Below are 72,089 nucleotides of genomic sequence, written 5' to 3'. Positions count from 1 at the left end.
TCTTCCTTTCAAAGGATCCATGGGTTAAAAGCTCCATGGACCATCCATGGACTCCCATGCAAGCCTAGCCCATACTAAATAAGCATTAGCCCACACTATATAAATACATGAGCCCATATTTAATTAGTCACCTTTTGATCACTAAATTAATTCTTAATTAATTTAAGATCAATATTAATTAAATAGTATGATTTCATATTAATATATTATACCTTATAATATATTAATAAATCATAAATATACTATTCTCAAAAGATTATCCATACAAATAGTTCGGGTGAAGTGCAACCCAAATGGACCATGCCGGGTCGGGTCAAGTGCATCTCAAATATTGTTATGGACTTAGACACCTTGTCCAAGAAATACGAGGGAGTTTTTTTTGTAGTATGTTTAATGCAATGGAAAATCAAGAATAATACTGTCACGCCTGGTTCCTGGTATGCATTTAAATAATATTTCTTTCATTTTTATAAAGCAACTCGATAAGTTGGTAGCCCAAACTTTGTGTATTTGAAGCTTGTGAAGAATAGAAGAAGCTTGGAGATTCATAATGAAGCTAGTAGATCCAGAAACAACTTCTCATCCTCTTCATTTTCTGGTAATCAAGTCTCAACCTTGCATTGATGAACCAATGAATCGAGTATTAAATGAATCAGATTGTGAAATCAATTATGAATGCGAGATTGAACAACAGATGTAAATATGATCTTGTTTAAGCTCTATTACGCTTTTGAATGTTTACAGAGTACTATAGACAGGTCTGTAAAAACACTCATCTAACTCTAGTAAATAACCTTATTTATAGGGAACAGAAAACATACAAAAAAAATATACTAAGGCATAAACACTTAAGCTTCGAATAAAAGCGCCCTAGTAAAATACATTACAAAACATTCGAAGAGTCCAAAACACATTTCGACTAATTACAACAATTCGACCCTTACAATCTCCCCATTTGTAATCAAAGTCGAAATTCTCAATTAGTAAGAAGCTGGATGGAATACAGCATCACTCTTCGAATCTCTGTGTACCAGGAGATAATCTTGTTCAGCTCTTTCTTATCTCCTTCATTGTTCTTCTTGCAATGATTCAAACGAACAATTAAGTTCGTATATTGAGACATTGAATATCTCTCCACTTCGCATGCCTGGAATAAGAACCGTTTAGCTTTTCCAGCTTTGTTTTTTCCTGTGAATACCATTCCAAAAGGTTTCAAACAGATTTCACCATCAGCATACTTTTTCAATTCTGTTTGAGTCTTTGTTGGTGCCATTGGTGCTTTTATTTCCATTCCTTTGGCAGTTGCTAATTCCACATCTGTTAGTGCCAAGCACTCATAATAGTTTTCGATGAAAATCTTGATGTGAGCAACTCCAAGCTTGAATTCATCAGGTTCTGTGTTTTGAAGGTATGAAAATGATTTGTCTTTCAAAAGCAATGCAACTTGTATAAGATCATACAAGTTCATTAATGGAAAATCAGCAATCGTAAATCCGCAAATATTTCCATTTGCCCTGGCAACCACATACTTAACGTTCTGGACTGTGTTTTCGAATACCACATCCTTTTTCATACTTATCACTTTCTTGATTTTAACCAATGACCACACTTCCTCAGGGGCTTTGAACTGAGACATGCGTGTACCTTCATCCTTTTCTTTAAAATTTCCTTCAGCTTTGAACTGAGACATGATGAACATCATTTCGTTTATCGGAAAATCCAGCTGGCTTGCATCAGTATTCATAACCAAATAACTTTTTTTTGGTTTCTTTTCAAACGAATACATGTGATTATACGCTACCTTGGCCTCAATTGTTTCGTAATTGTAGTGTTTGGATGGATCACCTTTATCCATTCCCTTCGGATCACCAGCACGCTGAGCCATAATGCTTTGAATCAACCTCAGTTTTTCGATTTCAGCTTCTTCTGCAGCCTTCTTTTCTTCTTTTGACTTTTCCACTACAATTGATTTCCCTTTATCTTTCAAAGCTGGATTGTCAATTGCCTCTTTTGGTTTCGAACAACTCTCACCAGTCTCCATATATTTACCAATCACAATTCCTTTCGAAATTGGTCTTGTAATTGGCATCGTTGTTACAACAGTTGAAGTAACCAGTCCAGCAGAAACTATAACTGGTTTTGTTGTTGGGATCTTTGAAGAAAATACCTTTCCTACAACTTTCGCATCTTCATCACTTGCCTTCGATTCACCAGTTTTTCTTTCTCCCCCTTGCACCCCCTGTGAAAACAGGTGGGGCATACGTTGTGGGAAGAAGGCTTGAAATGCGAAAAAGAGGAGCAAGTTGCTTGTTGAGAATGGCTTCGAATTGGATAAACTTTTGTGATAAAAATTCAGGAGTAATCAGGGAAGAAGACACCGGCATGTCAGAAATTTCTTTTAACTCCTTGAGCAAAGTAATCACTTCTTCAAAGTTTGTACTTTTGGATGTGGAAAGTTGAGTAAGTTGTAGACTCAAATTTTCATACAATTTAACAAATCGTGTGACTGCGTCACAAATTGTATCAACCTTTTGATTCAAGGATGCATAATCTTGTTGAACAGTAGCAACTTCTTTTTGCATGTCTTCACGAAGTTCGTGAATCTGCAAATTTACATCCTCCCTGACTTTCTTCACTTCTTGAACAAAAAGAACATGCCTTTCCTTTGTGACATTCTTCAAATTTTTCACATCACTGGTAAACATTGAATTTTGAGATTTGTTCCGAAGTTCATTATTTTGATCATTATAATCAACCTTCTCCAAAATTCGAGATTCAGAGTCAGTAATCATTCCAGATACTTTGCTCACAACTCTGGCTTCGAACATCTTCAACATAGAATCAACCTCCAAACTTGAAATAGATGAACCACCCCCCAGATCAGGTTGAGATTGAATTATCGAATTCAAGAATTTTAAATTGCTTCATGGTCATCAGCATATGATCTGGAAACTGCTCTTCTTCTTCATGAAATTCCAATTCTTCAAACGTGCGTCCAAACCCCTCAGTATCAATTTTTGTCTCCATAAAAATGGTTTCTTGAACATTCGAAGTCGGTTTGAGTGTGTCAGTGGATTGAGAAGAAAAAATAGAAGTGAATGGTTGATTGATAATGTGTTCGAATGTAGGGGAATCAGTGGTTGATGTAATGGGAATAGTGGATTGTGATAAAGAAACAATACTTTCGAAAGGAGCAGAAGTAGATTTATCTTGATCATCAGTTTTCGAACCTCCATCACCCATATTGACATTTGCATCCGTATCAGATACGTTTGCAGGAATGCCTGAAGTTTGTACCGCCTCAAAAACTGATTTGGCAACCGAATCTTCAGGTGGTATAATGACTGTCTACTCAGGAGTTGAACTTCCTACATTAGGATTTAACTCTGGGGTTTCTGGAATTCTTTCATCATCAGCTTCTGTGGACTCAGTAGAAATCACGAGTTTTCGGGTCTTCTTCTTCTTCTTCTTTGACAAATGTTTTGCCATATCCTCAGCCCTTCGTTTCTTTGACACCGGAGAAACAGGTGCTGGCACTTCTCTAATTAACACACCCTGATGAGTGATTTGAGGTTTTCGAACCACTTTATGTGTAGGAGACTTGCTTTTATGGGTTGACTTCATTTTGATTCTTCGAAACATACCAGTCTTCGAATGAAGGACTACATGCTCTTGTGTTTCTTCAATAATAGGCTCAATCACTTGAGTAGCAGCAACAGACACTTCAACGGTTTCAGGCTTCTTCTTTGGAGATTTCGAAGATTTTGACTCAGTTTCATTCTTCTTCGTCTTCTTCAATTTCTTATCATCTCTTCCCAATAGTATGCCAGTTTCAATTGTAGTATCAATGGTCTTCAAATATGCCACCAAGACAGAATTCGAAGGATCAACTCTTTTAAGCATTGCATCGGGAATACGAGCAACTGATGGAAAAACTTCAGCACTATCTGTGACATCCTTCAGATAGTGGTACGATTGAAAAACGGCTTTTTCTTCATCATTAGGTACCAAAATCCCTTCCTTGTTGTAAAAATATTGCAAAATCAGGCTCCAGTATCTTGCACACGAAATACCATGAACAACATTTGTATGTTCTACAACCTTTTGGAATTCCTTCCATAATTGTGTAGAATAGTCCACTTGAAGATCGTAATAGATGCCAGCAACCATTGCATAAACATCCATTCTTCCCTTATCAAGACCAACTGTTCTCCCAGTTAAACATCATAGAAAGATTCCAAATAAGAAATTCCATAGTCGTGGATGACCAGATTTCTTAAAATCACTGATCTTAGACAATGGAGGCTAATACCCCATCTCATTAAACACGTTAACGATTTGAGGGAATGTGAAAGCAACATATGGAGGTGAATTCGGAATTTCAAGAATTTGACAAAAGAATTTCTTGGATAGCCTGACCTTTTTGTCATTCACCAGATGAAAAGTAATCGTATCAGAAGCTTTGTTGTAAGCAGCAGTAGATCCTACTTGAGACAACCATGACATTGGAACAGAGAATGAACTGAACATCGCCTTTGACAAAACAGAGTTCTTCAAAGCAATGATTAGCATCTTCAATTCTTCCGGGTATTGAGAAACATCACCCTCCAAGTGATAGTTTGTTGCTTGAATCTTCATTAAGGTAAGGAAGAGGCATCTTCAGTGGTATGAGAATCAACATGAGCAGAAGTCGCCATTGTTAGGGTTTGAATATTTTGATGATCAGAGAATTTGGGAACTTTGTTTTTTTTTTATCGCATAAACTGATAATGAACCCTTGAATCCCCTTTTATATGTAACCCTGAAGTTTGAATTTGAAGCGGGATAGGTAATGAATGATATCCGACATGGCACCTTGAAAATCGGACCATTACTGCGTAAATGTAACCATGCGTCAAAAAGTAGCTGTCACACCGCCTTGAAAATCGGACAGAATACCATACGTCATTTATAAACAGCCTGTCTTGCTATCCCCAAGAATATTATAACCGTTAGAACCCTTCGAATGGAAGCAAGGCTCTTTCACTTTTGGGATTAAAAGCGAAGTCATACGCCAGAAGTTTGAAATCATTAGCCTGAGTTGGTATTACTCAGAGCCTCAAGGATTTCGTGAGTGTAGTGTTCCAAAGAATGTAGACGAAAAACAAATATAAGAAAATTTTGGGATATTGTGATGTCAAACAATTGACACGAAAGCAGATGAAATCCCAGGCAAAGATTACTTCATTAATCATTAAGAGAAATGATCAATAGCTTGTGTATGTTCCTGTGAATTACAATCGAATACTTGTTGATAAGTATCGAAGGGCTTCTTTTATTAAGCTTCGTGGGTAGTTTAAAAAATTTCGTTACATGTCAACCTAAACATAAGGTGATAAATTGTAACCAAAATTACTTGTTTGACCAGTGTAGTCAGTGACAAGTTTGCTTTGATAAATTTGAAAGGACTTTGACATTCGAATGAAACTCACACAGAAATCATATTCAAGAACAAAAATATGTGCTGGATCTTGTTGGGTAACAAACATCATGGGTTTCGAATGTTTGATCAAGACCACTCATTCAAAATGAATATGATTTGGAGTTTCGAATTTTGGTACAGAAACAAAAGTTTCGTGAAAATCTGGAACATTGTTCCTCGTCAATTCCTTAAAAGTGTAGTGAAAATTGGGTTTCACTTTCATCATGGTCTCATGATGTCAGATCATAAACACAAATTTTTGATATGTCTAAGTCTCTATTGGTTTGATCAGAGACCTCTTGGACATATGTCTTCGTGTGTGATCGTGTAAGAACTTTATGGGTGAAAAAGATTGATGTAAGACACGAAAAGTATCTCTGTTGTTTTTGGACCAAACAGTAAACTCTTAACTCATTTTGAGAAGAGTCAGGTAGCTCAGAGACTAATGTGAATATAAGCCTGATTGGGAAGAAATTTTCGTATGAATAATTTCATTAAGGCTTTCGTACACACACATTGAGTCATTGGAGGCTTTTGGACAACATGCAGCAGCATGCTTATAGGGACAACTTAACTAGTTCAAATGATGAAAAATATATCGATTCATACGAAAAATGTACCTGACCCTAGAACTGCTAGCATAATCCACTCTGTATTTTCATGATTATCTGCAACAAAATACTAAAAAGAAATAAGAATCAAAATATTTTTGTTGTTTAAATTTTTCGAAAGTAAAGACAGAACAAACGAAAATCTTTTTGGATTTTTGAATTTTCGAAAATTTAAATGACAAAACAAACGAAAATCTTTTTGGATTTTTAATTTTTCGAAAATAAAAATATACTGTACTAGTTGCAAAAACACGAAATTTTATCATCCCCTGAAAAGTGACAAATGTACGAATTCGAATGGGTCGAATCGTTGACTATGAACAGTAACCTCTGAATCAACCCTTAAAATTAGTAACAAATTTACGAATTCGAAGGGGTCGAAGCATTGACTATGAACAGTAACCTCTGAATGCTGAATGACTTTGCATTGTCTTTTATTCAGCGCCTCTGATTCATTCCTTGTCAACCATCATTCTTCTTTTTCGCATGGAACATAATTTCCATCGATCATTCCATGCCCTTCTATAATTTTCACAAGAGATTTTTCATCTAAAGGTTTTGTGAAAATATCAGCTAACTGATCAGTTGTTTTCACAAAATGCACTTCAATATTTCCATCCTCCACGTGATCTTTGATCAAATGATAACGAAGTGTTATATGTTTAGTCTTAGAATGTTGTACAGGATTATAACAAATTCTTATTGCACTTTGGGAATCACAATATAATGGAATCTTTTTGATATTTATTGCATAATCACGCAATTGACTTTGAATCCATATAATTTGTGAAGTGCAAGCAGCAGCAGCCACATATTCTGCTTCAACTGTTGAGATTGAGACACATGTTTGCTTTTTCGACTGCCAGCTTACCAATTTTCCATCGAGAAATTGACAACCACCACTTGTGCTTTTCCTATCAAGATTACAACCACCCAAGTCTGCATCCGAATATGCTTGTACAAAGAATCCAGTTTTCGAAGGATACCACAATCCTAACGAAATTGTTCCTTTCAGATAACGAAAGATATTCTTCACAGCAGTGAGATGTGGTTCCCGTGGATTTGACTGATACCTAGCACAATTACACACAGAAAACATGATATCAGGTCAACTTGCTGTAAGATAAAGTAATGAACCAATCATGCTCCTGTAAAGAGTTAGGTCAACTGCAGGTTTATCTAACGAAGGTGTCAACTTTATGCCAGTTGCCATAGGAACTCGTAACTTTGTGCTATTCGTCAATCCAAACTTTTCTAGTAGATTTTTCGTATATTTTTCCTGATTAATAAAAATCCCTTCTCTGTTTTGACGAATATTCAGTCCAAGAAAATTATTGATTTTTCCCATCATGCTCATTTCAAACTTGCTTTTCATCAGATCTTCAAATTCACTAGACAAGGCAGGGTCAGTTGAGCCAAAAATAATATCATCAACATAAATTTGAACAAGCATTAGATGAATCCCAACTTTCTTTCGAAACAATGTGGGGTCAACAGATCCTTGTTTAAATTTAGATTGTTTCAAAAATGAAGTAAGAGTTGCATACCATGCTCGTGGTGCTTGTTTCAAACCATAAACTGCCTTATCTAAAATATAAACATGATCTGGATATTCTTCGTTAATAAAACCTGGGGGTTGTTCCATGTAAACAGTTTCTTCAAGCTCTCCATTTAGAAATGCACACTTCACGTCCATTTGATAAACATCAAAATCTTTATGAGCTGCATAAGCCAGAAATATACGAACAGCCTCGAGTCTTGCGACAGGGGAAAAAGTTTCTTCATAGTCGATTCCTTCTTGTTGTGAATATCCTTTAACAACAAGTCTGGCTTTGTTTTGAACAATGTTTCCATCTTTGTCGGTTTTATTTTTGAAAATCCATTTTAACCCGACAATCGAAACATTTTTAGGTTTAGGAATTAATCTCCAAACCTTGTTTCGTTCAAATTCAGACAATTCAGATTGCATTGCAACAACCCAATCTGAGTGTTCCATTGGAATCTTAACTGTTTTTGGTTCAATTTTAGAGATGAAAACATTGAACATGCAAAATTTTTGATGAGTATTCAATACCACATTCTTTGCAAGAATTTGAGCTCTTGTTAAAACTCCCTCTTGTGGATTCCCAATTACTTGATCCTTCGGATGATCTCTTGTCCACTTTTCCATTGGCGGATATGCTGGATCAAATTCCAAAGGTGCATCTTCGTACATATCATCATTCTCTGAACCTGCAATCGAATAAACATCATCAAAATCATTATTATTCTCAATATTTTCTAAATGCTCCCCCTCAACATTATGCTCTCTCTCAACATCATGCTCCCCCTCAACATCGTCATTCACTCTTCCATTCTCCCCCTCGAAAGAATGCTCTTCCTCATCTAGAGTATTCGAATCCAATTGCTCCCCCTCCATTGGATTGTTTTGCATACTTTCGCCTTTCTCTGGAGAATTTGATGTTGATTCATCAGTAAGCTTTGTTAGTTCAGAGAGATGATTATCATTTGCATTTATTTCAGCATCAACAGCATGATCTGAAATTCCAAAAATTAAATCATAATCAATATCTAAGGTTTGTGAGGATTCAGATTCATCTTGAATGTTTTTCAGAATAGGATGATTTTCAAACTGCAATGTAGTTTGTTTAATGTAGAAATCATCAAATGTAAGATTAAAAGTTTTTCAACTTTTCGTGTTCTTTTGTTCAACACACGATATGCGACTGAATTATGCGAATATCCCAAGAAAATCCCTTCATCTGCTTTAGCCTGAAATTTAACGTTAGGTTTTCGATTGTTGAGAATTTCATATGGATTAATGTTAAAACGACGATGAATGAAAGATCTGTTTTGAGTGAAACATGCAGTGGATACTGCTTCAACCCAAAGGTATTGTGGAAGATTCGCATATGCCAACATAGTCCTTGCCGCTTCGCATAGAGACCTATTTCTTCGTTCAACAACACCATTTTGTTGTGGTGTGTATGGAGATGAAAAGTTATGCGAAATCCCTTTGTCCACCAAAAATGAATCAAGAACCTTGTTCTTAAATTCAGTTCCATGATCACTCTTAATTTTTCGAACAATTTTCTTCAAAGTTGTTTGTGCATCTTTTTGATAAAGTCAATCATTATTTGTGCAACTTCGGATTTAAGCCTGAGAAAATAAACCCACGTAAATCTGGAAAAGTCATCAACAATAACTAAAATGTACCGTTTCTTGTTGAGTGTTGATACTGTGGATGGACCACACAAATCAATATGTAAAAGCTCCAAAGGTGCGACAATTTTCGAATCTATCGTAATTGGATGACCTTGTTTATGTTGCTTGCCAACTTCACAAGCTGCACATAAAGAATCATTGTCAAATTTAAGTACAGGTAAACCTCTTACCAGATCTTGTACCACAAGTTTATTTATGTTTCGAAAATTGAGATGAGAAAGTCTTCGATGCCATAGCCAACTTAAGTCTGCTGTTGCTTTCGAAAGAAGACATATAGCAGGTTTCCCTACTATCAGATTGATGTCCAGAGTAAACATGTCACATTTCCTTTTGGATTTCAGTAACACTTCTTTTGTGTTGACATTCGAAATAACACTTCCTTCTTCGTTAAAAAGAACTTGATTGCCAGTGCCCACAACAAGTTGAGAAACACTTATCAAGTTATGTTGAAGACCTTCAACATATGGAACACGATTCACTATGAATTGTCCATTCGTGATCTTCCCATATCCTTTGACTTGACATTTGTGATTATTCCCAAACTTCACTACTCCAACATTTTTGAGACTTCGAAAATCACGTAAATTTTCCTTCTTCCCAGTCATGTGACGACAGCAACCACTATCAATGTAACACTTGTTATCATATTGCTCGTCACACAGTACCTACAATCAGTGGAAAAATTTAGGGACCCAAGGCTTTTTGGGTCCTTGGAAATTAGATTTCAATTTCGAATGTAATGAAGAACTTTTAACCCAATCACAAACTTTGGTTTTGAGACTATCAATTAAGTTTACATCTTTATTTAAAGGAACTGAAACATAAGTTGTTGATGGTTTCGAATATTCATTGACATTACCCTTCGAATTCTGAGTTTGTGAATGAACATTCTTTGCTTTTATTACTGGTTCCATGCTTTAACTGATATATTCGAATCCTTAGAAGATGAACTGCCATTTGATGAAGTATTCACATACTTCTCATATGCTTCATGAATTTGCTCCTTTAAAAATGTATTCGACCGATACATCTTTCCTTTACCGTCAAGCCAATGATCAATGTTCTTCCTCGAAGTTATTCCTTTTTCACGTGAAGTTTTCATAGTTTCTTTCTTCGTATGATTAGGAAATTTTGGCTTTTGAGGAACAAAATCAACTTTTGGATTTGTTAGAAAAGATTGAGCATATGATGTATCAACTGTTGATTTAAAATGTTGACGTTGAAAGAATTTGTGATTTTGATTTGATTTATTTGAAAATGTTTTTGAATTGTTAGTTTCTGAAACTTTCGAAAACCTTGGTTGTTTATTCACTTCAGACTTTGAATGATTTGATTGAGATGAATGTTGAGGTTTTGTTGAAAAAGAAGAATTTTTAGCTTTGAAAACATTTTTGGGTGATTGTGATTCAAACATCTTTTGAGACTCAACATTTTGCCAAAATATTTTCTTTCTTGCTTGTCTTTTTGAAATGTTGTTTTCCTTCGAAAATTTGTCAATTTAATCTTTAAACTCCTTAGAGTTTAGTTTGACAACGTTTTCATTTTCCTTTACAACTTGTTTTGAATTCTCTTTTTCAATTTTTGATTTTTCAACCCATTTTCTTTGTGGTTTTTGACGTTGGAACACATACGAATTCTTTGTTAAGTTGTTTTCAATTGTGCTTTGATTTGCGAAAAAACCTTCATCAGTTGTTTTTGAATTATCCTCCTCAACTAACTTCTTTAATTCTGGTTTTATATTCTCAACATTTCCAGTAGTTACAAAAACTTGATTTGGAAAAATGACATCATCTGTACATTTGAAATTTGGATAAACCACTGTATTCGTTTCAAGATAGTGTTCACCTTTTTCATTCATTACTTTTTTGAACTTTTGTGTATCACCATACACTTGATCAACCACTATTCGAAGAGTTTCTTCTTCCTTTGAAGATTTCTTTTCCTTCGAAATTTTCTCTTCATCTTCATCATCACTATCATCAGTTTGACTGTCTTTGAGATCCACGAAGTTCATATCACAAATTTTCGAAGTTGAGGGTATATCAGTTTTATTCTCAACCATCAAATCCTTAACTATTTCTTTCCATTTAGATGTTGATGCAATATTAACAACAGACAACTGAGAAAAATCAACATCTTCAAGTTCACTAATTTCACTAATATTGTCAGAATTATCTTCAATATCAGCAAAATTAGATTGAGAATCAGATGTTGAATTCTCAGTCTTTTTCAAAATTTGAATTTGTTCAGATTTAGTCAAAGTATCATTCACGATGTTAACTAATTCATTCGCATCAAGACACATTCATCAATTTTGACAATTCCATATTTATATCTATCATCAGGAACTTTGTCAAAATCAGCTATTATTTGCTCACAATCATACGAAATATTATCTACCTTAGCTCTTTCGAATGCTAGAAAATGTAGTAATTTTCTATGTTGTTCTTTACTTATGTCACTTGAATGATGTAAATCAGTTAATTTGCTATAAAGTCTTTTAGCAGAATTACAATAAATGTTTCTTTGTGCTAGCAAAAGTTTGACTTCACTCATTAAAGTATCCCTATCACACATAATATTCGTTATTTGTAATTCCAAATATTCAATTTTGCTTATTTTCAAGTGTAATCTCTTGTTGGTCTCTAATAACTCCATGGACAATTTGTTGGCCTCATTGCTAGCAGACACAACAATTGAATCAAAATAAGTAACCGTCTCATCAAAAGATATTAGTTCAGAATCATAAGCATGTGTAGGAATATTAAAAGATTCGAGAATTTTACGTACCTTTGTTGTCATTGGAGATTTGTCTGCTGCTTTGGATACGAAGCATCATCCTTTCACTTCGAATTCCTTATCATCTGAGTCCTCCTCCATTTTCGCATACAACGCTCCATGTGTCGGATTTCGCATTTGTTCATCGTCTGATCCGGATGACCAGATTTGATAAGTTCCATCTTCATCCTCATGTTTACCCTTTGCAACCAATGACAAATTCTTGGATTTTGCACGAGCCTCCTCAAGCCTCTCTGCATAATACGCCTCATCCTTGACTTTATTCTTCCTCTCATCCTTCTTCCGAAGCATACAATCATTCGCAAGATGATTCGCACCGTTGCAATAATGACAATCTATTCCAGCATTACCTTTCAGCTTTTTCTCAATCTTTCCTTCAGACATTTTCGAATCTTGCTTCTCAACTTTCTTTTTCTCCTCATCAGCAGTTTTACTCATAGTACTTCCTTTTACCTCAGCAAGCTTAGTTTTCGGATTGAACGGCTTTTTGAAAAACTTCTTAACACGATTATTCGAGTAAAAAGCTATTGCCTCATCATCCAAATTCATGATGAATCCTTCTTCTTCCTCAGAATCACCATTTTCTGCTTCTTTCTCAGATATCTTTCACACAAGTGCCAATGGACCTCCCAAATTCAGCTTCGTTTCTTCAGCAATTTCATTTACCTCAGTTTCGTGTGTTTTCAACTGATTGTACAGATCATTGAGAGTTGATGTATCAAAACTTTGCTGATTTTTCACCATCATACTAACGCTTCTCCATTCTTTTCGAAGACCCATCACAAAGATGAGATTGAATCCATTGAGGTCCTGGTAATTCCATAGCGATTACAACGATAGATTAACTCATTCAGTCGATCATAGTAGACTTCGATTGTTTCACCTTCTTTTTGTCTGAAATCTTTCAGCTCAACCAAACACTGTTTTACTGAATTGATTTTCGTCTTCTCACTTCCTTGAAACATATCTTTCAGACTGTTCCAGATCTCCTTTGCAGTGGTACAACTCCTTATATAATTGTACACAACTGGAGGTAAAGCTCCTCGCAATTCTCTCATACACCTCTTCTCCAGTTTCTTCAGACGATCAGAATGATTATCAACTCCAGAACTTGTGGAAGAAGATCCGATTGGTTGAACATTCACTGGAACATTGACATTTCCAGTGATACATGACCATAATTCTTCATCAAGACCATTCAGATAATCCTGCATACGATCAGCCCACTGATCATAATATTCAGGGATTAGCATTGGAATTTTGGTTGATGAACCTAACAGATGAGAAAATGAGGTCATCGAATTGAGATTGAAACTCACCATTGTTGTACGGAAGCTGAATTTGAAACTTTTTAAGAAGAATTGGAAATTTGAAAACAAACTTGTTGATTCAAATCGGAATTGAAAGAAAAACACTCGATTCAACAATTCAAATGCAGAATCAAATCACAGACTAAGATCTAGACAATTTTTCACGATCAAAAAGTGCGGAAACTTTCGAACCAAAAATTTGATTCAAAAACTTTTTGAATGGATGAAAATCAGATCACAGATGTGATTCCTTCTCTGATACCAATTGATGAACCAATGAATCGAGTATTAAATGAATCAGAGTGTGAAATCAATTATGAATGCGAGATTGAACAACAGATGTAAATATGATCTTGTTTCAGCTCTATTACGCTTTCGAATGTTTACAGAGTACTATAGACAGGTCTGTAAAAACACTCATCTAACTCTAGTAAATAACCCTATTTATAGGGAACAGAAAGCGTACAAAAAAAATATACTAAGGCATAGACACTTAAGCTTCGAATAAAAGCGCCCTAGTAAAATACATTATAAAACATTCGAAGAGTCCAAAATACATTTCGAATAATTACAACAATTCGACCCTTACACCTTGCTTAGTAGCTTGTTAGATCTCTTCTTTGTCACTTTAGGGGCTTTTTGGTTCAAGAAACTTGGTCCTTGGGAAATGGACGTCCCAAGTGACATATCTTTCAGATCTGGGGCCTAGAAGGGGTTTCATGGCATAAAGGTGCAAACTTTATGACCATGGAAGCCCCATGCAAGCTTTATGGTGTCACTTTGGTCTTTTAAGCCGCAAAAGGCCATGCATGGAAGGAAAGTTAGGAGCTTTACGTGTCCAAATGATGTCTAAGGCCTAGATCTATGTTAGTATGCTTTAGTTTGGAGTATTATGGCTTTTGGACCAAGATCCTTGTCTTAGAGAACTAGGGTTTGAGCTAAACTCGTTAAGAAGGATGAATAATGGGTAAAGTTGGAAACTTTACCCTTACAAGTGTATTTCCAGTATATAGATGAAGTATGGAGTTTGGATCTGAAGGATAGGAGCTTAATCCATTGAGATGGCTCAAGCAGACAGAGGAACTCGGCGATTCCAAAGAGGGACTCGACGAGTCGAGTTGGTTTGTCCCGATTCTATACAAGTGGAACTCGACGAGTTTGTGAAGGGACTCGAAGAGTTGGCTCATGTTAGCACGACTATGAGTAGCAAGGGGAACTCGGAGAGTCAGCGGGATGACTCGACGAGTTGAGTTAACTTGGATGGTTGACTTTGACTTTGACCAAAACGTTGACTTTGACCAGGGGTAAAATTGTCATTTTACCCTAAGAAGGATTATCAGGTTGTGACTAAGTGTTATTGTGATAATGATAGCCGGGGAGTCGTTAGAGCAGTCGTCAGAGATTCCTCACGCGATATTTCACAGCTAGCTTTCGAGGTGAGTTCCCTTCAGTAGGAACGGGTCTACAACACCAAGGTCGGCCCGTATATGTGATATGTTTAGTAGCTGAGTGTGAGCGGGGCCCATATCTCATAGATAGCACAATATGGTACATATTTATATGCTTAGTTATACTTGTTCTGTGTGTGATACTTGTGTGTTATTTGCATGACTAGCCGAGTGTGGGCGGGGCCCGTATCTCATAGTAGCTGAGTGTGGGCAGGGCACGTATCTCATAGTAGCTGAGTGTGGGCGGGGCCCGTATCTCATAGTAGTTGAGTGTGGGCGGGGCCCATATCTCATTGAGTGTGGGCGGGGCCCGTACCTAGTTGCATGTTATGTGTATGGTATGTCGTAGTTTTGGGAGACTCACTAAGCTTCGTGTTTACAGTTTATAGTTTTGGTTTCAGGTACTTCCGATAGAAAGAGGAAAACCTCGGGAATGTTGCGGTGACACACCATTTGTTAGCCTGGGATGTTTTTACTCTGATATGTTAGACATATATTTATGATATTATGAGATACATAATTTATGTTATATATGATGTTTTGGTAGTTATGGCTTTTATCAATGATTAAAAACAAAATTTTTGCACCGTATTTTTGGGATGTTTCAAATACAAGAAAGCAAGAAAGATCAAAAACTTGCGCAACAATAAATCAAGAAAAATATTGCTTTGATAAACAATCTAGACCTATACATGAGTATTGATAAAAACAAATCAAGACCTATTGATTTGCGTTCGAATCAACCTAGAAAACACGTCCTAGAACTAACAAGAGGCGAGTAAGCAACTCAAAAAGAATACAAAGCTCTTTATTCAATAATCAGCAACATTCAATTCAAAAAGGTTCGACTAAGGGGCTATTTATAGCCTAAAAACCATTTACAAAAAGGAAACTTTAAAATAAAAAGAAACTGCCTTACAAAGGCTTATTAATAGCTAAAATAAACCAAACACACCTCTATAATCTTCAGCTTAATCGACATAGGAAACCATGCAAACTCCTCACAATAGTGACTCCTTGCATCCTTCAGCCTCACGTCCAAAAGCCAACACCAGTGTCACACCCCAAAACCGGAACGGCGGAAACGTTCGGGGGTGGAGGACGTCATGTACAGTATCACAACAATGAATAGTAGTAAACAAGCAACAACATCATCCATTGCATTAATAATATAATTTTAATACAAGTGTGTTCTGTCAAGTTTAATAGACACCAAAAATATGAATCAAAATAAAAGATGAGTCTTGAACGAGCTCCATCTTCTCAAAACATGGCACCGGTACCTGTCTACTGGTGACCTGAGAATACAAGTTATTTTGAAAGAGTTTATCAGCTTTAAAGCTGGTGAGATCATAGGTATATTAGTGTCTGCGTTTGTATGAAAATGTTTGTAAGTATGTAATGTATAAGTTTGTAATTGTTTGTAAGTGTTTGAACTCTCCTAGAAAACCCTATGTTTCCTACTAACAGTAGCCTTCTACCAAGGCATTTTGTGGTCGTGTGTGTGTCTCTCTTAAGAGTAGGTATTTTCCCAAATCTGACTATCATTAACCAAAAATATAGTTTTTACATTACTGTTTATTGTGTGAAGATCACAAAGTGAATGCAATGGGAAAATGAAATAGTACTGTAGTGTTGTATTAAGTAACTACTGCTGTACTAACTACCTTAAACCAATTGTTATTTAAAGTACCATGTGATCGGCCTGTACCATACTACCGACTATAAACACGACGATGTAAGACGTCGGAAGAAATGACGTTTGGCACCCGTAGACTTGCAAGTCCCACTGTAGCGAGCAACATGGTGTAGGATAGTCAATCCAGTATAGATGTATACACAAACTCAGCGCTCTCCATTTAAGGAGATTTTGGATACAAAACGAGCCATGACAGGTGATGCCATGCCCCGTTACGTGGCTCAAATAACTGTATTAGTGCACTTGTGAATGTATTGTATGTACTAGCTGTATTGTATGTTCTCTCTCTGTCTAGTATGTATGTATGTTCTCTCTGTATGGTATTGTTTGTTCCTCATCATAGTATTCTTTATCTGTATGTTATGTTCTCTCTGTATGGTACTGACTCATGTATGAATTGACTCTTTTGTATGTTTCACTGTTCTAGTAATAGTATTAGTATCTCCCTAAACTATACCTATTATAGCTTACTAGTAATGTTGTTTGAATGTATGAACATGTTTGTATACCTTTGCTACCCAAAGGTATTGAATAGAAAGAAGTAACCTTTTATATCTATATACATATACATGATATATGACTAGGATTCAAAGGACCTTCGGACAAACAACCGATACCCTAAGTCCACAACCAAACAAGGAACAGGAGGTAAGGTGATCTATCAGTCCTAAGTCCTTTAAATCCTACTTATATAACTATATCCATATAGATACACATTTAACAGAATATAAGTTTAAAAGAGTTTAATAAAAGTATTTGACATGTAAAAGAGTTTAATAAAACAGTTTGAAGTAGTTTGTTTGATAACACAGTTTTGTGACAACCCGATATTCCAAGTCAATGTAACGTTCAAAAAGTCAAATAATATTAAACTATTTTTGATGTAATAAAATGGCGTCAAAAATGAAGTGTGCTAAAGTCTCATTTGGGTTGCATAAAATGTTATATATATTGTCAAGGTTTCCAAATATATAAAGAACACCCAAATCTGAGTTATAACGAAGAAGTTATGACCAATCGAAAATCCGCGACACAACCGGTAAAACACCGTTAAGCGTAAAAAGTGAAACTTCAATAAAATACTTTTTAGCCTTAGGTATCTAAACAAAAGTCGTAGATTATGTTAAACCATGAGCATACATAAAAAGAACGCCCAAATCTGACTTCGTATGAGGAAGTTATGACTTTTCTAAAGTTTCAGAACAGCAGTAGACAGCTAAAAACTCGAAATAAAGATCGAGCGATTTTTAGCCAACGCAACCTAAACGAAAATTGAAGGTCTCGACAATAGTAGTACAACGGTAAAAGGACAGATGAAAACGGACATCGGATGAAGAAATTATGGATTTTTAACGGAATTATCATGTCCCGGCCTATTTAAAATATAATATTAAAAATTAAAGTCAAAATTAGCCGACAGAGTCTAAATGAAAGTTGTAGAGTATATTCTCACCTACTCGTGGATATAAAGAACGTCGAAATCGGAGCTCATATGCGAGAGATATGAATTTCAGAAGATCGAGGAACGCACACCAACCTTATCCGAAACTCACGACGTGAGCAAGAGAGACTCACGACATGAGTCTATGACTGATGTGTGCCAGAACTGGACCACCGGGCGTCGCGTCTACATACCAGACTCACGACGTGAACCATCCCATGTTCACGACGTGAATCCTGAGAATTCACCCTATAAATAGCATGCGAGGGTCCCGACTCTCATTGCTCATTTCCCTTTTCTCTCTCAGTTCTACTCCACATTTAGCACCCCGAGACGACCCCGACACCCGATTACATATCCAAGCCCCGACGAAGGTCCGAAGCGCCGAGAATCCCAAGAATTACACCACTTTCCGGTCAAAGTGCCGCCCGAGAAAAACTTGTTTCCTTCAAATCACCACACTTTCCAGGTGAGATCATACCCCTACATTTTCACGTCTTTTTCATGTTTTAGGGGGGGAAATACAAGTGAAACACGAGATAAACTCATACTCAGAATACATGTCGTTAGAAATGTTTTCAAATACTTTATCTAGATTTTTGTTATGGATGTTAAACAACATTAATACTAATGTTACACTTCACATGCAAAGTTGATATTACACCAAATTTATGTTATCAAATCGAACACGCTTTCGAATAACTATAATGGATATAGTTTACGAGTTATTCGTTACATCTTTACATAAACACTATAAAAAAATGAAATACTTTCATCTACATGAAATATAAACTTTCCTTTTCGTAAATCTTTTGATACTATGTTTTGTGAGACACTCATCTTGAACGTACTTTCGAGTATGCATTTCAAGTCCTGTATTATAAACCATAATCTCTTGGAGGGAGAGCGTGATACTTGTGTATAGATATATACGGGATTGACAATCCCGCACCTAAACTGTTAGCTACAGTTAGACCGGCAGGTCGGGGGTGAAAAACGTCATAACACTGCAACGCCTGAAGAACGTTGTTACAGGCAGTCTGGGTCAATAGCATGGTTATAAAACTCACACAGAAGTATTAAAATAAGTCTGATTTACGAGTCTCTTGAATGCATTTAGTAAATACATTATTTGAGTATAAATACACTTTCACCATTTTGAGCACGAAAGATACTATTGCACTCCAGCCTATGGAACTTTTTCAAACTATATGTAGAAAATATTTGATTTTCTGGAAAACACGTTCAGTTATTTTTACTAAAGGACATACAAATTTTAGTACAAAAACGCTTATGAACTCACCAACTTAATTGTTGACACTTTTTCAAAACTACTTGTATTTCTCAGGGAATCAGTAATTCAGGTAACCATCAACTTTTGGAGAAGGAACGCTAAGGCGTCTATTATCAAAACATTTTAAATCATCATATTTGTAATATTCTTTTGAAACATGTATTACACGCAACAATGTAAGTTTTTATTATATTTATGATGGTTGTGTTTACTTTCTTTACAATATTCAACTGTTATGATACTACGTGAAGTCACCCACCCCCGAATGCTTCCGCCATCCTGGTTTGGGGGTGTGACAGATTGGTATCAGAGCATTTTTATAGTGAACTAAGTATATCGAACCACATAAGATATACAAACTATAAATGCAAAGGGACCAAAAACCCTCTGACAAAACGTTTTCATAAATGATACTTTTAATAAATTAAAATGATATATATATATATATATATATATATATATATATATATATATATATATATATATTATTTAAAGGTATGAATACACGCATGCATCGGTCTCGTATCATAGCAAAGATTTTATAAAAGTATTAAGGCAAGTTGCGACACTACGACTAGGCCTCGGGGTATGTAATCAAATCGAGAATAAATATAGCCTGATCAACTATATTTATCCTGGATGTGACCAACGTATGTAGAGGAATGGTCGTAGTGAGCAACAAGTCGATAACTTACCAAAGAAAATACTTGAATCAAGGCGAGCAAGCAAGAGTGAGTGCTAGCCAACTCTTGGACATTGGGGTCACCGCTGCTGTAACTGCAGTACGTCTTCGTCGTCTGGATGAAGAACATGAGCGGACAATAGAGAACACCTTTTCCCTACAAAAGGATATCACTGCTACTAGAGCCGAGGTAAGGGAGTTCCGTAGAAGCCAAGCCGCATTAGAAAGGCGCGTCATCGAGGCTGAACGTCAAGTAGCCCGAGCTAAGACATTCACAACCACATACCATGGTCCGCAGCGTGCTACCCGCTCGGAATAGAGCGCGTACTACTGGCGCTATATTTATACCTATCGGGTAAGTGTTGGTGTTACCTTTTCTTGTATAAATGTAAACCCGACGGATTGTGAGTACATAATTCGGAGGCCGGAATGCTGTCAAATTTTTCCCATTTTCATTGATGTACCCTAGACCTATAAAAGGTCAAAATTTTCCTGATCGTTGTATCATATACTAATATCAATGAAATTGACACGCATTTATTATTTCCTTGACTATTCCATTTAATTCTTAAAAGAATCATACACTTATTTTTGAAAGTTTCCATTAACAGGCAAATCAACTTTACGTGAATTTCTCCCATTGTTGATGTCTGGTTTAGACAACAATGATCTTCCCAAACCAAGCTTTCCTAATGAATATGACTTCCCGAGTTTGGCTCATGGAAGTCATACTTCTCTTCCTCCACCTCCTCCAATTATCCTCCCTAACCCACAAGTTCAAGGTCACTCAAGCCCTAATGGCAAGCAAGGTCTATGTGTGATCACATCTTAGAAATGAAGTCACATATTGACAAGCCGGGAGAGTTAGGTGTCAAAGTCTTGAGAAAGTTGGATGTTCAATCACTTTCTAAGTCACATAGTGAGTTCCTTTGGGACTACTATGAAACAGACTATGACATGAACCTTAATGATCATATCTATTTCCTTGGTGCTGCTAAATCAGCAATGATTTGGAACGATAGTAAAGCAAATTTGATTAGAAGATCAACTTCCCAAAAACTTAATGGACAGTGACAATGGTGACACTGGAAATCCAGAAAAAGCATTCTCTTCCCAATGGAAAGGGATTGGCCATAGTCAACCCGGTTGACCAAATGGTAAAGAGAAAGGCTAAGTATGAGATAGTCCCATTACCAAGGGGTCCATATGTTTATTTTGCCAAAGGAGGGGGCGTTGATTGCAAAGCTGCCAAATTTACCTAAGGATGTTAAAGTCAATAAGTTTGACTCTACATCAGGTAGAGCCCATTATCTAACTCTGTTAAGTTCTATTCTGAGATCCTCATTACATGATGTGACTGGGTCACATGTTGATGTTTTAAGAATCAAAGAATAGAGAGAAATCTTAAAGGAAGTATATGCTGATTCTGATCGCGAAGGTGGATTTCGATCGCATCAAATTTTTGAGCAGTTGCTTAAGAAGTTATGATATATTGATAAGGAATAGATAACAACAATTTTCCATGTGGATTGTAAGGATAAGTTTTTCCGCAAAGTTTTAAAATAAAAGAAAATTGTTTAATTTTATTTATTTGAAGTATCCTTACAATGGCATTTGTGGAAAATTGTTGCTTATATGATTCCACTGACAGCAATATTGGAAAATGGATTTGATTCTTTCATTTATGGTAGTGTCTAAATTTACCAAATCAGGAAAGTTCCTCATCACCCAAGTTTCAATTGGACCGAAACTTGGAATCATGCAAGTTGAATAGTATGATGAATGAGAACTTTCAAGCATTGGAAAATCAAGACTAATTACTTGTTCACATGGATGTGTGAGTCAAGTGAAGGACTAAAGGGACCGAGTACACATTCTTGTGCACTGGTCATGTCCACCACAAAGCTCGTTAAGACTATTTGATTTACTAAAGTTTAGTAAATATGGTTATACTTACAAGTTTAAGTATAATTCTGAAACATTGGAAAAGTCTCAATGTATGACAGAACGAATGGGAAGAATCAAATTAGGCAGAAAGATAAAAGTTTCTCAAATCTGAAAAGATGGGAGAGTACTTTAGTATCATGTTTGTGATCATCTTAATGATTTAGAAATCATATCACAATTAGTTTTCTAAAGGTCATCTTAGTGCATTCTTATGACTAAGAAGAGGAGTCATGAATTGTTGAAATGGTTAGATCAGGAAGATGAGTCATACTTCGTTCCAAAACAATTCTTAGAGTCATACTCCAAGATTGTAACTTGAGTGACATATCTTAAAGAAAGGTTTAAAACACTTGTCAAATGTAAGAGTAAAAGTGTCCTACTCTTGTACATTTGAAATTGGTAAGTTGTGATGTTTTGGATAAAACAAAGACCAACTAAGGCCAATTGTGTGAAGTGTTTGTCTTGATAAAGAATTCGCACTATCTCTTGAATATTTGGCAAGATAGTCTTATATGTCAAGAGGATAGTGGAAGTCTTAAAGATCCTAAAAAGAATTTCAAGAACTAATCAAAAATAAAACCTGAGGTTCTTCACTAGCACACGACTTGAGGTTTATATCCTATCGTGTTGACATATTCTGTGCCCATTCCAGTTAAAGTTGGCTTTGCATAGGAGTTCTGAAAGTTCTCAATTAGTTGCATAACAACTTGGAAGCAATGTGAGACATCATGAATCGTGTACCATTTGCTTTGGGTACAGGATCGATTGCATGTGCTATAATATTTGTCATTTCTATATTTTTCCAAATGCCCAGAGGCATTAAGAAGGGAAAAGGTCTAGAATTGGATATGACTAAAATGATTAAGCAATTGTCGAGGACAATCTGAGGTTTACCAAAGATTGGTTGCTCAGGGACAGTTGGAAGTATAGTGCTAATTTTGGAAGGACCATATTGACATATTCTGAAAAGAGGCATCTCTTATTCAGAAGTGATAGTCAAAATGAGAATATGGAGTTGTCTCCATAGGTGGAAGTTATCTGTGTAAGATTAGAAAACTTAATGCAAGAAGCATGTCCAAAGCAATGTACTTTGAATATGAGACTTAGTTTCCATGGAGTTGATCTCCATTAGAATACCTTATAATGACTGTTGACAAGTCTTTGTGACTTTGTACATATTCATTACAGGAGGGTCAGTGCATATAAGTTTAAAATCTAAACAGATTTCGATAAATGATAGGAATTTGAAATTCTCACATTTTTCGATAAGGATTTGGGAGTGTGAAATTAGAATCATTGAAATTATGTTCAATTGGTTTATTTCACAAAGTAAGGATCATAGAAAAACATAGAGTGCATACTTGGTGTATGGCAAAGCTATTGTTTAAGAAAAACATAGTGTACATGCTTGGAGCATGGGACAACTAGTGTTTTTAATTCAAGTATAAAGTTGATAAAACCGAAACAATGAATAATGAGTAATCAGTATGGTGATAAATAAAAGTGTTTATTTATATTCATAGGGTTTGATACCATATTTGATTCATTTATTCTTGTGTTTCACTTTGCATGTTTTGACTTCCAGAATAACTAAGTCGCTCTTCCTGAATGATTAAGTTATTCAAACCATCCACAGTCGGTCATATGTTGGAAGTAGATATGAATCAAGACTGTCATGGGTTGGTTTGTAGAGGTCCAAGTTGGTGGACAAAGTGGTGCTACAACACTCATGAGTGCTCATAAGTTCTGAGTATTGGATTCAACCCGCGCTCATTTGAATCACTTCATGGATTTTATCACGAGTGATCATGAGACGATAATATCTTATATTCTTAAAACCTAGAGATATGAGTTGTTACTATGAGTTGGTTATACATTGATTGCACGAACACGCATTTGGTAACTCGATGTTATAAAACGTGCCTTTGTGTATGATTCAACAAGTAGTAGAACAAGCCAATGTGAGTCGAAGTTTATCCATTCCTTTTACCTTCGGGATAAAAGCGATATCTGTGGGCCCCTCGATGATTTAGCGATGACACATGTGAGTGCTTGGCCAAGCCAGGACTGATTTGATTTGTTCAATCAGTCAGTCATCATAAATCGAAAATCGGGAAACAACAAATAGACAGAGAGAATGATTATAATCCCTGTCTCAGTCTATATGATATCTAGAATGGAGGAATATATGATCCCTTATCTAATGGACAAGTCATTGACAAGGTCAGAGTTCGACAACGGCTTTAAGAGCTACGATTGCCAGTTAGGTTTTGAAGTCATACTCAATAATAGTTTTAGACTTATCCAAGTGGGAGACTGTTGGATTAATGTCTAAGTCCATAACTATATTTGGTATGTACTTGACCCGACCCGGCATGGTCCATTTGGGTTGCACTTCACCGACAAAATTTATATGGATAGTCTTTTGAGAATAGTATATTTATGATTTATATTAATATATTATAAGTTCTAATATATTAATATGGAATCATATTATTTAATTAGTATTGATGAAGAATTAATTTAGAATTAATTAAGTGATCAAAAAGAACTAATTAAATATAGACTCTTATATATATGGAATGGGCCAAGTTCATTTAGGTTGGGCTAAGCTTTCATGGATGGTCCATGGAGCTTTTAACCCATGGATCCTATGTAAATGAAAGGTCATGGGTATTAGGGTTTACATGGATGTAACCCTAATCCTCCATAATATATAAAGGGGTCCTTGGCTCACAAAATTGGCGCAAGTGTGTGAAAATAAGAGTAGGCCGATTTTAGTGTGCATACATATTCTCTCAAGTTCTTCCAAGGTGTTTTGGTGATTTGTGATTCCATTTGAGGCTTTCACACTATTGGGGCTAAGCTCTTAAAGCTTGAAGACATCAAGCTACATCAAAAGGTATGTCATCTAACTAGAACTTTGTAGTATAGGTGCTTCATAATATGCTAGTTAGGATGAAACCTTGGAATAGTTAATATTTGCATGTATAATAGAGAAAACATAGATCCAAGGTTTATAGGGTTGCATGTACACCATAGGAGTGTTAGAATGCTCAAAACCCAACAGTGGTATCAGAGCCATGGGTTGTTTTCTGTTATATTGATGCAAATGTTTTATTTTCAAGATGAAAATAAAAAGGAAAAAAAACATGACGTTTGTCAAATTTTAAGATAATTACTTGTTTTTGTGAAAAACTAATTATTTGTAAAATTTGAATCATTTGCTATATGAGTTGAATTAGGTCAAATTTAGTAAAAGATAAAATGATATGATTATTTTCTTAGTTTTAAAAGTTTGATCTAAAGAGTTTTTTGAAACCTCCATAAGTTATGAATACGAAAAGGTTTTTAAAAAAAATTGATTCAAAGTTTTTTATGGAGTTGCAAAACTTGGTCTTAATGTTTTAAAGAATTCCATAACTTGTTCTTAAGTTATGGAACATGAAAAGTTTCATCATAAAACAAGTATTTAACTCCATAAGTTATGGAATCCAAAAGTTTTCAAGAGTTACAAAACTTGCCCTCAAGTTTTGGAATTTGGAAAAAGTTTTTTATGATAAAAAAAAATTGAATTCTAAAACTCTTGGGTTCATAACTTAAACAATTAATTAAATGGTTTTAATTTTGAATTTAATAATTGGAATTATGATGTTTTTATTGAATAATTCAATTAACTCTTATGGACTTTATTAATAGATAATTAAAGTGTTTAATTAAAAGAGAACTAATAATTCCATAATGACATGGTTTAAATTTAATTAAATTAAGGGTATAGTTTAATTAATAGATTAAACCACCAAGTATTTTAAATGTCTAAAATACACCCTTATACTATTATAATATTAAAAGTTTAATATATTATATGCATAAGAGCAAGTCGTCTTACCATTAGTAGGCCTCATTCACGAAGCCGGTCTATAAGGGGGGTATACGGTTATTGCCTATAAAATGGCAGTTTAATGGGTGTCCACTCTCACCCACCGCTTCCTTGACTGGTGGAGGGTCGTTAGCCGAACAGGTAGGACAAGGACTATAATTCTCCCTTCATTATAAGTATAATTATAAATACTAAGTAACTAAACACTTATAAATTCTCAATCTTAGTTACTTAGGAAAATGTGAATAAGGTGCTAATCCATGAAATTACACTTTGCACTTTGTTTAAGCTGTTAGTGAAGCGTGTGTGGTTAATCGACACACTAACCTGGACTTAACAAGGTAGGCAAAGAGTAACTTAATATTTATCATAGTATCGTTCGAGCGTGTGTGGTTAACCGGCACATCGATTGAGGGGTATATATTAAGGGTACCAAGTATATTTGCATGGTTACTTCACACCTGGTTTTGTGATCCTCGGCATCCCAGTCACAAAACCTGAAGGGCACACTCGAGATTGAAACATGCCATTGAAAAGTTCAATGAATCTCAAAAGAATCTAGGAGTTTCAAAACCAATTAAAACCTAATAATACATTTCATTTATCTTGGTGGAAATTGGTGAATCGTCATTCACCTACCTTCAAATATTTTATAGCTTGGATTACGGCATCGCTCTTCCAAGTTATAAAATAGTTTGTTGGGTCCTAGCCTTAATATATCATATTGGGTGTTATATTAAGGACTTAAATCAACTTTACGTGAATTTCTCCCATTGTTGATGTCTGGTTTAGACAACAATGATCTTCCCAAACTAAGCTTTCCTAATGAATATGACTTCCCGAGTTTGGCTCATGGAAGTCATACTTCTCTTCCTCCACCTCCTTCAATTATTCTCCCTAACCCACAAGTTCAAGGTCACTCAAGCCCTAATGGCAAGCAAGGTCTATGTGTGATCACATCTTAGAGATGAAGTCACATATTGACAAGCCGGGAGAGTTGGGTATCAAAGTCTTGAGAAAGTTGGATGTTCAATCACTTTCTAAGTCACATAGTGAGTTCCTTTAGGACTACTATGAAACAGACTATGACATGAACATTAATGATCATATCTATTTGCTTGGTGCTGTTGAATCAGCAATGATTTGGAACGATAGTAAAGCAAATTTGATTAGAAGATCAACTTCCCAAAAACTTTATGGACAGTGACAATGGTGACACTGGAAATCCAGAAAAAGCATTCTTTTCCCAATGGAAAGGGATTGGCCATAGTAAACCCGGTTGACCAAATGGTAAAGAGAAAGGCTAAGTCTGAGATAGTCCCATTACCAAAGGGTCCATATGTTTATTTTACCAAAGGAAGAGGCGTTGATTGCAAAGCTGCCAAATTTACCTAAGGATGTTAAAGTCAATAAGTTTGACTCTACATCAGGTAGAGCCCATTATCTAACTCTGTTAAGTTCTATTCTGAGATCCTCATTACATGATGTGACTGGGTCACATGTTGATGTTTTAAGAATCAAAGAATAGAGAGAAATCTTAAAGGAAGTATATGCTGATTCTGATCGCGAAGGTGGATTTCGATCGCATCAGAATTTTGAGCAGTTGCTTAAGAAGTTATGATATATTGCTAAGGAATAGATAACAACAATTTTCCATGTGGATTGTAAGGATAAGTTTTTCCGCAAAGTTTTAAAATAAAAGAAAATTGTTTAATTTTATTTATTTGTAGTATCCTTACAATGGCATTTGTGGAAAATTGTTGCTTATATGATTCCACTGACAGCGATATTGGAAAATGGATTTGATTCTGTCATTTGTGGTAGTGTCTAAATTTACCAAATCAGGAAAGTTCCTCCTCGCCCAAGTTTCAATTGGACCGAAACTTGGAATCATGCAAGTTGAATAGTATGATGAATGAGAACTTTCAAGCATTGGAAAATCAAGACTAATTACTTATTCACATGGATGTGTGAGTCAAGTGAAGGACTAAAGGGATCGAGTACACATTCTTGTGCACTGGTCATGTCCACCACAAAGCTCGTTAAGACTATTTGATTTACTAAAGTTTAGTAAATATGGTTATACTTACAAGTTTAAGTATAATTCTGAAACATTGGAAAAGTCTCAATGTATGGCAGAACGAATGGGAAGAATCAAATTAGGCAGAAAGATAAAAGTTTCTCAAATCTGAAAAGATGGGAGAGTACTTTAGTATCATGTTTATGATCATCTTAATGATTTAGAAATCATATCACAATTAGTCCTCTAAAGGTCATCTTAGTGCATTCTTATGACTAAGAAGAGGAGTCATGAATTTTTGAAATGGTTAGATCAGGAAGATGAGTCATACTTCGTTCTAAAACAATTCTTAGAGTCATACTCCAAGATTGTAACTTGAGTGACATATCTTAAAGAAAGGTTTAAAACACTTGTCAAATGTAAGAGTAAAAGTGTCCTACTCTTGTACATTTGAAATTGGTAAGTTGTGATGTTTTGGATAAAACAAAGACCAACTAAGGCCAATTGTGTGAAGTGTTTGTCTTGATAAAGAAATCGCACTATCTCTTGAATATTTGGCAAGATAGTCTTATATGTCAAGAGGATAGTGGGAGTCTTAAAGATCCTAAAAAGAATTTCAAGAACTAATCAAGAATAAATCCTGAGGTTCTTCACTAGCACACGACTTGAGGTTTATAACCTATCGTGTTGCCATATTCTATGCCCATTCTAGTTAAAGTTGGCTTTGCATAGGAGTTCTGAAAGTTCTCAATTGGTTGCATAACAACTTGGAAGCAATGGCAGGCCCTGTACTGCCAGGTGGCAAGAAGTTAAGATTGCATAAGTTCAGTCCATATGAGTTTGGATTTGTCATTATCCTTGTCTTGTGACTATGGTTTTGACGATTCACATGGATAAGAACACATACACCGTAAACTCTAAGGGTCATAAGGTTTCTCTCCGATTCATGAAAATGATGGTGAGGAAACACTTCCACCAAGTAGATTTGAAGCAGATGGCAAAAGGTCTAAACAATTGAGACTATGATTACGACATCCCTTTTCATAGTTCTGAAATTGTTTAGACACACATGCATGCTATCTAAGGAAAGGTGTATGATTTTGATAAAGTTTTATCAAAGCATCTCGTATCAGAAATCTGAACTTTGGTAAGAAAGTCAATAAAGTATTGATTTCTAGAAGTCCAGCTGATTTCTGAGTACATGTCAAAGCTAGTGGGAGCATAAGTGTTATGATAATAATCATCATGTTAGTGGGAGCATGATAATTATTGTTAGTGTTGCAAGTTAGCAATGTTAATTATAGAAAACAAAAGTTTCAATTCGTGAGGCTGCAGGGATTGAAAAAGTTGTTTTGCTATAATTAAGGGAGAGGATATACTTCATTTCAGTTCTAAAGGCTTAGATTGAGACCTTAATCATCTTTAGTCAAGAATATATATATGAATTTCATGTTGGATTGGTTCAACTTAAGGAAATTCTATATATTGCGTTCTCAAAATTCGATTATGATTACGGCATCCCTCTTCATAGTCAAATTTTGAAAACATGGCAAATAAAAATATTGTAGCAAAAGACTGGTCTAGAATCATGTCTTTATGGAGACATCATGAATCGTGTACCATTTGCTTTGGGTACAGGATCGATTGCATGTGCTATAATATTTGTCATTTCTAAATTTTTCCAAATGCCCAGAGGCATTAAGAAGGGAAAAGGTCTAGAATTGGATATGACTAAAATGATTAAGCAATTGTCGAGGACAATCTGAGGTTTACCAAAGATTGGTTGCTCAGGGACAGTTGGAAGTATAGTGCTAATTTTGGAAGGACCATATTGACATATTCTGAAAAGAGGCATCTCTTATTCAGAAGTGATAGTCAAAATGAGAATATGGAGTTGTCTCCATAGGTGGAAGTTATCTGTGTAAGATTAGAAAACTTAATGCAAGAAGCATGTCCAAAGCAATGTACTTTGAATATGAGACTTAGTTTCCATGGAGTTGATCTCCATTAGAATACCTTATAATGACTGTTGACAAGTCTTTGTGACTTTGTACATATTCATTACAGGAGGGTCAGTGCATATAAGTTTAAAATCTAAACAGATTTCGATAAATGATAGGAATTTGAAATTCTCACATTTTTCGATAAGGATTTGGGAGTGTGAAATTAGAATCATTGAAATTATGTTCAATTGGTTTATTTCACAAAGTAAGGATCATAGAAAAACATAGAGTGCATACTTGGTGTATGGCAAAGCTATTGTTTAAGAAAAACATAGTGTACATGCTTGGAGCATGGGACAACTAGTGTTTTTAATTCAAGTATAAAGTTGATAAAACCGAAACAATGAATAATGAGTAATCAGTATGGTGATAAATAAAAGTGTTTATTTATATTCATAGGGTTTGATACCATATTTGATTCATTTATTCTTGTGTTTCACTTTGCATGTTTTGACTTCCAGAATAACTAAGTCGCTCTTCCTGAATGATTAAGTTATTCAAACCATCCACAGTCGGTCATATGTTGGAAGTAGATATGAATCAAGACTGTCATGGGTTGGTTTGTAGAGGTCCAAGTTGGTGGACAAAGTGGTGCTACAACACTCATGAGTGCTCATAAGTTCTGAGTATTGGATTCAACCCGCGCTCATTTGAATCACTTCATGGATTTTATCACGAGTGATCATGAGACGATAATATCTTATATTCTTAAAACCTAGAGATATGAGTTGTTACTATGAGTTGGTTATACATTGATTGCACGAACACGCATTTGGTAACTCGATGTTATAAAACGTGCCTTTGTGTATGATTCAACAAGTAGTAGAACAAGCCATATGAGTCGAAGTTTATCCATTCCTTTTACCTTCGGGATAAAAGCGATATATGTGGGCCCCTCGATGATTTAGCGATGACACATGTGAGTGCTTGGCCAAGCCAGGACTGATTTGATTTGTTCAATCAGTCAGTCATCATAAATCGAAAATCAGGAAACAACAAATGGACAGAGAGAATGATTATAATCCCTGTCTCAGTCTATATGATATCTAGAATGGAGGAATATATGATCCCTTATCTAATGGACAAGTCATTGACAAGGTCAGAGTTCGACAACGGCTTTAAGAGCTACGATTGCCAGTTAGGTTTTGAAGTCATACTCAGTAATAGTTTTAGACTTATCCAAGTGGGAGACTGTTGGATTAATGTCTAAGTCCATAACTATATTTGGTATGTACTTGACCCGACCCGGCATGGTCCATTTGGGTTGCACTTCACCGGCAAAATTTATATGGATAGTCTTTTGAGAATAGTATATTTATGATTTATATTAATATATTATAAGTTCTAATATATTAATATGGAATCATATTATTTAACTAGTATTGATCAAGAATTAATTTAGAATTAATTAAGTGATCAAAAAGAACTAATTAAATATGGACTCTTATATATATGGAATGGGCCAAGTTCATTTAGGTTGGGCTAAGCTTTCATGGATGGTCCATGGAGCTTTTAACCCATGGATCCTATGTAAATGAAAGGTCATGGGTATTAGGGTTTACATGGATGTAACCCTAATCCTCCATAATATATAAAGGGGTCCTTGGCTCACATGGCGCAAGTGTGTGAAAATAAGAGTGGGCCGATTTTAGTGTGCATACATATTCTCTCAAGTTCTTCGAAGGTGTTTTGGTGATTTGTGATTCCATTTGAGGCTTCCACACTATTGGGGCTAAGCTCTTAAAGCTTGAAGACATCAAGCTACATCAAAAGGTATGTAATCTAACTAGAACTTTGTAGTATAGGTGCTTAATAATATGTTAGTTAGGATGAAACCTTGGAATAGTTAATATTTGCATGTATAATAGAGAAAACATAGATCCAAGGTTTATAGGGTTGCATGTACACCATAGGAGTGTTAGAATGCTCAAAACCCAACAGCTACATCAAAAGGTATGTCATCTAACTAGAACTTTGTAGTATAGGTGCTTCATAATATGCTAGTTAGGATGAAACCTTGGAATAGTTAATATTTGCATGTATAATAGAGAAAACATAGATCGAAGGTTTATAGGGTTGCATGTACACCATAGGAGTGTTAGAATGCTCAAAACCCAACATCAGGCTGCTGTAACAGCTGCCGTAACCGCAACAATGGGGCAAATGAGTAATAATGGATCAAGAGGAGGAATAAACAGCTCTACAAATGACCAAAACCAGATTCGTTCCGGGGAATGTACTTACAAAGACTTCTCCAACAGCAAACCCATCCCCTTTAATGGAACCGGGGGAGTGATGGCTCTATCCTAATGGATAGAGAAAACGGAAGCCGTGTTCGAGATATGCTCATGCCCCGAAGAGAGCAAAGTAAAATTTGCCGCCTGTACCTTCTCCGAACGAGCCCTAACGTGGTGGAATGGCCACGTCAAGTCACTAACCCTGGTGGTGGCAAACTCCATGGGTTGGGAGAACCTGAAGCAAATGCTATTACGAGAATACTGCCCAAGGGGCGAGATCCAGAAACTTGAACAGGAACTTTGGGAATTGACTATGGTAGGCTCGGACATCACAACCTATACGAATAGGTTTAGTGATTTGACAATACTTTGCCCAGGGATGATGGCCCTAGAAAGTAAGAAGGTGGAAAGGTATATCTGGGGGCTGTCGCCCCAGCTTCGAGGAAGTGTGCTAGCTTCCAAACCCAAGACGTTCGACAGTGCCAAACAACTGGCACAGTCCCTCGTCGATCATGGGGTCTGCCAAGATGGCACGACCATCATCCCGGAACCAACCAAAGGAAGCAACAACAATAACAGCAATGCCAACAACAACAACAACAACAAGAAGTTTTGGAACAAAAGGAAAGGTCAAACTTCGCAAGAACCTTCAAAGAAACAAATAGTGGCGGTCCATGCTGCTACTGCCCCCACTGCTGTCCCTGTTACCCCTACGCCGGTAAAACAATATGCTGGGAAGCTACCAAAGTGCAACAAATGCAATTACCATCACAACAGGAATTGCAGGGAGATGCACTGTAAAAACTGCGACAGGAAAGGGCACACTGCCCGTTTCTGTAGGGCACCAGCGCGACCAATCACCTAAGTTCCTGGTGCTGGAGTGAGCCAGACATGTTATGGGTGTGGGGAAACTAGGCACTACAAGAGGGATTGCCCTAAGGCAAAGAATGCTGGCGGTGTAGGGAGAGTGCTGGCAATAGGGCAGAACGAGGCAATAGCCGATCCCACAGTGGTTACGGGTACGTTTCTCCTCAACAACATTTATGCATGCATACTCTTTGACTGTGGTGCGGAAAGAAGTTTCGTGAGTCATAAATTCAAAAACATACTTAATCAAAAACCCCAGGCACTCAATAAAATATTCACAGTAGAAAAGGCAAACGGTAAAACGGAAAGCGCAAACGATATGTACATAGGCTGTACGTTAAATTTAAATGAACACTCGTTCCAAATCGATCTTATGCCGATTACTATAAGAAGTTTTGATGTCATCATCGGTATGGACTGGTTAAGCCTACACCATGCCGATATACTTTGTCACGAAAGGGTCGTTCGCCTCAATCTGCCAAGCGGCAAAACTCTTATCATTTATGGGGACAAACCCAATACCAATTTACAAATCATATCTTGCGTCAAAGCCCGAAAATACCTTCGCAAGGAATATCATGCCTTTCTAGCCCACGTGGTAGACAAGAAACGAGAAGTGAAAGACATTAAAGACATTCCGGAAGTCTGCAATTTCCCATATGTGTTCCCAGAAGATCTTCCAGGAGTCCCACCGGAACGTCAAGTCGAGTTCAGGATCGACTTGATTCCCGAAGCTACCCCAGTAGCAAAATCATCGTACCGTCTAGCACCGGCTGAAATGCAGGAGTTATCCAGCCAGCTGAACGAACTTCTAAGCAAGGGATTCATCAGACCGAGCTTCTCACCGTGGGGAGCGCCAGTCCTGTTCGTAAAGAAGAAGGACGGATCTTTTCGTATGTGCATCGATTACCGAGAGCTGAACAAACTCACGATCAAGAACCGATATCCCTTACCACGCATAGACGATCTATTCGACCAACTACAAGGAGCGAGCTACTTCTCAAAGATCGATTTAAGATCTGGGTACCACCAGCTGCGAGTCCTGGAAGGAGATATTCCCAAAACGGCATTCCGGACTCGCTATGGTACTACGAGTTTGTAGTGATGCCCTTTGGGTTGACAAATGCACCGACAGTGTTCATGGACTTGATGAACCGAGTATGTCGTCCTTTCCTGGACAAATTTGTGATTGTATTCATAGATGATATACTCATCTATTCAAGGAGCAAGGAGGAACATAGCCAACACCTCCGACAGGTCTTGGAAACATTAAGGACAGAGAAGCTTTATGCAAAATTCTCAAAGTGCGAATTTTGGATTCGGAAAGTAGATTTCCTAGGGCACGTGGCCAGCAAGGAGGGGATACACGTGGACCCTTCCAAAATCAAGGCAATCGAGAACTGGACAACTCCAAGGACTCCAACGGAAATCCGACAATTCTTGGGCCTTGCTGGGTATTACCGAAGGTTCATACAAAACTTTTCGAAGATTGCTAAGCCACTTACCACCCTGACTCAGAAGGGTGTAACCTTCAGCTGGGGAGGGAAACAAGACGTTGCATTCCAAACCCTAAAGCGAGCCCTATACAGAGCACCTATATTATCCTTGCCAGAAGGAACAGAAGACTTCGTGGTCTATTGTGATGCGTCAAACCAGGGACTTGGATGTGCCCTGATGTAACGAGGGAAGGTCATCGCATACGCCTCGAGACAACTCAAGACGCACGAGCTCAATTATACCACACACGATCTCGAACTAGGAGCAGTCGTCTTCGCTCTAAAGATCTGGAGGCACTATCTCTACGGCACGAAATGTACGATCTTTAACGACCATAAAAGCCTTCAACACATCCTCACTCAAAAGGAGCTCAACATGAGATAAAGACGGTGGGTAGAACTACTAAACGATTACGAATGCGAAATTCGTTATCATCCCGGGAAAGCTAATGTAGTAGCCGATGCACTCAGCCGAAAAGAATACTCGGGCCGCCGAGTGAAATCCTTAACAATGAGCATCCACTCACACCTGTCCGCACAAATCAAAGAAGCACAGGAAGAAGCCTTGAGGCCAGAGAACGTGGCAGGTGAAGCATTGAGAGGAATGGACAAAAACCTTGAAGTCAGGGATGACGGAGTTCGTTGTCTCATGAACCGGATCTGGACACCAAAATTTGGTGGATTCAGGGATGTTGGCATGAACGAAGCTCATAAAACTCGCTACTCCGTACATCCCGGCTCAGACAAGATGTACTTAGACCTCAAGAGGTTGTATTGGTGGCCGAACATGAAAGCCGAAATAGCTACCTATGTAGGCAAATGTTTGACTTGCGCCAAGGTCAAGGTGGAATACCAAAAGCCCTCGGGATTGTTGCAACAACCGGAAATACCCGAGTGGAAGTGGGAGCGGATAACCATGGACTTCATAACCAAGTTACCCAAGACGGAAAGCGGACTCGACATCATCTGGGTGATCGTCGACAGGTTAACCAAATCTGCGCACTTCATACCAATCAAAGAAACGGATAAACTGGAAAAGCTAACCAGAACATACATCAGAGAGATTGTACGACTGCATGGTGTACCAATATCCATTATCTCGGACCGAGATAGTAGATTCACCTCGAGGTTCTGGCAGTCACTACAAAAATCTCTAGGAACGAGGTTAGACATGAGTACGCTTATCACCCTCAGACCGACGGCCAGAGTGAGAGAACCATACAAACCTTAGAAGATATGCTAAGAGATTGTGTGATCGATTTTAGTAAGGCATGGGACACCCATTTACCATTGGTCGAGTTTTCGTACAACAATAGCTATCACACTAGCATCAAGGTTGCCCCATTCGAAGCCCTCTACGGCCATAAGTGCAGATCACCTCTGTGCTGGGCTGAAGTGGGTGACACACAACTAGCAAGAGGACAAGCAACCGACAGCACTCTCATTGGACCAGAAATCATAAGGGAAACTACGAAGAAGATTGTTCAAATTTGGGAGCGACTGAAGGTATCAAGAGACAGACAAAAGAGTTATGCGGATAAAAGACGGAAACCCTTGGAATTCCAGGTTGTGGACCGGGTACTACTAAAAGTCTCACCCTGGAAGGGATTAATACGTTTCGGAAAGCGTGGGAAACTAAACCCAAGGTATATCGGACCATTTGAGATCCTTGCCAGGATCGGCCCGATGGCATACAAACTTCGATTACCGCAGGAACTCAATAACGTACACCCTACCTTTCACGTGTTGAACCTAAAGAAGTGCTTGTCCGATAAGACCCTCGTTATCTCTCTGGACGAAATTGAAATCAACGAGAATATCCAATTCATAGAAGAGCCAGTAGAGATCATGGATCGGGAAATTAAAAGAACTAAACAAAGTCGCATACCCATTGTAAAGGTCCGTTGGAATGCCAAGCGAGGACCTGAATACACCTGGGAGCGCGAGGATCAGATGAAACAAAAGTACCCACATCTTTTTCCTACTCCATAAACTCTGTCTTAGATTAAATTTTGGGACGAAATTCCCTCTAACGGGGGGATGATGTGACAACCCGATATTCCAAGTCAATGTAACGTTCAAAAAGTCAAATAATATTAAATTATTTTTGATGTAATAAAATGGCGTCAAAAATGAAGTGTTCTAAAGTCTCATTTGGGTTGCATAAAATGTTAGATATATTGTCAAGGTTTCCAAATATATAAAGAACACCCAAATCCGAGTTATAACGAAGAAGTTATGACCAATCGAAAATCCGCGACACAACCGGTAAAACACCGTTAAGCGTAAAAAGTGAAACTTCAATAAAATACTTTTTAGCCTTAGGTATCTAAACGAAAGTCGTAGATTATGTTAAACCATGAGCATACATAAAAAGAACGCCCAAATCTGACTTCGTATGAGGAAGTTATGATTTTTCTAAAGTTTCAGAACAGCAGTAGACAGTTAAAAACTCGAAATAAAGATCGAGCGATTTTTAGCCGACGCAACCTAAACAAAAATTGAAGGTCTCGACAATAGTAGTACAACGGTAAAAAGACAGACGAAAACAGACATCGGATGAAGAAGTTATGGATTTTTAACGGAATTATCCTGTCCCGACCTATTTAAAATATAATATTAAAAATTAAAGTCAAAATTAGCCAACGGAGTCTAAATGAAAGTGGTAGAGTATATTCTCACCTACGCGTGGATATAAATAACGTCAAAATCGGAGCTCGTATGCGAGAGATATGAATTTCGGAAGATCGAGGCACGCACACCAATCTTATCCGAAACTCACGACGTGAGCAAGAGAGACTCACGACGTGAGTCTATGACAGATGTGTGCCAGAACTAGACCACCGGGCGTCGCGTCTACAGACCAGACTCACGACGTGAACCATCCCATGTTCACGACGTGAATCCTGAGAATTCACCCTATAAATAGCATGCGAGGGTCCCGACTCTCATTGCTCATTTCCCTTTTCTCTCTCAGTTCTACTCCACATTTAGCACCCCGAGACGACCCCGACACCCCGGTTACATATCCAAGCCCCGACGAAGGTCCGAAGCGCCGAGAATCCCGAGAACTACACCACTTTCCGGTCGAAGTGTCGCCCGAGAAAAACTCGTTTCCTTCAAATCACCACACTTTCCAGGTGAGTTCATACCCCTACATTTTCACGTCTTTTTCATGTTTTAGGGGGCGAAATACAAGTGAAACACGAGATAAACTCATACTCAGAATACACGTCGCTAGAAATGTTTTCAAATACTTTATCTAGATTTTTGTTATGGATGTTAAACAACATTAATACTAATGTTACACTTCACATGCAAAGTTGATATTACACCAAATTTATGTTATCAAATGGAACACGCTTTCGAATAACTATAATGGATATAGTTTACGAGTTATTCATTACATCTTCACATAAACACTGTAAAAAAATGAAATACTTTCACCTACATGAAATATAAACTTTCCTTTTCGTAAATCTTTTGATACTACGTTTTGTGAGACACTCATCTTCAACGTACTTTCGAGTATGCATTTCAAGTCCTGTATTATAAACCATAATCTCTTGGAGGGAGAGCGTGATACTTGTGTATAGATCTATACGGGATTGACAATCCCGCACCTAAACTGTTAGCTACAGTTAGACCGGCAGGTCTGGGGTGACAAACGTCATAACACTGCAACGCCTGAAGAACGTTGTTACAGGCAGTCTGGGTCAATAGCATGGTTATAAAACTCACACGGAAGTATTAAAATAAGTCTGATTTACGAGACTCTTGAATGCATTCAGTAAATACATTATTTGAGTATAAATACACTTTCACCATTTTGAGCACGAAAGATACTATTGCACTCCAGCCTATGGAACTTTTTCAAACTATATGTAGAAAATATTGGATTTTCTAGAAAACACGTTCAGTTATTTTTACTGAAGGACATACAAATTTCAGTACAAAAACGCTTATGAACTCACCAACTTAATTGTTGACACTTTTTCAAAACTACTTGTATTTCTCAGGGAATCAGTAATACAGGTAACCATCAGCTTTTGGAGAAGGAACGCTAAGGCGTCTATTATCAAAACATTTTAAATCATCATATTTGTAATATTCTTTTGAAACATGTATTACACGCAACAATGTAAGTTTTTATTATATTATGATGGTTGTGTTTACTTTCTTTACAATATTCAGCTGTTATGATACTACGTGAAGTCACCCACGCCCGAATGTTTCCTCCATCCTGGTTTGGGGTGTGAAAAGTTTGAAAAGTAAGAAATCCACTTGTTTGGTAGTTATTAATCACATGTGATTAATAACTATAATAGCTAAACTTGTATTCCCCCCCCCCATATAAGCATTTAAAATCATTTAAAAGGTTGATTAAGGGGTATGAACTCACCTGTAGTGAGTGGTTTGGATGAACGGATGGTATATGATGCTAAGTGTCAAGTGAAGACTTGAACACACACAAGGATCCTAGTTAACATATAATAACACATATATGTATCCAATTAGTCATTTAACAACTAATTAATCAAGTTAAGACACCCTAGGACATGAAAAACACTTTGATTCAATTGTTATAAGTACTAAGGATTGCATATAAGGGTTGTAGGGCCTTGCATTTGAGTTTAGGGTCCAAGGGTAAACTCTTTATGAGTTTACGGTTTTGGGACCAACTCCCTTGGAGTTTACGGTCGTAAACCCATGAGTTTACGGCCGTAAACCCATGGTACTTCTACCATTTTGTGTTTTGAAGTCCTAAAAGTCATAAAGAAGCATCCTACTTCAAGTCTAAGCCTTTAGGAAGTGATTGTGGCATCATTTCACCCCTTTGTAGAGTTTACGACCCATGGACCATTTCTCCATGAGTTTACGGCCGCAAACTCTAATGGTCCTTGATGTTTTCGATGTTTAAGGTCCTATACACTTCAAGGATGTGATCTAGACTAGTATCCAAGGCTTGGTAAGGGACTAGGGCACACAATGGCCCTTTCATTAGGGTTTACGATCCAAGAACATGTTTGGACCGTAAACACCTTTGATCTTGTGTTTCTTTGTGTTTACTAGTTGATTTAGAAGTGTAACAAGCCTTATAACAAGCCAAGGTAAGAGTACTTACTATGTAGAAGCTTGAAAGGGTGTTACAAGTCCAAGAACACTAGTGTGTGTTCTTGGTGTTCTTGGTGAAACTAAGAACACTTGAAGATCTACACAAATGGAATGATTTCATGGATGAAATCATGTAAGATCACTAGATCAAGTAAGATATCAACTAATTAGGGCAAGAAACACTTACAACGTTGAAGATCAAGAAGGAAAATCGGATGATACTTGAGAGGATTTGAGTTCTAGTTCTTGAAAATGGTAAAAAAAAAGTGTATAAAATGACTAAGTGTCATATTTATACCCCTTGGGGTTTACGGCCGTAAACACCATGTTTAGGCCGTAAACTCCAAACTCTTGGAGTTTTGAGACTTTATTGTTGCACAATAAACCCTAGGGTATCCTCTCTCCTGTTATCTCTTGAAGTACTTAGCTTTAAAATACTCAGACTGACTCCAAAAAGTTTAACAGTTAGCAGAAACAGTTCTGACTTCTATTGAAGTGAATGGTTGTACATAATAGAAATTTCGGGTTGTCACATCATCCCCCCGTTAGAAGGAATTTCATCCCGAAATTAGAGTTTAAGCAATTAAGTAATTACAAATAACTAAGTAAAAAGGCAAGGATATTTCAGTTTCATCTGATCCTCTCGCTCCCAAGTGAATTCAGGTCCTCGCTTGGCGTTCCAGCGAACCTTCACTATCGGGATACGGCTTTGTTTCGTTTGCTTGACCTCCCGGTCCATGATCTATACAGGTTCTTCCACGAAGTTAAGGCTCTCGTTGATCTCGATCTCGTTGAGTGGGATTTCAAGAGTCTCGTCGGACATGCACTTTTTCAAGTTCGAGACGTGGAAATTAGAATGTATGTTACTGAGTTCGCGTGGTAAGTTAAGTTTGTAAGCTACAGGGCCGATTCTGGCAAGAATCTCGAAAGGCCCTATGTATCTTCGATTTAGCTTTCCACGCTTTCCAAAGCGTATTAATCCCTTCCAGGGTGAGACCTTCAATAGAACACGGTCGCCCACCTGGAATTCCAACGGTTTCCTTCGTTTATCTGCGTAGCTTTTCTGTCGGTCTCTAGAGGCTTTCAATCGTTCACGAATATGAAGGATTTTCTCTGTCGTTTCCCGTATGATCTCCAGACCTGTGAGTGTGCTGTCAGGAACTCGTCCTTTAGCTAACTGGGTATCACCCACCTCAGCCCAGCACAGAGGGGATCTGCACTTTCGGCCATAGAGGGCCTCGAATGGAGCAGCCTTTATGCTCGTGTGATAACTGTTGTTGTAGGAAAATTCGACAAGGGGTAAATAAGTATCCCATGCTTTCCCAAAGTCGATCACATAGGCTCACATCATATCTTCCAAGGTTTGGATAGTCCTCTCACTTTGTCCGTCGGTCTAAGGATGGCAGGCTGTACTCATGTCCAGCCTAGTTCCTAGGGAACTTTGTAGCGACTGCCAGAATCTCGAAGTGAATCTACTATCTCTGTCCAAGATAATGGATATGGGAACACCGTGCAGTCGTACAATTTCTCGAATGTAGGTTCTTGTAAGCTTCTCCATCTTGTCTGTTTCTTTGATAGGCAGGAAGTGTGCGGATTTGGTCAATCTGTCGACGATGACCCATATGGTATCAAGTCCACCCGTTGTCTTGGGCAACTTGGTTATGAAGTCCATAGTGATCCGCTCCCACTTTCATTTCGGTATCTCCGGCTGTTGTAGCAGACCTGAGGGTTTCTGGTATTCGACCTTGACCTTGGCGCAAGTAAGGCATTTACTCACGAAGGTAGCAATCTCTGCTTTCATGTTAGGCCACCAGTATAGCTTTTTGAGATCCAGATACATCTTATCTGAACCTGGGTGGACGGAATAACGAGTGTTGTGCGCCTCGTTCATGACCAAGTCTCTGAAACCACCATGCCTCGGTGTCCAGATCCGATCCATGAGATAATATGCTCCGCCACCCTTGACTTCCAAGTTCTTATCCATCCCTCTCAGGGATTCACCCGCCACGTTTTTAGGTTTCAAAGCGTCAAGCTGAGCCTCCTTAATTTGCGTGGACAAGTGTGAATGGATAGTCATAGTCAATGATTTGACTCTACGACCAGAGTATTCTTTCCGACTTAGGGCGTCAGCTACTACGTTGGCTTTACCCGGATGATAACGAATTTCGCATTCGTAGTCACTATGTTGAGCTCCTTCTGGTCGAATATATGTTGTAGGCTTTTGTGGTCTGTAAAGATAGTGCTTTTTGTACCATACAGGTAGTGTCTCCAGATCTTCAGAGCAAACACAACTGCTCCTAGTTCAAGATCGTGGGTGGTGTAGTTGACCTCATGTGTCTTCAGCTGTCTCGAGGCGTAGGCGATGACCTTACCTCGCTGCATCAGAACACATCCGAGCCCTTGATTTGACGCATCGCAATAGACAACGAAGTCTTCTATCCCTTCGGGGAGGGATAGAATTGGTGCGGTGCACAAGGCTCGCTTGAGCGTTTGGAACGCTCTCTCCTGCTTCTTTTCCCAGTCAAAGGCCATGCCCTTCTGGGTCAGAGTTGTAAGAGGTTTCGCGATGCGGGAGAAGTTCTGAATGAACCTGCGATAGTAGCCAGCGAGGCCTAGAAATTGACGAATTTATGTAGGCGTCTTCGGTGCTGACCAGCTCTCAATGGCTTTGATTTTGGAAGGGTCCACGTGTATTCCCTCTTTGCTAACCACGTGCCCTAAGAATTCGACTCTTCGGATCCAAAATTTGCATTTCGAGAACTTCGCATAGAGCTTCTCCGAACGCAGTGTTTCCAAGACCTGTCGCAGGTGTTGACTATGCTCCTCCTTAATACGAGAGTAGATAAGTATGTCATCGATGAAGACGATGACGAACTGATCCAAGTAAGGACGACACACCCTATTCATTAAATCCATGAATACTGCAGGCGCGTTTGTTAATCCGAACGGCATCACTACGAATTCGTAGTGCCCGTAACGAGTTCGGAAGGCTGTCTTCGGAACATCCTCCCCTAGCACTCGTAGTTGGTGATATCCGGATCTTAAGTCGATTTTTGAAAAGAAGTTCGCCCCTTGAAGTTGGTCAAATAAATCGTCAATACGAGGCAAAGGATAACGATTTTTGACGGTTAGCTTGTTGAGCTCCCTGTAGTCGATGAACATACGAAACGATCCGTCTTTCTTCTTGACGAACAAGAATGGAGCTCCCCAAGGTGAGAAGCTTGGTCTTATAAAGCCCTTGCTGAGCATTTCGTTAAGTTGACAGGACAGTTCTTGCATCTCTGCAGGTGCTAGGCGATAGGGCGATTTGGCTACGGGGGTAGCCCCTGGAACTAAGTCGATTCTAAACTCGACTTGACGTTGCGGAGGTAATCCTGGGAGTTCTTCTGGAAAGATGCCGGGAAAGTCACGTACTACTGGAATGTTCTTAATGTCTTTCGTTTCTTGGCTCACGTCGACCACATGAGTAAGGAATGCACGGCATTCCTTTCGCAAGAATTTCTGGGCTTGAATGCTCGAAATGATACGAAGGTTCGTGTCGGGTTTGTCGCCATAAACTACTAGAGTTTTGTCAGACGGCAGATTAAGGCGAACTGCCTTTTCGTAACACATGATGTCGGCACGATGAAGACTCAACCAATCCATGTCGATTATGACGTTGAAAATTTTAATTGAGACCGGCATGAGGTCTATAGAAAATGAATGGCTATCTAGTGTTAGGGTACACCCTATGAATATACTGTTAGTGCTCTCCGTCTTTCCATTAGCCATTTCTACAGTGAACAGTTCTTTAAGTGTTCGTGATTTTTGCTTAAGTAAATGAGCAAATTTTTGGTTCACGAAACTCCTCTCCGCTCCACTATCAAACAGAATGCATGCTTAAGAGTTATTGAGGAGAAACGTACCAGTGACCACTGTGGGGTCGGCAACCGCTTCCTCGTGGCCTATGGCCAGAACTCTTCCCACTCTACCGGCATTCCCTGCCTTTGGGCAGTCCCTCTTGTAGTGGCCCACCTCGCCACAACTGTAGCAAGCTTGGCCCATACCAGCACCGGGGACTTGGTTGATTGGCCTCGTCGGAGCTTTGCAGAAACGGGCGGTGTGCCCCTTCCTGTTGCAGTTCGAACACTGCATTTCCCGGCAGGCTCCTGTGTGGTGGAAGTTGCATTTGTTGCACTTAGGCAAACTTCCAGCGTACTGCTTTACGGGAGCAGCAGCGGCAGGTGCTATCGCAGCATGAACTGCCACGACCTGCTGCTTTTTGGCAGCCTTTTTCTTCTTCTTGTCATCCCAGAACTTCCGCTTGGAATCAACGGTTTTGGAAGGTTTTGAGATGGCCAGGGTTGTTGTTACAGCCGGGGTACAAATCCCATGGTCAATATGCCGCTGTGCCAATCACTTGGCACTATTGAATGTAGTGGGGTTTGAAGCCAAAACATTTCCCTGGAATGGAGGCACCAGCCCCCATATGTATCTCTCTATCTTCTTTCCCTCTCTATGAACCATGTTGGGACAGAGGGCCAACAGCTCACAGAACCTGGCAGTGTAGGAGACTATGTCGGAGCCCTTCATGGTTAGGCTCCACAGTTCCTCCTCCAGTTTTTGGATTTCGCCCCTCGGGCAGTATTCCTCAATCATTAGCTCTCTTAGAGCTTCCCAACCCATAGCATTAGCCACCACTAGAGATAGTGATTTGACATGGCTATTCCACCATGTCAGGGCTTTTTCCTCAAAGGTGCAAGCAGCGAACTTGACCTTGCTCCCTTCTGGACAAGAGCAGATGTCGAAAACCGATTCGGTCTTCTCGAACCATTGCGAGAGGGCAATGACTCCGCCAGTCCCTCTAAAGGACTTGGGCTTGCAGTTAGTGAAGTCCTTATAGGAACACTCTCTCAAGCGCACATGAGCTTCACCATGAGTAGATTGAATAGGGGTTCCTCCTCCAGTGGAACCAGAAGAATGATATTGAGCCATTGTTGTAGCCACAGCCGCAGCTACAGCAGCATTCAGAGCTGCCGTATCGATTTGAGGAGCAGGTGGTGTTGCAGTTGATGGAGGATCGCGTCTTGTTGATCGACGTGGAGGCATCTTTTAACTATAAGTTTAGAAAGATGAAGATATTGATAAGAATTTAATAGGAAAATTGATGAGAATGACTCATGGACTAACTCTCCATAGCCCAACAGCACAATTGAATAGTATGATTGATTGTAGATGAAAGCATTTGGATAATAATTTCCGTGATATTAGATATCTGTCAATAATACTGGAATTACAGATGTAATAAGTTCGGGAAAAATGACCTAGAAGTAGGCCTTACATCAACCAAGATGAGAAAATTTTGACAGAATTACGACCTAATCAAGACCTAACAGGTCTAAGATTTACGAAGATAGGAAATTAGACTAGAGGTTTTACATAAACTATGTTATATCCAAAAGAGAAGTCGATGAGACTCTATTGGCGACGAGAACTACTAGAGTGAGTTCTTGACTCCGACAGAAGACGTTCTATGTCCCTCACGTGCCTATCAGATCTTGCTTGCTGAGCTCGAAGTTCCCTGACTTCAGCTTGGGTTTCAGCAAGTTCCCTCTGCAGAGCTGCATTGCGGACCTGAGTCCTTTCATTGGGAGACTCTAGCTGGCGAATGCGGACTGTGTTAACGCCATAGTTGGCGTCAATCTCCTCGACTCGGTCGATAGTTGCTCGACCCTGTTCGGTGTTCCGAGAAATCCTACGAACCATGATGGGTAGGACCCTGTCAGCTGAACCTCCCTAGGTGAGGTTGTGGAAGCTTCTGTCACCATTGTAGGGAATGGGTTGGCCCTGTTCCTGACTCCATCTATTCAAGTTTGTGGCCCACAGAGGTGTGGGTCCTTGAAATGCTGGACGAGGGTTCGGGTTTGGGTCTTGAGCAGCTGGGGGTAGGTTGTTGACTTCTGGCTCTGAGTCAGAACCATCAGAAAAACCCTCAGCATAGGGATCATCCAAAGGGATGGGATGATCATTCTCTGGCTCTTCTCCGAGCCATCCATCATTGCCGTGGTTGGGATAGTACGGGTCTCCGGGAAGATGGAATCCAGCCATTATATCTACGCGAGAAAAGGGATAAAGAAATAATTAATAGACGAACTAACTAGATAATTATAAGAGGATCTTTATCAGTTACTCCAATACTTGTTTGGTGCATACCAGTTATATGTACTCAAAATAGGATAGACCTTCGAATAGGTGACCCTAACTCTAAGCCCACAACCAAACAAGGAACAGGAAGTAGAGCAAAGATCACAGATTCTAAGTCTATGACATCTTAGTTACATATAACCTTAGCGTATCCACTCAGCAACTATTGACATACTAATAAAGACCTTTTTAGTTCTCAGATAAGTAATTATAGTAACACAAAATACTCCTATAGTATTTTAGGTTTATGTTATGTTCTAATGTTTTCATTGTAGTAGTGTTGGTAAGTTTTTAGACTTGTTGCAACCTCACAACCACACTTAGGCACATGCTAGTCAATCCTCGGATAATATAGTTGATCAGGCTATATCTTCCCAGCTTCGACTATATGTCTCTAAGTCTACTTGTGCTGCCCAACAATCGTAATACTTTTGTTCTGTCCTGGTGACACTGATTTTAGTATGAATGCAGGAATGTATACTTAATTAAATATTTTATTATTTAAAAGTATAAACTCTTGGTCAGAGTATTTTAATCCCATTGTATTTATAGTGTGTATATTTTTTATGGGTTGATATACTCAATTCACTATAAACAATGCTCTGATACCAATCTGTCACACCCCAAAACCGGAACGGAGGAAACGTTCGGGGGTGGAGGACGTCATGTACAGTATCACAACAATGAATAGTAGTAAACAAGCAACAACATCATCCATTGCATTAATAATATAATTTTAATACAAGTGTGTTATGTCAAGTTTAATAGACACCAAAAATATGAATCAAAATAAAAGATGAGTCTTGAACGAGCTCCATCTTCTCAAAACATGGCACCGGTACTTGTCTACTGGTGACCTAAGAATACAAGTTATTTTGAAAGAGTTTATCATCTTTAAAGCTGGTGAGATCATAGGTATATTAGTGTCTGCGTTTGTATGAAAGTGTTTGTAAGTATGTAATGTATAAGTTTGTAATTGTTTGTAAGTGTTTGAACTCTCCTAGAAAACCCTATGTTTCCTACTAACAGTAGCCTTCTACCAAGGCATTTAGTGGTCGTGTGTGTGTCTCTCGTAAGAGTATGTATTTTCCCAAATTTGACTATCATTAACCAAAAATATAGTTTTTACATTGCTGTTTATTGTGTGAAGATCACAAAGTGAATGCAATGGGAAAATGAAATAGTATTGTAGTGTTGTATTAAGTAACTACTGCTGTACTAACTACCTTAAACCAATTGTTATTTAAAGTACCATGTGATCGGCCTGTACCATACTACCGACTATAAACACGACGATGTAAGACGTCGGAAGAAATGACGTTTGGCACCGGTAGACTTGCAAGTCCCACTATAGCGAGCAGCAAGGTGTAGGATAGTCAATCCAGTATAGATCTATACACAAACTCAACTCTCTCCATTTAAGGAGATTCTGGATACAAAACGAGCCATGACAGGTGATGCCATGCCCCGTTACGTGGCTCACATAACTGTATTAGTGCACTTGTGAATGTATTGTATGTACTAGCTGTATTGTATGTTCTCTCTCTGTCTAGTATGTATGTATGTTCTCTCTGTATGGTATTGTTTGTTCCTCATCATAGTATTCTTTATCTGTATGTTATGTTCTCTCTGTATGGTATTGACTCATGTATGAACTGACTCTTTGTATGTTTCACTGTTCTAGTAATAGTATTAGTATCTCCCTAAACTATACCTATTATAGCTTACTAGTAATGTTGGTTGAATGTATGAACATGTTTGTATACCTTTGCTACCCAAAGGTATTGAATAGAAAGAAGTAACCTTTTATATCTATATACATACACATGATATATGACTAGGATTCAAACGACCTTCGGACAAACAACCGATACCCTAAGTCCACAACCAAACAAGGAACAGTAGGTACGGTGAGCCATCAGTCCTAAGTCCTTTAAATCCTACTTATATAACTATATCTATATAGATACACATTTAACAGAATATAAGTTTAAAAGAGTTTAATAAAAGTATTTGACATGTAAAAGAGTTTAATAAAAGAGTTTGAAGTAGTTTGTTTGATAACACAGTTTGAAAAGTAAGAAATCCACTTGTTTGGTAGTTATTAATCACATGTGATTGATATAATAACTATAATAGCTCAACTTGTATTCCCCCCCCCCCCATAAAAGCATTTAAAATCATTTAAAAGGTTGATTAAGGGGTATGAACTCACCTGTAGTGAGTGGTTTGGATGAACGGATGGTATAGGATGCTAAGTGCCAAGTGAAGACTTGAACACACACAAGGATCCTAGTTAACATATAATAACACATATATGTATCCAATTAGTCATTTAACAACTAATTAATCAAGTTAAGACACCCTAGGACATGAAAAACACTTTGATTCAAGTGTTATAAGTACTAAGGATTGCATCTAAGGGTTGTAGGGCCTTGCATTTGAGTTTAGGGTCCAAGGGTAAACTCTTTATGAGTTTACGGTTTTGGGACCAACTCCCTTGGAGTTGACGGTCGTAAACCCATGAGTTTACGGCCGTAAACTCATGGTACTTCTACCATTTTGTGTTTTGAAGTCCTAAAAGTCATAAAGAAGCATCCTACTTCAAGTCTAAGCCTTTAGGAAGTGATTGTGGCATCATTTCACCCCTTTGTAGAGTTTACGGCCCATGGACCATTTCTCCATGAGTTTACGGCCGTAAACTCTAATGGTCCTTGATGTTTTCGATGTTTAAGGTCCTATACACTTCAAGGATGTGATCTAGACTAGTATCCAAGGCTTGGTAAGGGACTAGGGCACACAATGGCCCTTTCATTAGGGTTTACGGTCCAAGAACATGTTTGGACCGTAAACACCTTTGATCTTGTGTTTCTTTGTGTTTACTAGTTGATTTAGAAGTGTAACAAGCCTTATAACAAGCCAAGGTAAGAGGACTTACTATGTAGAAGCTTGAAAGGGTGTTACAAGTCCAAGAACACTAGTGTGTGTTCTTGGTGAAACTAAGAACACTTGAAGATCTACACAAATGGAATGATTTCAAAGATGAAATCATGTAAGATCACTAGATCAAGTAAGATATCAACTAATTAGGGCAAGAAACACTTACAACGTTGAAGATCAAGAAGGAAAATCGGATGATACTTGAGAGGATTTGAGTTCTAGTTCTTGAAAATGGTAAAAAAAAGTGTATAAAATGACTAAGTGTCATATTTATACCCCTTGGGGTTTACGGCCGTAAACACCATGTTTAGGCCGTAAACTCCAAACTCTTGGAGTTTTGAGACTTTATTGTTGCACAATAAACCCTTGGGTATCCTCTCTCCTGTTACCTCTTGAAGTACTAAGCTTTAAAACACTCAAACTGACTCCAAAACGTTTAACAGTTAGCAGAAACAATCCTGACTTCTATTGAAGTGAATGGTTGTACAGAATAGAAATTTCGGGTTGTCACAACCAGCCATTCGCAGTCACCCTCCTTAGAATCGCAATCAGAACGAGTCATTCGGGTTTCACTATCGTTTCGAAACCCGCATCCATGTAACATAGACTACAACACATTGCGACCGTTCGTAATGGGTCACACTCGTTCACATCTATTCTTCAGTGCTTGTGACGGGTTGCGACCATTCATAGTTAATAACATCTATTCGCATTCATCACCTGGGTTGGAGTTTGACAAAGTCGTTTTCGCATCCACAAGGATTTCCTAATTCACATCATCCACTCCCCCTTTAAAAGTAATTGTCCTCAATTCAACAATACCATCATGATCAAGATAAGATGAAAGGTCTCCAACATTAAACGTGCCATGGACTCCGTATTCACCTGGAAGTTCAACTTTGTAGGAATTATTATTAAGTCATCCCACTACTTTGTAAGGACCTTTTTCTCTCAGCATCAACTTATTCTTTCTTTTACTTGGAAAACATTCCTTCTTCGAATTCACCCACATTAAGTCTCCATCAGGAAATATCTGAAGATTTTTGTTCTTATTCGAATTTTGCTTATAAGTTACATTTACAGCTTCAATGCGATTACGAGTTTGCTCATGCAACTTTATCATCAACTTTAAGAAATGTTATTTCCTTTCACAGTTTGTATAAACAAGGTTTTACCTTTTCCTTTAATAATGAAAATGGTGGTATTTATGCTTATTGTAATGGTGTATTTTATTTTGAAGCATTACCTTGCAATGGTATATATGAAACTGTGATGATTGTAGATAACTTAGGAAATAATGTGTTGAATATTGATTCTTCTAATGATTTGGATAAGACATGCTTGTGGCATTGTCGTCTTGGACATGTCAACAAGAAGCACATAGCCCAACTCCAAAAGGATGGAGTTTTGGAGTTATTCGACTTAAAGTTGGATGACTCTTGTGAATCTTGTTTACTTGGAAAGATGACCAAGTCACCCTTCATTGGTACTTGTGAAAGGGGTGAGGGTCTGTTGGATCTCATACACACTGATGTGTGTGGACCATTCAGAACCTCCACAAGGGATGCTAACCGCTTCTATGTGACTTTTACTGATGATTATAGTAGATATGGGTATATTTACTTAATCAAGCATAAGTCGAAAACTTTTGAAAAGTTCAAGGAGTTTAAGCAAGAAGTGGAGAATCAATTGGGCAGGAAGATAAAGATGCTACGATCCGATCGTGGAGGAGAGTATCTTAGTATCGAGTTCCTTGACTATCTTAAGGAATGTGGAATTGTTTCACAATTGAAGCAACCTAGGACACCACAGCTTAATGGTGTGGCTGAGAGGCACAATAGAACCTTTCTAGACATGGTTCGTTCCATGATGAGTTGAGCTTCATTACCTATCTCATTCTAGGGGTATGCCTTAGAGACTGCCGCCCATATCCTTATTCTAGTCCCTACCAAAAAGGTTTCCAAAACACCTCACAAGATGTGGACTGGGAAAGTTCCCACATTAGACCGCATCAAAGTTTGGGGTTGCGAGACTTTTGTGAGAAAAGAAACTCACGACAAGCTCGAACCTCGGAGTGAGCGATGAATTTTCATCGGCTACCCACATAAATCCTTTGGATATCTCTTCTACAGACTGAGTGACAATGTTGTCTTCATTGCAAGGAGAGGAGTTTTTCACGAGAGAGAAATCATAGGCCAAGGAAACAGTGAGAGGCAAATTGACCTTGAAGAGCTTCAAGAGTCAAGCGGTGAAGGAAGCTCAAACACTAGCAATCAACCTGAGGAGGAAACTCCGGATGATCCAGTTGACGAGTCCTTATCTCTGAGGCGTTCCAGTAGAGTTAGAAACACACCTGAGTTTTATGGTTTCCATATTGGAACTGAGGGTGATACATTTATCAGTCATAGCACACTGGTAAATTTGGATGAACCTAACAACTACAAGGAAGCCATGGCAGGCCCCGAGTCTGCAAAATGGAAAGAAGCTATGGACAGCAAGATTCAATCCATGTATGATAATCAAGTTTGGAACTTGGTTGACAATGTACTGGTTCATAAGACATTCGGGTGAAAATGGATCTTCAAGAAGAAGACCGACATGGATGGGAAAGTACACACATATAAAGCGCGACTGGTTGTAAAGGGCTTTACTCAAACTCTGAGAGTTGACTATGATGAGACCTTCTCACCAGTAGCGAAGATTAAATCTATAAGGGTTATGCTAGCCATAATTGCATTTCATGACTATGAAATATGGCAAATGGATGTCAAAACCACTTTCTTTAATGGAAAGTGGGCTGAAGATGCTTACATGAGTCAGCCAGAGGGTTTTGTCAGTGCAAAGTACCCTAATAGAGTGTGTAAGCTTGAGAAATCTATTTATGGATTAAAACAAGCATCTCGCAGATGGAATCTTTGTTTTGATGAGAAAGTAAAAAAGCTTGGATTTTCGAGAAGCGAGGATGAGTCATGTGTATATGTCAAAGCTAGTGGGAGTATAGTGAGCTTTCTGGTATTGTATGTAGATGACATACTACTCATAGGAAACGACATCCCAACCTTGCAGGAGGTTAAGTCCTCGCTTGGGAAGTGTTTCGCTACGAAGGATCTCGGAGAAGCTGCCTATATCCTGGGGATAAGGATATTGAGAAACAGAAGTAAAAGACTAATAGCCCTTAGTCAAAGTACCTACTTGGACAAGGTGTTGAAACGTTTCAGCATGGAGAACTCCAAGAAAGGTGACCTACCTATCCAAGGCAATGCCAAACTGAGTAAGACTCAGATTCCGAGTATAGAGGCTGAAATAGCAGAAATGAGTCATATACCATATGCTTCCACAGTTGGTTCGATCATGTATGTTATGACTTGTACTCGCCCTGATGTGGCCTTTGCTTTGAGCATGGTCAGCAGATATCAAGGGAATCCTGGTAAAGCTCATTGGACTGCAGTTAAGAACATTCTCAAGTACCTGCAGAGGACTAAGGAATGCGTCCTTAACCTCGGTGGGAGTGATGACTTGAGAGTGACAGGGTATAGTGACACCAGCTTCCAAACCGACAGAGATAATTTCCGCTCTCAGTCGGGTTGGTTGTTTACCCTGAATGGAGGAGCAGTGACATGGAAAAGTTCCAAGCAGGAGACTGTAGCTAATTCAACGTGCGAATCAGAGTACATACTAGCAAGTGAAGCATCGAAGGAGGCGATATGGTTGAAAAACTTCATCAGAGACCTTGGAGTCATTCCATCCATAAAGGAGCCTATGGATATTTTCTCCGATAATGAAGGGGCGGTTGCCATAACCAAGGAACCGAGAGATCATGGTAGATCTAGACATATCGACAGGAAATACCACTTCATAAGACATAAAGTAGAAGAAGGGAACCTCGTGGTAAAGGGGATATCGTCAGAGGACAACCCAACAGACCCCCTTACAAAGGGACTGACTAGGGTTAAGCACTTGCAGCATGCGATGCGCATTGGGCTGAATGACGATATTAATTTTAGTAATTAGATAAATCGAAACTTGTAATAGCTAAATTGTAATTGACATTTTATGATTGAATAAAAGGAGTTTTATTTATAAGTAACGTTACTGTCTTGTGTCAATTATCTACTATTGTTTCACTTTGCATGTTTTGACATCCAAAATAATAAAATTATAATTATTATTATTATTCAAACTAACCACAGTCGATCATACATTGGAAGTAAGTATGAAATAAGACTGTCATGAGTTGGCTTGTAGATTGTCTAAGGAGTTAGACATAGCAAAAGTGTGCTACACCATTCATGAGTGCTCCTGAAATAAGATTTGAGTATTGGATTCAACCCACGCTCACCTTAATTACTTCATGGAATTTATCACGAGTAAGTGTGAGACGATAATATCATATAATCATCAAACCAAGATATATGAGTTGTTGACTACGAGTTGGTTGTGCATTGATAGCATGAAAACGCATCAGTAACTTGATGTTATAAAACGTGACGTTCTGCATGATTTGATGAATAGTTAGTACAACCATATAATGTCGAAGTTTATTTGTTCCTTTTATCCTAAGAGGATTAAAAGTGATATCTTGGGCCACTCGATGATTCTGTTTTCACTTATGTGTCGGGCTCGGTCAGAACTAAATTGATGTGTTCAGTTATGTTCTATGTCAGACGAATCAGAAATCGGGAAACAAATTGGAGGACAATAAGTATGACTATGTTCCATGTGTTTGTCCGCATAGATATCTTTAGAATAGAGGAGTATATGATCCCTTATCTGAAGGACGCGTCACTGACTAGCTCAGAGTTCAACAGCGGCTTTTGAAAGCTTACAATTGCTAAGTTGGATCCTGAAGTGCATTAGCAGTAATAGTTATTAGACTTATCCAAGTGGGAGACTTTTGGATTTGGTGTCTAAGCCCATAACTATAACTGGTATGTACTTGACCCGATTGTAGCATGATCCTTTTAGGTTGCCTTCACCAGTGCAATTTAATAGGATGGATTTTGAGAATAAGGTTATTTATGGTTTATTAATATATTACAAGTATAATATATTAATACGAAATTATTTAATTAGTATTGATCAAGAATTAATTTGGAATTAATTTTGTGGTCAAAAGAGACTAATTAAATATATGGGGATTGATTAGGTAAATTAATAATTCTTGTAGTGTGGGCTAATGATCCATGATTATGTAGATGGGCTAAACTAATCCATGGATAGTCCATGGAGGTTAAATCCATAGAGCATGAGAATGTGGAAAGTCATGGGTTATTAGGGTTTACCAAGTGTAACCCTAGCATGTGCAACACTATAAATAGAACCCTCCATGAACCAAAACGGTTTATACCTTCTCTTTGAGATAAGTAGCTTATTCTCTTAAATCATCCTCTTGCACATTGGTGTTTGTGAACCATTAGAGGCATCACACTTGAGGTGCTTAAGCTTTCAAAGGTCAAGAACTACAAGTCCTTCTAAAAGGTATGTCATCTATCTACATGTTTTATTCATTTGGCAATATGTATGGTAGTTAGGACAATGCTTTGGAAAAATTAAAAATATGCATGTATAATAGAGAAAACATAGATCCAAAGCATTTAGGGTTGCATGTGCACCATAGGAGTGTTATAGTGCTCAAAACCCAACAAGTGCAACCCCGACTTGAACGAACTTTTGGCCATTTGACACGTCACACACTTTTTCACAATGGTGGTCACGTGACCTAACATCTTCGGCCAATAAAAATGCTCCTTTATTATCTCCAAAGTCTTAGTGATTCGAAAGTGCCCAACCATCCCTCCACCATGAGCCTCTCGCACCAACAACTCAAGAATCGCATGCTTTAGCACGCAAAGTCGATTCCCTTTGAAGAGAAAGCCTTCTTGTTATACGAACTCACCATCAGGTCCACAAGCACATTTCACAAGAATGTCTCCAAAATCTATGTCAGCTTCATAGTAACTCTTCAAAGTCTTGAACCCCAACAAACGAGCTTCCAAAGTTACTAGCAAAGAATATCGCCTCGACAACACATCAGCCACTATGTTGCTTTTGCCATATTTATACTTGGAAGAAAAGTGAAAAGATTACAAAAACTCCACCCACTTTGCATGTCGTATACTCAACTTCTGTTGACCATTTATATACTTTAACGATTCATGATCCGAGTGCAAAATAAAATGATTCACATGTAAGTAATGACTCCAATGATTCAACACTCAAAAAATTACATAAAACTCCTTGTCATACATACAATAATTTAATTGACCAACTCCAAGCTTTTCTAAAAAATAAGAGATAGGACCCTTACCTTGAATTAGAACAGCTCCAATTCCAACACCACTCACATCACACTCCACCCCGAATGGTTGCGAAAAGTCAGGAAGAGCTAAGACCGGAGCAACATAAAACTCCTTAACTTTCGCAAAGGCCTTCTGAGCGTCCTTTCCCCATGCGAAAGCTACTTTATTCAAACAACCTGTAGTCGGACTCATAATGGCGCCAAAGTCGCAAATGAACCTCCTATAAAATGAAGCACGACCATGAAATGATCGGACTTCTGAAACAGTAGTAGGAGCAGGCCATGACTTAATCACCTTGATATTGGACTGATCCACCGAAACACCATATTTAGAAATAACATAGCCCAAGAAAATCACTTTCTACACCAAGAACAAACATTTCTCCCTCTTCCCATAAAGTTTTTGTGTTCTAAGAGTCTCGAACACTTTTCTTAAATGCACCATATGATCTTCTTTGCTTTTACTATATACCAAGATATCATCAAGGTATACAACTACAAACCTCCCTCGAAAAGTCTTGAATAATTCGTTCATAAGCCTCATGAAAAGTACTAGGCACATTCGTAAGACTAAATTGCATCACAATCCATTCGTATAACCCATGTTTGGTCTTGAAGGTTGTGTTCCATTCATCACCTTCTCGCATACGAATCTGATGATACCCACTTCGCAAGTCAATCTTCAAAAATAACACTGACCCATGTCACTCGTCCAACATGTTGTCAAGTCTAGGAATGGGAAACCTATACTTGATCGTTATATTGTTCACCATTATGCTATCCACACATATACACCAATTTCTATCCTTCTTAGGTACGAGTAGGACCGGAACAACACATGAACTAAGGCTCTCGCGAACATAGCCTTTGTTCATAAAATTGTCAATTTGCTTTTGCAACTCCTTCGTTTCCTCCGGATTGCAATGATAAGCTGCCTTGTTTGGTAAATAAGCTCTTGGAACAAGATCAATATGATGTTCAATACCACGGATTGAGGCCATGCCCGGTGGTTATTCGGTTAGGAACACATCACGAAACTCCATGACCAACTTTGCAATTGGACCCTCTTCTTTCGCATTCATCTCCTCCCTTGGGTCTTCTTTCACAATCTCCACCCTTGGGTCTTCTTTCGCAACAAGGACATAAATCTCCTTGCTTTGGTTGAGAACATGTTCCACCTACTTTTCACTCGCTAACACAGTAATGTTTGACTTTTTGTTGTTCATCGATCGCACTTCTATTAAGGACATGGGTAACAACACGATTTTATTACCATTGTGCTTCAACTCATACTTGTTACTACTTCCCTTATGCACCACATCCTTATCGAACTACCAATGACGTCCCAATAGAATATGGCAAGCATCCATCAGAATCACATTACATAAAATCTTATCCTTGTACGATCCCATAGCTAGACCAACCCGAACATGCTTTGTCACCATTACTTTATTCACATCGTCTAGCCAATCAAGAGCATATTGTTTAGGATAGGCTGTTGTGACTAAGCCCAACTTTGTAACCATCTCACTCAAAGCCACCTTCGTACAACTACCACTATCGATGATCAAACTATACCATCGATCATTCACACGACACTTGGTATGAAAAATCTGATCGATCTGATCGTAATCAGTATGCACCACTTGCGTTTGCAAAGCTCTAAGAACCAACATTGTATCATATTTTGGTGCTTCATAATTTTCTTCCTCCTCTTCTCCTTCACAAACTTCCTCAACAAAAAAGTATCTTCCAACGCCAATTCTTCTTCAAAGAACTCATCTCGGATCGCAAAAGCCTCTCTAAGTGTCACTACCCTCCTGTTTGGACATACGTTCTGATAGTGCCCAAATCCTTGATACTAAAGCAACGAACCTTAGACAACTTCATTTCCTTGTCCGCATTTCTTTCATTCAGAGTCGTAGTGGAAGTATTCACAACAACATGAGTAGTTGTTGTGGTCGCTTTCGCATTCGCTTCTGATTTCACCCAAGGCTTGGGTTTACCAGATTCCCCACTAGAACTTCCCATGTACTTCGCCTTCCTTGTGTTTCTACCTTCAAGATAAGACTACAAAGTGCGTCAAAAGAAAAACATGGATAGAGTTCCATCATACATATGATATTGTAATTTAGACCTCATATAAAACATGCCACCTTCTGCTCTTCAGCCTCCTCAACATCTCCCAACAATGATAACTTCTCGAACCCATTAATGTATTCGCCCATGCTTAGTTTCCCTTGCTTCAAATCTGTCATCCTCCTATAGGTGGTCGATCTATGATGAGCAGGCATATATCTCTTCCGAATTTTTTGTTTCAAAGATTCCCAAGAAGTAATCTTTTCTTTACCCTCGCGAGCTCTTCTAGTCTTTAAACCCTCATACCAAAGCGAGGCTCCTCCACTCAAATTCAGAACCGCATACTTACAACACTTATCGTCCTCCAATTCCTTAAAATCGAACATTCTGTCGATCTTTCTTCCCCAATTGAAGTAAACTTTGGGATCGGCCCCACCAACAAACTCAGGCAACTCGTTGACTTTGCAATATTCAGCAACCCTAAATTGCACACGCCTAAGCTTCCTCCTTTCTCCACTATCTTGCAAACCAAGAAAGGCTTCACGTAAAGCATTCACGAAGTTAGGATCGTCAACGTTCATGGTTTCTTGATGCTACTTCCAAAACACAAACAACAAGATCTATAAATCGAACAAGATCGAACAAAAATCGACAGGAAAAATCAAAATCTGAACATTGATAGCACTTATGATGCAAATACAAGGGGGTTTGTTTTCAAGTATTTTTAATGTAGCGGAAAATCAAGAATAAGACAAGAAAGCAAGAACGATCAAAAACTTGCGCAACAATAAATCAAGAAAAAGATAGCTTTAATAAACAATCTAGACCTATAAATTAAGTATCGATGAAAACAAATCAAGGCCTATTGATTTGAGTTCGAAACAACCTAGAAAACATGTCCTAGAACTAACAAGAGGCGAGTAAGAAGCTCAAAAAGAAGACAAAGCTCTTTATTCGATAATCAGCAATATCCAATTAAAAAAGGTTCGACTAAGGGGCTATTTATTGCCTAAAAACCAATTACAAAAAAGGAAACTTTAAAATAAAAGAAAACTGCCTTAAAAGACTTATTAATAGCTAAAATAAACCAAACACGCCTCTAGAATCTTCAACTTAACCGACATAGGAAACCATGCAAACTCCTCGCAATAGTGACTCCTCACATCCATCAGCCTCACGCCCAAAAGCCAGCACCAGCCATTCACAGGCACCCTCCTTAGAATCGCAATCACAACGAGTCACTATCTTTCGGATCTCACTATCGTTCCGAAATTCGCATCAATGTAACATGGACTATAACGCATTGCGACCGTTCGCAATGGATCGCACTCATTCACATCTATTCTTCAGCGCTTGCGACGGGTTGCGACTGTTCGCAGTCAATCACATCTATTCACATTCATCACCCGTTTTGGAGTTTGACAAAGTCATTTTCTCATCCACAAGGCTTTTCTCATTTGCATCACCGGGTATGCCTCCCGAGAGGCAGGTGTAGTTTTGTATCAACCAGATCCATGGTGCGGTGCCGATCACCAAGGCACTATATCACCTTGCGTCACCCGAGATGCAGGAGTTATCCTCTCAGCTTTAGGATCTATTCAGAAAGGATTTGATATGGCCAATCAGTTTTCCATGGGGAGCACCGATCCTTTTTGTCAAGAAGAAGAATGGTTCACACCGGACGTGTATTGACTATCGGGAGTTGAACAAGCAGATAATGAAGAACCGTTATCCGTTGCCGAGGATTGATGGTCTCTTTGATCAGTTGCAGGGGCATCTTGGTTTTCCAAGATCGATCTGAGGTCTAGTTACCATCAAATGAGGGTATGAGAGGAGGATATTCAGAAGACGACTTTTCGAACTCATTATGGGCATTATGAGTTCGTAGTGATGCTTTTTGGGCTCACAGTTGCACCGACAACATTCATGGATCTCATGAATTGGGTGTGTAGACCTATGTTAGACCGCTTAGTGATTTTCTTCATCGATGATAAATTTGTCATTCGAAGACTAGAGAACAACATGTAGAGCATTTGGGGTTCTACGGGTAGAGAGGTTATATACGAAGTTCTCCAAATATGAGTTCTGGTTTCACGAGGTTTAGTTTTTGGGACTCCTCGTAAATCAGAATGGTATCTTGGTTGACCCAGCCAAAATTGAGGCAGTTATACGGTGGGAGGTTCCGAAGTCTCCATCTGAGATTTGTAGTTTCCTCGGTTTAGCTGGATATTATCGGAGATTCATTCGATACTTCTCCAAGATTGCATTTCCTCTCACTGGTGCCGATGAAGCTTTATTTCACATAAGTTTAGAATCGTGATTAACCATAAAGTCATGCAAACTTAATGAAGCTTACATGGTATACGTACCAAACAACCAATTAGAAAGCAGCTTACAAATACTCACTAATTGCCTTCTCACCCTGAATAACCACGTCTTTCACATCAACCTAATACCTATGACCATTAGAAGTTTCGATGTGATCATCGGAATGGATTAGTTATCACTACATCGAACGGGAATCTTACGTTACGAAAATTCGTCTGAATACCTATACCCAACAACGAAGTTCTTGTGATTTACAGAGATAAATCAAGAAAGAATCTAAGGGTCATCTCTTGCATCAAAGCGAGAAAGTGTTTAAAAAAGAGATGCTTCACTTTCTTGGCCCACGTGGTGGATATGCAAGACAAGGATAAGGAAATCAAAGACATACCACAAGTGTGTGACTACACGGACGTATTCCCAGAGGATCTAATTGGAATACCTCCAGTCAGACAGGTTGAATTCCGAATCGACCGTATCCCGGGTGCAGCACCAGTGGCAAGATCTCCTTATCGTCTGGCTCCATTGGAAATGCAAGAACTATACAGTCAACTCCAAGAAGTTCTTAACAAAGGCTTTATCCGGCCAAGTTTCTCTCCATGAGGAGCCCCGATATTGTTGTGAAAAAGAAGAATGGATCATTCAGGATATGCATCGACTATCGAGAGTTGAGCAGACTTGACATCAAGAGCCAATATGCATTCCCGAGGACCGATGACCTGTTCGACCAGCTACAAGAATCTCGTTACTACTCAAAGATCGATCTAAGATCCAGCTATCATTAACTCAGAGTTCAAGAAGTAGACATTCCAAAGACGTCAGTCAGGACTCGGTACAGTCACTTTGAGTTTCTAGTTATGCCATTCGAGCTGGACAACGATGCCAACTGAAGTATGCCAAATTCCTAGGGCTTGTAGACTATTAGCGGATATTCACTGAGAACTTCTCCAAGATAGTCGAGCCTCTACCCAGAAGGACAAGAAGTTCGATTAGGGAGACAAACAAGATTTGCCTTCCAGAAATTGAAATAGTTGTTGTGCAGTGCACAAATTTTGTCTCTTCCAGAAGGAACAAAAGACTTCGTACTATTTTGCGACGCTTCTCACCAAGAGTTAGGATGCATGCTGATGCAAAGGAATAAATATCATTGCATATGCATCCACACGACTCAAGCCAAACAGGACGAACTACACTAACCATGACTTAGAGTTATGAGCTATAGTGTTTTCTTTAAACATTTAGAGATACTACCTCTACGGAACAAAGTGTGTCGTGTTCACCGACCACAAAAGCCTCCAACACATCTTCAACCAGAAGGAGCTCAACACGAGAAGCAAACCCATATAATTCAAAGTAAGAGACTATGTCCTACTAAAGGTCGCAGTATAGAAAGATGTCATTAGATAAGGAAAACGAGGTAAACTAAACCCCCGATACATCGGACCTATTGAAATCCGGTCAAGGGTTGGTCCCGTGGCTTACAAACTCAATTTACCTCAAGAACTCAACAAAGTTTAAAATACTTTCCACGTGTTTAATCTTGAGGTGTGTCTCTTTAATGAGAACCTTGCCTTTCCTCTCGATGAGATCCATGTCAACACTAAACTTCACTTCGTGAAGAACCGGTAGAGATCATGGATCGAGAAACCAAAAGCCTCAAACAAAGCCAAATAACTATAGTAAATACCCGATGGAACTCTCGTAGAGAGCCAAAGTTTACTTGGAAACGTGAGGATCAAATGAAACAAAAGTATCTGCAAAAATTTTTTAGCGGTGCTCTCTCCACTACTGGAATGAAATACTAGTAGAAAAAAATGATAGTGAAACAAAATAATCTAGAACATAATAATTTCGGGACAAAATTCCCTTAACGGGGAGATAATGTGACATCCCGGAATTTAGGTCAATGACTGTGAACGGTCAAGTTCACAGTAAGTCTCTTAGTAATTTTATTCATTGAGTTTTAATGCATATTATGTGAAATAAATGAGTTATTCCAACTATTATGAGATACCATATGGTATCTTACTTCCAAATATGTAAATTGACAAACAAATCAAATTCCGTATTAAGCAGTTGTGAGTAAAACAAACACCCTAGCCTCGTAGTACATGTTTCTCTTATTACGAAAATATAAAGAACGTCCAAAACGGAGTTCGTATGCAAAAGATACGACTGTTTCAAGAATCCAAAACCAGTAAAATACTGATTTTCTTAATACCACTAAAACCGCTTCTATCCGTTGAGGGACTTGCACATCTAAAATGGAAATTCCGAAAGCATTTTTGGACTCAGGCTATAGCCTAATATTTTATTTTATATTTGAAATATTTTTATAAAAATATTTATAAAAGTTGAAAAATCAGACGTTTTCAGATTTATTAATCGCGAAACATTAAACTATTGGTTTCAACATGATTCCTATTATTAGTAATATATTCCGGAAAAATATAAGAATCCAAGCCGGTTGATGTGGATTTTAATGATGGAAATAATCTTAATATTCAAAAGTTTGTGAACAACTATCTATCTATCTATATCTATCTATATCATCATATCATACTATCATACTATACTTATAAAGGAAGCATTTTTCCTTCAACCTCATGCATTTGAAACCCCCACAAAAATTTGCAAATACATCATGCATTTGAAACCTCCTATTTTAATGAATACCACTCAAAAGTTTCTTAATAATGATTAACAATTCAAAGGTTTTATAGCTTATATAATATGTTTAATAAACAATTAATGGATAGTCTACTATAAAAAGACCAATCTATTTGAGTAGACACACAAATACAAATCACATACAAAATTGACAAAGAAAACAAGTTTAAAGGTTTTTGTGTTAGTTTGAGGGCTTTTGACCATTTTTCGAGCCATGTTATTATGTTGAAGTTTTTAATTAGTAAGTTTGCTATATTCTAATTCTTTTTTATATTTTTTTGGTTTAAGTATTCTTTTAAGAATATCATTGTATGTTGTGGTTGAAATTTTAATGTAAATTAGATTAGATTCATGTTATCCCATCATATATTATGGAAGGTGATATATATAATATTTAATTAAATATTATATATATGTTTGTATGTTTGTGTTGCTTCAAATCAATAATTAATTAAAAATCATGGACATGACATATTATTCATATTATCCATGTAAGTCTCTTTTAAAATGCAAATTGTCTATCTTATCACTTTATATTTTAGTATATGTTTAGCATTTTAATTATAATAATAAGTGTTTTTGAAAAGTTTTCTTTCGCCTATTAATAATAATAAGTGGTTTTAAAACTAATGAACAATAAATATAAATAATAAAATCAAATTATAAAAATCATGGATATGTCATGTTATCCATGCAAGTCTCTTTTAAAATGCAAATTGTCAATTTTATCACTTTATTATTTAGTATATGTTTGATATTTGAATAATAATATTAAGTGTTTCTTAAAAGTCTTCTTTAACTTATTAATAATAATAAACGGTTTAAAATTAATGAACAATAACCTTAAATGATAATAACATAAAATTATAAATTACATAATGTTAGCTACAAATAAATTGTATTTTAAATGAACGTCATTATTGAAATTAGAAAATAATCGCATAACTAAAATTTTAAATTAATCAATCATAACAATTGTTAAAAATAATACTAAATAGATAATGATATGTAATTCTATTAATGAGGAATGTGAGTTGATGTCAATGAATATTATTGTTCAAAATAGTTGAGATTTTATATATATAAATTAGTGTAAAGATATTATGTCAAAGTTAATCTCAATAACATAACCATTATAAACATATATTTTTTAATATTCTAACAATATATTATTAACCTACTCCGCGCAACGCAGGAGAATTCGTCTAGTATACTTATAAAAGAAACATTTTTCCTTTCACCACATTCATTTGAAACTCCTATGACTTTTCAATTTCTTTCTAATAATGATTATAAGTTGGTTAAGAAGGTTAAATAAATATCAAACCAAAAGTGTACTCATATATAAACTAAATTTCCATATTAAAAAATATCCTTACTTCTACATATAAAATTATGTTTTTTAACTTTTAACATATTATACTTAATTTATTATTTTTAATATATTATGAACAATTTGTATAAAATACTTAAATTATTAATTTCATTTGAAATTCCCATGCATTTTCCTTTCACCACATTCATTTGAAACTCCTATGACTTTTCAATTTCTTTCTAATAATGATTATAAGTTGGTTAATAAGGTTAAATAAATATCAAACCTAAAGTGTAGTCATATATAAACTAAATTTCAATATTAAAAAATTATCTTTACTTCTACATATAAAATTATGTTTTTAACTTCTAACATATTATACTTAATTTATTAATTTTAATATATTATGAACAATTTGTATAAAATACTTAAATTATTAATTTAAATAAAATATTACATAGTCAACTTAAATATAAATTTTAGTTTAACTTAAACAACTCAAATAATATTTTGTAAATAGTTAAAACTGATAAATTATAATGTCTTTCTAACAATAATTATAATTTTGTTAATAAGGTTAAATAAATATCAAACCTAAAGTGTAACCATAAAAAAACTAAATTTCAATATTAAAATATTATATTTACTTCTACAATAAAGTTATGACTTTAACTTTTAACGTGTTATACTTAATTTATTAAATTTAATATGTTGTTGTATGTAAACCATTATCAGTTTAAAGCTACTACTTTTGAACAGTTTGGACAAAATACTTCAATTGTTAAGTTAAATATAACATTTCAATGTCAACTTAAATATAAATTTCAGTTTCACTTAAAAAACCCAATGAATATTTTGTGAACAGTTAAAAGTGATAGATTGTAGTGCTAAATGCAAAAACTAAATTATAATCTCAATTTAACTAAAATATTTCCTAAAAATATTTTTATAATCGTTAAAAGTTTTCAAATAAGTAGATTAAAATAACTTATAATAACAATAGTTAAAAATAACTCTATATAAATGATTATATTGTTTCATTTAAAATCAAAAAACAATGTTTGATGTGTTAAATAATTATAATGATAGAAATTAAAACGTTAAACAAATAAATTTTAAAAAATTAATTAACAATAACAACAACTATAAATAACATTAAACCATATATTATATTTAATTTTATTCATGAGTAACTCGCAGGAAGAAGTCATTCAAACGATTGAGATTATACAGTTAGAATACATGTATATATTATTATATAGTTCAAAATAATCAATATGTTATATCGATTTAGTATACGAACTATTATATCAAATTTAACAACAATGTTATTGTTATATTTAAAAAATCATATATTTGTAAAGATTTCAACTATAAAGATCTTTAGGCGCAACGCGCGGACATTCACTGGTGAAAGGAAAAATGCTTAAGTATATATATATATATATATATATATATATATATATATATATATATATATATATATATATATATATATATATATATATATATATATATATATATATATATATATTCAAGTATGAGATCTGTTTTATGGTCAAATGCAAAACGTATTTACTAGAGTTTTTATAAAATACACAATATGAGACAATCATACAATTCATATATGTTATATAATTAAAATTATATAACAACACTAAATATATAAATATTTATATAAATCATATATCATTTTTCGAAATACCAATTGCTACATATATGACAATTTGGACATTTATATTATATATCTCCAATTCTTATGTATCGCATAAACATACGTTATATATGTGTTAATTTTGAGATTAATAGACCAAGGTAACAATTCTACAATTTCTAAAGTATGAGTTTAAATTTTTATATAAATTTATGTAACAAACTCATAATATATATATATATATATATATATATATATATATATATATATATATATATATATATATATATATATATATATATATATATATATATATATATATATATATATATATAAGTGAATTGTTTACAAAGTCCTAAACAAATACATACATGTATATAGCATGAATATAAATCAATACATAGCCAACTTCAACCAAGTACATATCCATTGAATCAAATGTACAGTTCAAGACACAAATTATACACATAATAATTAAACTCAATCAATGTAAAATCTAATATCATATACAATTGTACAATTCATATTGCTTATAAGTTTCAACTTATACAAAATCATACGTCAAGGGTCTGTTTCTTTTGTTGTCCTTCAATTGCTACCAGGGACTCATCCAAGAGGGCAACAACACACTTTCGATCTTTCTTCTTTCCCACGGGTTTAACAGTAACACCCAAAACACCATAAAGGTTTTCTTGCTGTTCTTTTTCTCTTTTCCCTATCAAATGAAGCAACCACAAAAACCACTGAATTCCTTCTTCTTTTCCTGTCAAACACCAAACCCGATCAAATCCTTTTCCCCCATCGATTTTCTATCAAACAATCAAAACCAAAACACCTAATTGATTTATATAAAAAAATGAAAGAAAGAGGAACCTTACCCTTGTTGATAAGTTGTCTTTCCTATCAACAAACAGCCCACCTACAGGCTGCCTTCGTCTTTCCTTCCTCGATCAAGAAAAGGACCGGAGATCGTGATTGCTCCATTTTGGCAGTCGACCCGTACCTCATCACTGCAACCACTGGGCCCGATGAGGACCAAGAGCCACCACCAAGCCCTCTTGCCTTTGTACCTCTCAACCGAGCAGAAGCACCACCGATCGACTTCCCCTGGAAATTCTCGTCTGCCTTTGCCTGTCTTACCTCACCCCATCGACCATTGCATTTTGCTGCCTCCCCCCTTTTTCTTCCCCATACGACCTATTGCCGCCTTACAACTCCCATTTGCAAGCACCACCACTCGAAAAAGATCTTGCTGCCTCCAGTCCCTCTTTCTTTCTCGAACAAGTAGAGAGAGGATACCCTTTTCCCGTCGCCGCCACTGTCTGTAACACCCAAAAATTTAAGCCAATTTAAAACATTCCAAAACATTCAAAACCAATAGTTATTACAGATTTGTTTTCAAAATAGTCTATATCAGAGTTTTCCCAGAAACATAAAAAAACATGAGGAGCTGTACGATCATGCCTTCGCCTTGTCGCGATCCCCCGATGTACCTTAAACAATAAACTAAAACTGTAAGCCTGATATCTTAGTGAGTTTCCCCCAAAATACCGATACACTGCACATAACACATATACAAATAACAGCATATACTGGGTCCACAACTTTACAGACTGGATTACCCCCTGGGCCCACAGTGTGAGTCTGGATTGCCTTACGGGCCTACAGCTCACATCTGGATTGCCACCAAGCCCACAGTATGAGTCTCCCTCAGCTCATATCTGGAATGCTCCCAAGTTTGCTGGTTACCACACGGAGCAGTATCACCTCAACCCATCTCACATAATATGCCGACATATAACATAACTAATGCACATACAGATAATCACATAATACTACAGGTTGTCATACAGATCCACCTAACTAGCATAACTACTATCATGCAGACAATCAGACCAACTATAGGTCACTAAGCATAACCACATCCGATCCACCAGGATACCGATCTAACAGATCATACTAGCATACAACCATCCTATCTACCAGGATACCGAACTAACATATCACAACAGTAATAACCGCAATAACAAAACAAAGGGCCGACCTTGGTTCCTTATACGCTTGAGTATAGTGAGGATAACTCACCCCACACTATCGACACGAAGATAAACTCAAGCTCTCAGATTGCCGGCACAAACTCCACCACCTATATTCACCATAGAACCATACTTGTAAATTTCCAATTTCCCGAAATGCCCCCAGAAGTCCAGTGGTCAACCCTTGGTCAAAGTCAAAGTCATTGGTCAAGGTCAACAGTCAATGTTGACCTCAAATCGTCGAGTACCCTCAACTACTCACCGAGTTCCTAGCATAACTCGCCAACTCGCCGAGTCACTAGACTGACTCGCCGAGTCACTAGACTGACTCGTCGAGTTCCTAAGGTTTGCGGCCGTAAACTCCTTCGCCAGCTCGTCAAGTTCCTCATACAACTAGCCAATTCTGTCACACCCCCAAACCAGAACGGCGGAAACGTTCGGGGGCGGATGACGTCATGCTCAGTATCATAACCATAGTGAAGAAAGTAACACACAACCATCATAGATATAATTTAAAAGATTACATTGTTCCCAAAATACATGTTCCAAAAATACATGTTTTCAATTAAATTACATATGATGATAAAATGTAGCAAAATAATCTACGCCTTAGCGTCTTGACTTCAGAAATCTTGCGGTTACCTGTATTACTGATTACCTGAGAATACAAGTTGTTTTGAAAAGAGAGTATCAGCATAAAACTGGTGAGTTCACAAGTATTTTATAAAAATAAATGTTGTTTCCTTAACGTTTGTTATAAGTTTGTTTCTAGAAAATCCAATATTTTCTAAAAGATTTGTTGCAAACTGAATTGAAACAAGGCCTAGTATGTGTAAGTAAATCGTCATACTTATGTGTGTGTTTTATATTTAAATAAAACTCCTTGGTATAAGGCCTTAGAATTTCCGTGAATTTTATGCTGTGTTAATATTCCATGCGAGATGTTATAATCATACTAAAGACTAGATGGCCTTGAATGCGACGTTCTTCAGGCGTCGGAAAGTTATGACACTTGTCACCACAGACCTTCCGGTCTAGCTGTTGCAAGCAGCTCAGGTGCGGGTTTGTCGGACCCAGTATATAGATCTATACACAACTATCACGTTCTCATTCCAAGAGATTCTGATTATAACTAAAGGACTTTTCTGTGGTACTTGGAGTACCCCGAAGGAGAATGTCTCACAAATATTCATTAACGAATTCACGTAGTGTGTAGTGAAAGTTCATTTTGTAAATCGATAATGTTATTGTTTTCTTTGTTAGATGAAGTGTTCAAAACTATACCTATTATAGTTTATCAAAAGTGTTGTATGATGGTATTAAAACGTGGTTACGCATGTATATGTATTTCAAATAAAGGGCATTGGAAATACTAAGTGTAAATCTTACACACCTTGCTCAACATGTTACAAGGTGGGAATAACTCCTAAATATGTATTTGACAGTTTTACCCTTAACTGTCACTGTTTTTGAGTATTTATAGAAAAATCATCGTAAGTCGATAACTGAATCCGCAAACTCTGAGTATTTGGAAAACGTGTCTACTGTGTTCATAAATTTTGCCATAATTTTTGGTGGTCTCAAACTAGTGTGAAAATGTTCATTTTCACAACCTGGTCTGATTTCGTTGCTGTAGTGATAGACAGTTTTGTAAAAATCACCATAAATTGTAGGAAAATCGTATGAAGATGTGCAAGTAGTCATTTTAAAGGTACAAACATGAACTACTTGCATATTATACAGTTTTGAAAAATATTAAGTTTAAGTTGGGTAAAACAGTCCGTGAACAGGTCACAACTTTTCTGTTGTAAGCTGTCAAGTTAAGTTTTGAATATGTTTTGGTGTTTTAACTTGTATTCCCCCCCCCCCCCCTGAAAACTGAAGAAAACTAGAAAATATAGGGTTATGAACTCACCTTTAGTGATTCTTGGAAGAGTGGAAGGTCGAAGACGAGGAGTATCAAGTCAAGAACACTTGATGAACACGTGAGAGTTTGGATGATCCTAAGAACGATTTTTGGTGTTAAGATATGAGTCAATGATCCAAGAGTGTTATGAAATTATAGAATGACACTTGAGTTTAAATGGAATACTTACCAAAAAGTGCAGTAGCAACTCAAGAACACTTGCACAAGGGGGGTGGAAAGTAGAGAGAAAGAAGCTTTCTTGAGGTGATATGAGAAGTGTGTGTATGTTTGAAATGAGCAAGTAACTCAAGAAATCCTCCAGGGATTTCCTTATATGGAAGGTTGCTGGAGCAACTTGTGAGTTTGAAGTGATGTGTGCATTGGTTTGTGTGATGTGGATAAGGTGGCAAGTGGGAGGGTGACACATGGAAGGCAAGTGGGGCACACTTGACCCACTTGTAGGGTAAATATCCTCTTAATATAAAATAATAATTTTTAATAAATAAATCCTTGAGAAATAAATAAAATATGAGTTTTGGGGGTTAAAAATGGTAAAAATATGAATTTGGTGAAAAAATCCCGTCAAAAACGGGTTTAGGAGGCGAAAGTAGTCAAAAATCAGCTTTAGGAACCGAACCTGCGAGGTTCGGCTCTAAGGAGTTAGGAACCGAGAGGGAACCGAGAGTAGGAGGGAAGATCCGAAGGTCTGAAGGGGGAGGCCGAAGGTTCGAGGTCTCGCATGGGGGCCGAGGTTCGGTCCTCGCTGCTGGCTTCGGTCCGAGATGGCCTCTGACAAGTTCGGTTCTGACACTTTCGGCTTCTAAGAGGAGTTTCGGTTCCTAAGAGGAGTTTCGGCTCTATATGGCTGTTTTTCGAGAAATCTTTCCGTTTTGCGTGATTTTTGACCAAGTTAAGGGTCGGGATGACCCGGTTGACCATAAAAAGTTTGAGAGAGATTTTGGGAGAGATTTGGGAGAGATTTCACATACTGGGAGAGATTTCACATACTTGGAGAGATTTGGGAGAGATTTCACATACTTGGAGAGATTTGGGAGAGATCTCACATACTTGGAGAGATTTCACATACTTGGAGAGTTTTTGGAGAGATTTCACATACTTGGAGAGATTTGGGAGAGATCTCACATACTTGGCGAGATTTCACATACTTGGAGAGTTTTGGGAGAGATTTCACATACTTGGAGAGATTTGGGAGAGATCTCACATACTGGGAGAGATTTCACATACTTGGAGAGATTTGGGAGAGATTTCACATACTTGGAGAGATTTGGGAGAGATCTCACATACTTGGAGAGTTTTGGGAGAGATTTTACATACTTGGAGAGATTTGGGAGAGATTTAACCTTAGCCCTTATTATCGTATAATCTCGTAATGCAAGGTTCGTGAATCCCGTTATGCTTCGTTAATGACCGTTTTAAGTCCCCGAAAGGGTCCTTAGCCGTGTTTTGATGCGTTTAACTCCCTCTTTATGGTTTTTACATTGTTAACACTTAGATTCTTCAAGACACTTGAATTTTTGACATACAAATGCACATTTTTACAAGGAATAACTTCTAACATACAAGTACTAGTTAAGTTTGACCGGTTTGACTTGTTGACTTTGACTTTGACTTTGACTTGAATTTGACGGTTGTCACAAATTCCATACGTGTCCAAAGGTTGGGAAAACCTTAGCCGACTCGCCGAGTCACTCAACTGACTCGCCGAGCCCACGACAATCTTCATCGGACTCACCGAGTTGACCATGCAACTCGCCGAGTCCCTTCAGTCCTTCATCCATACAGACGCTTTTAAGCCATGCTAAGGTTCCAAATTGTATATCCAACTTCCCAAGGCATGTTTATTACGTAAAGTTGCAAACTTTACGTGCATGCAAAGCTCTAAAGTCTTAAAATGACAAAATCAAGCTTATAAAGAAGTCTCACACTTGAGGGAAAGCTCATACTTGTCAAAGCTGTTAACTTTATGGACCTAGAGACCAAGAAGAGCTCAGATCTGAAGTTGCAACTTCAGATCTTAGCTCAAACACAAGAAAGGCTTCCAAAGAAAAACATCCAAAAGAGATCTAGGAAGAAATGAGCCAAGATAACAGCTTAATACTTTCAAAAGGGTGCCAACTGAAGTAGATCTCTGATTCCCACGAGTTCCTTGCTTCTTATCACTTGTTTTCCCCAAGCTTTTCTCACCAAAAATCCTTCCTCATATTCAGTAAAAAGATTTCTACTATGTCCAAATATTTTGCAGAGGTACAATGAGTTTCTCTAACCAATCTTTTTCACTAAAATTTCTTCTGAATCACACACTTCACTGCATATCCTTGACATCTCTGGTCGAAACCTACCAAATTGTAGATATTGCAACACTCTGTGTTTATGATCCAGAATCATTTTTCTGTGATGATGGTGAAACACAACAATCCCAACTATTAAGGAATTGATGGTGAACATTTTTGTTCAAGATTATAACGACACACTTGTTTCAGTATCTTTTCGATATTCAAAATCATGTTCCATTCGAATTGCGTAATTTGATGGAATGTTCTAAAACCAAGACATTTTTGCCCCACAAGATCCAGTTCTTTAGTTTTTTTGGAATGGGATTTCAGTCTGAATATCTTTATGGTTCTTGTTATTTCAAAACATATCAAACTATATTTGTTCTTGACTACACTGGTCATCAAAGTAATTTTGTTAAACCAAATCACACTTATGTTAAGTTGTGGTATTGAGAAAAATTGAGCCTATATATCGGAACTGGTGAAAAAGAATCCCTTCGATGCTCATCAATGGGTATTTGATTGTAATTCACGGGAAACCACGCAAACAGTTCGTCATCCTTCTTGATGTCGAATGAAGAGATCTTTGTCCGGGATCCAACTGCTTTCGTATCAAATACTATTTGGTATCACTAATCACATATTTTTTTAATTTGATTCTTACTTATTCTTTGGCACACAGTTGCACTGGAATCCTTGAGGTTTAGGGAAATACCAGCTCGAAACCATGATTTTGCAAAGTCTGGCATATGATTTCGCTTTCCAATCCCAAAAGCGAATGAGCCTTACCTCAATGCGAAGAAATGATGTTCTCGTGGTGTCGAAACAAAACGATGGTCTTGCTCACAGTTTGA

The sequence above is a fragment of the Lactuca virosa genome, chromosome 6 (assembly GCF_052849685.1).
Source record: "Lactuca virosa cultivar CGN04683 chromosome 6, Lactuca_virosa_CGN04683_v6, whole genome shotgun sequence".
Taxonomy (NCBI): Eukaryota; Viridiplantae; Streptophyta; class Magnoliopsida; order Asterales; family Asteraceae; genus Lactuca; species Lactuca virosa.
Note: the sequence above shows the minus strand (reverse complement) of the source record.